The sequence below is a fragment of the Canis lupus genome, chromosome 13, assembly GCF_003254725.2.
Source record: "Canis lupus dingo isolate Sandy chromosome 13, ASM325472v2, whole genome shotgun sequence".
NCBI classification, from domain to species: Eukaryota; Metazoa; Chordata; class Mammalia; order Carnivora; family Canidae; genus Canis; species Canis lupus.
In genome coordinates this window covers 5675588-5736535 of record NC_064255.1, presented here as the reverse complement: position 1 = coordinate 5736535, position 60948 = coordinate 5675588, and the positions used below count along the sequence as shown (strand labels likewise).

At 46.9% G+C, this 60948-nt stretch overlaps 1 protein-coding gene and 1 long non-coding RNA gene across 5 annotated transcripts; one reads left to right on the top strand and one right to left on the bottom strand.

Moving 5' to 3' along the window:
- Positions 1 to 7447: 7447 nt before the first annotated feature.
- Positions 7448 to 37710, bottom strand: LOC112662379 (dendrocyte expressed seven transmembrane protein). Of its 2 annotated transcripts, XR_004813318.2 has the most exons (5): positions 37673 to 37710; positions 27150 to 28191; positions 22008 to 22316; positions 20839 to 21077; positions 7448 to 9321 (listed from the first exon to the last, which is right to left on the bottom strand). XR_004813318.2 is itself a non-coding variant. In XM_025450995.3 (4 exons), exons 2-4 carry the CDS (start codon positions 28176 to 28178, stop codon positions 21003 to 21005), a joined length of 1413 nt encoding a protein of 470 aa, XP_025306780.3. In that variant the 5' UTR covers positions 28179 to 28191; positions 37673 to 37710; the 3' UTR covers positions 15994 to 21002. The 2 variants fall into 2 exon arrangements, 1 of the variants encoding a protein (XP_025306780.3); XM_025450995.3 differs by lacking the exon at positions 7448 to 9321 and having other exon boundaries at positions 15994 to 21077.
- Positions 13783 to 24884, top strand: LOC112650122 (uncharacterized). Of its 3 annotated transcripts, none has more exons than XR_003129972.3 (4): positions 13783 to 13883; positions 17130 to 17409; positions 22077 to 22254; positions 22603 to 24884. It is a non-coding gene; the product is annotated as an uncharacterized LOC112650122 (long non-coding RNA). The 3 variants fall into 3 exon arrangements; XR_003129975.3 differs by having other exon boundaries at positions 22074 to 22254; XR_007401865.1 differs by lacking the exon at positions 13783 to 13883 and adding an exon at positions 13916 to 14668 and having other exon boundaries at positions 22074 to 22254.
- Positions 37711 to 60948: the final 23238 nt, after the last annotated feature.

The window sequence follows — 60948 nt, the reverse complement described above, 5'->3', positions numbered from 1 at the left end:
AGGATTTTCTGAAATTAATGGCAGTTCTCATGAAATTAGTTTCAATTCTTTTAACATATCTAGCATTCATGTAAGGGCCTTTCTCTTGGAGCAACCTGAAGGTTAGGTTATCTTTTTATTGCACATTTTGTTTAAAAGAATTGAATCCAGATTTGCTGTTTCCCTCCTTGAACCTAAAGTCAAGAGCACCGGTGGAAAGCGCAGGCCAGTGAGTGACTTGGGGTCAAACAACCTCTGAGTGGGCTGCTTCTCCAGGTGGGGGGCTGCTCTGCTGCCGACCAAGTGCCCGAGCCAATGGGAGCTCCCCTGCGGCTGGCCCCTCCAGCGATGGGGAGCTGACCTTAAAGCGGTGTCCATCTGGCCTTACCACTCCTGGGATTTCTCACATCCAGCAGTGCCTCTTGCCAGGGATACCTTGCTTGATGCAGAGTGGGGCTGACTCCAGAAATCTGGTGTCCGTGTGAGCTCTGTGCTGTTGGTTTGAGTGGCTCCTGCAAGTCATGCTCTGCTCCACGCCACTATGATTTCATCTTCCCATGGAGGAGGTGTTTATACCATGTAGTTGGCTGTATGAAGAAGTACTCGAGAATGGGGACTCTGGGAATCAAACTGACTGAGTTCAAAACTTGCCTCTGTTGGGGCGCCTTGGTTTAACTTTCTGACTCTTGTTTGGGCTCACGTTGGGATCTTAGGGTCATGATCTCAGGGTCATGAGATCAAACCCTGCAACAGACTCTGTGCAGGGTCTGCTGAAGACTCTGCCCCTCCACTCTCTCTCTCTCTAAAATAAATAAATACATCTTAAAAAAAAAAAAAAAAAACCTTACCTCTGTCACCACCTTGGCAAATGACTTAAATTCTCTCAGCCTCAAATGTTCCATCTGTAAAATGGGGGAATAGTAATGCTTACCTGTAAGATTTGGGGGAGAATCAAATGGAGTAAGGCACAAGCACTTAACACTCTACTGGGCATAGAGTAAATCCTCAATCAACCTTAGCTACTGTTATTTCTTTGAGCTCGACTGCTTTTTTGTTCTGCACTGAGGTAGAATGAAGCCATCTGATACCATTGTAGGTGCCTAGAGTCTCCTCTGAGTCACACTTCATGGCCATTATTGCTCAACAGCACAATCACACAACGCAAACAAGATGAAACAAACCCTTGTACAAAAGAAATTCCACAGTGATTGATAGACTATTATCTCCCTATTTGCTTTCATTGGCTCTGACTGAAAAGTGATTACATTATTAGCCACTGAAGGGCAGGGAAGCACATCCTCTTGCTTCAGTAATTTATGAAGCCACTTGAGAAATAAACCTTGCTGTTTTCAAATTTTCTCATGAGCCAAGTAAACATAGGTCGTTCAGTCTCATACAATATATTATTTGAGTTAATTACTGGGGAATGAGATGTCAACAATGCCTGAAATGAATACATTTCTGCAATTCTTCCAAAGTCATAAATGTTTTGAAATTTTATTTTCACAGAAAACAGACTTAAACTCTGGGTGTTCATGCCTCAAAACTTGTATTAGAATAGAAAGAGAGAGAACTGTTTGCTGGGTGAAATCTTCATTACATTCAAACACAGATCAGACTTAAACTTCATTTGGGCAGGAAGTGAAAGCACCAGAGAGATTTAAAGCCAGAAAGACCTTTAGCCCATGTAAGAGAGATGAGGGAGGAGAGCCCCACAGGCTATATCGCCCTAGGTTCCGGTCCTGGCTCATGCCCTTGGGCAACTAATATTTACTGAATATTCATTATGTGCCAGGTACTGGCACTAGATATAAAATTGTGAGCAAAAGCTCATATGGCCCCTGTCCTCCTGAGAGAAACAGATATTGATCAAATAATCACAAACCAGGCTAATCTGAAACCCTTCCAGGTGCTACAAAGAAGAGGTATCCAGTGAAATGAGAACCTGAGAGAAAAGATTGATGATTTGGAGAATGGCTGGGGAAGGCTTCCCAGAGAAGGTGATGGATGTGCTGAGACCTGAAAGAGGAGTATAACCAGGCAAAGCAGGGCAGAGAAACTCTTCCTGCAGAGAACAGTGTGTGTGGCTGGGGATGGGGAAGGTAGGGACCCGGAAGTAAGAGTAAGAGGATGAAGGCTGCAGTATCTGCTGGGAGAGAGACCCAGAAAGAGACAGAGAGAGAGAGAGAGAGGCAGGAGCCAGGACAGATTGTTATTCTTCCTAAGAGCAATGGCAGCCTTTGAAGGGTCTTCGGCAGAAATGCAACCTCAACAGATTTGAGAGGCAGATCTGAGGCTGGGGTTTGGGCATGTTATATTTGAGATGCTTGTGAGCTATCCAAGTGGAAAGATCAAAGAGGCTGTTGAATGTATAGAGGAGAAAGCGGAGTCGGGCCAAGATTTCAATTTGCAGATGCACCCCCGCCCCCAGCCCCTCAAACAGAGAGTTTCCGTTTCCTTACCTTTAAGTTGGAATCATCACAGTGTCCACCTCAGGACGGAGAGAGATAATGTAAGGAAATCACTTCGCACAGTGGCAACCCCCACTAGGCATTCAGTAGAAGTCAGCTCTGGTCATGATTATTTTCAGGGAGTTTATTTCCTGAAGTCTACAGCTAGTCAATCACCTGAGAGTAGGGGCCTGTAAGGGGCCTGCAGTTATGAGGTTCCTGAGATTCGACAGCTCAACTGTGGCTGAGTCCAAACTCACTGCAATAAAAGTAAAGGCTAATTCTCTGACACAGAAACCCCAGTTTCCACGCAGTAGCATCCGACCCTGTGGATATGACCCATCTAAAAAGATTTCAAATCTCCAATTCCTCAAGATAATCCAAAGTACTGGGCCACTGATTATGCCTCAATTTTGTTATCTGGAAATACAAATATTAATACTCCTGACATCCAAGCAATGATGTGGGGATGAAGTGAGACAGCATTTCCTCACATCTTTTCTGAAATGAGGTGGGTATAGAGAACTGGATACATTTTTCTATGTGAAACGGTGGGTGTGAAGCTCTGGCATTGCATCTGACATGCAGAAGGCTCTGGGCTCTTCGTTGTGCTGTAACTGCACCCTCCTATACTTAGCACATCACTCATTTGTCTCCTCAGCAAGTGGTGGCTTTTACTTTGTGCCAAGTAATGTGCTAGGCTCCAGGAATAGGAAATCACCCCCTTATGAATGAGCTGGGCGTCCGAGGGTGCAGTCATAAAGTAACAGTATTCTTCTCTTCTCCTATGGTCTGAATTCATTCCCTCCTCTCCCTTGGGTTCCATTTTGGGTGTATGCCACAGCTCTGATGATCCTGCTTAGATACCAAACAAACAGGAGTGAAAAATCACTTCTGGGGCGCCTGGGTGGCTCAGCCAGTTAAGGGCCTGTCTTCAGCTCTGGTCACCATCTCAGGGGCCTGGGGTGGAGGCCTGCATTGGGCTCCCTGTTCAGCGGCCAGTCTGTTTCTCCCTCTCCTTCTGCCTGCTGCTCCCCCTGCCTGTGCTCACTTTCATTCTCTCTGTCAAATAAATAAATAAAATCTTTAAAAAAAAAAAAAAGAAAGAAAGAAAGAAAGAAAATAAAATCACTTCCAGTCTAATGATCACAAAGCTGTGGTCCAGTCTAGGATAATCCCTGAACTTCTGAAGCAGGTGAATCCGTTGAATCTTCTCACCAACCATGCTTGTTTTCTTCTCTCACATGTGCCCCCTTCTCCCCACTGACCCAGCACAGTCTCTGACTGTCCCGTCATCCCCACAGTGGCATCGGGCAAGCCACAGAACCGCCATGCCACAGGGTCATCAACTCTAAAATACGGAAAGTATTTTGTCTCCTTCACTGGATTGTTGGGAAGCTTAATGAAACTGTTTCAGTGTCTAGCACACGACACACACGCAGTACATGCCAGTGGGCACTATTATTAGTGCCTTCCCTCTTGCCTACAAGCATGCTTACGTTTCTCCTACCCTAGAGATTTCTTGACCGTATTCTTGACTCAAGCCATTTTGATTCTATTTGTCCTTCCTTTCCAGCCCAGTTTGGAAGAGAAACCTGTATTTACCTCACTCTCGATTCACTCCTCAAAACCTTGCACTCTTGGATCCGCCCACAACAACTGGACTTGTCCCAGTGTTCGCCAGTCACCACGTCCCATGGCACCCCCTCACCCTGTTAGTCCACACAAATATTCTGTTGTTGGAACTGACAGTTCCTTTGACTCTGATGACATCCTACTGATTCATTCCCTAACCAATTTAACAAACAAGGAGCCTTAAGGTACTTGCTAAGGTACCTATGGTAAACCTCACCAGAAAGGAGCTCAGGCAGGTCTGTTATTCAAGCCAGGAAAATGAGGAACAGAAAACAGAGAAGTCAAGGCCATGCTCAACAGTGACCAAAAGGGCAGACTGAACACCGGCCTCTGGGCACGTGGTCCGAAGCCTTACTCTGTGGCTTGAGTTAGAACATAGGAGAGAGGGATCCCTCGGTGGCGCAGCGGTTTGGCGCCTGCCTTTGGCCCAGGGCGCGATCCTGGAGACCCGGGATGAATCCCACGTCGGGCTCCCGGTGCATGGAGCCTGCTTCTCCCTCTGCCTGTGTCTCTGCCTCTCTCTCTCTCTGTGACTATCATGAATAAATAAATAAAATCTTTAAAAAAAAAAAAAGAACATAGGAGAGAGTACACCCAGTCCTCTTGCTGCAGAAAACTTAGGTGTTTTTTGGTGACAGGTGACAGGTGACAGGCACTGAACTAAGTGCCAGGACATAGTGATGACGTCCCTGAGCCTAGAGAGACAAGCAAATCAGAGGCTCCAGTACAGTGTGGAAAGGACTGTGGCAATGGCGGGTGCTCTAAGAGCAAAGAGGGGGATGCCAATCAAAGACCTTCTCAATTTTTTCAATCTTCTGCACCGATCTCTCTTCTTCTTCCTCCCTGAAGCCTCCTCCCCATGCTGCAAACCTCGCTCCACATTGCAGTTATAATCGGCCCACACCCGAGAGGGACCAAGAGCCAGAACTTTGGCTTCCCTTTTCTCCCTCATCGTGACCAGCACTTCAATGGGCAAATTCATCTCTGTTTCCAACTGTCTAAACACAGCACCTGGCACATAGTAGGGTGTCAGAAAAAGCTTGTTGAATAAACATATGTTAACAATGAATCATGATAAAACAGACTCGGTGTAATTAACAGAATACTTTGAGACTTCTTGGGGGTAGAATCAACCCTTCCTTCTCTGAGACTGAGGATCCTTTTATGTCTTGTTATACTTTGGGGAGGGGAAGAGGTATGTGTGTGTGGTGCAGGGAGGGGTGGTGGCAATAGATCGATGGTAAGTGCCCCCTGTTGCTATGGAATCCCAAACCCCTTGGCAATTCTGACATATCTGCTCTCTGAGTTTCTAAGGCATACAGTATACAATTCTAACAACCCTCAGCCATGAATATTCTGGAAGAGTTTGGAGCTCTAACATCCTATAGTACTGTCCCCATCAGAGCCCTTGCCTTGAGAGAGCCTCTGAAAGGTTTGAGTTTGAGGGGACCATGTCAAAGTTTGCCAAAGCCAAAGGCCACCAGTTACACACTCTTGTGACTGCCCCTACCATGTGCCTAACAGGAATAAGTAACTGGTGATTTTGTTTGCTCAAACTCACCTTCCAGAAGACCACTTAATGGGCATGGGATTTCTTTGGAGAGATGATAAAAAATGTTCTGAAATTAGTAAGTTGTGTCAGCTGCACAACCCTATGAACGTACAGAAACCCCACTAACTTGTACACTTCAAAGTGGATACAACGGTCAATTTTATGTTGATTGTATTTCATCGCTAAAAAAATAGGCACACATACCATTTTAAAATGAGTGGCTTTTTTTTTTTAAGACTTTATTTATTCATTCACGAGAGACACAACACAGGCCAAGGGAGAAGCAGGCTCCCTGCGGGGGGGCCCAGTGCGGGGCTTGGGGCTCCATCCTGCACCCCGGGCTCACCACCTGGGCCGAAAGCAGACGCTCAACCGCTGAGCCACCAGTGAGTTGATGAGTGTAAGTGACAGACTCGGGAGTCTGGGTGGTTGGAAAGTCGCCGAGAGGAGGACTCGGCATTAGCCACGCGGAAAACATCATTAAAAGCAGAGCTGGCGATGCGAGCAGCTTCTTAGGCCGCAGGGGGACGAGCGTTCTCCCCGACAAACTCCCCTGTTCCTTCAGCAGGAACTCGCGCTGCGCTCGGAGCCGGCTGGGCCGCCGCGGTGGGGGCGGGGGCGGGACAGGGGCGGGGCTGGGGCGGGGCCGGGGCAGGGCGGGGGCGGGGCGGGTCGGGGGCGGGTGGGGCTGGGGTGGGGCAAGGCCGGGCCGGGGCTGGGGCTGCGGTGGGGCCGGGACGGGACGGGGTGGGGTGGGGCTGGGGTGGGGCGGGGGCAGGGCGGGGGCGGGGCGGGGCTGGGGTGGGGCGGGGGCAGGGCGGGGGCGGGGCAGGGCGGGGCCGGGGCCGGGCCGGGGGCTGGGGCTGCGGTGGGGCGGGGCCGGGGCGGGGCGGGGGCGGGTCGGGGGCGGGGGCGGGTCGGGTCGGGGGCGGGTGGGGCTGGGGTGGGGCGGGGCCGGGCCGGGGCTGGGGCTGCGGTGGGGCCGGGGCAGGGGTTGGGCCGGGACGGGGTGGGGTGGGGCTGGGGTGGGGCAGGGGCGGGGCGGGGGCGGGGCCGGGCGGGGCGGGGGTGGGTCGGGGGCGGGGTGGGGCTGGGGTGGGGCGGGGCCGGGGCGGGGCCGGGGCTGGGGCGGGTCGGGGGCGGGGTGGGGCTGGGGTGGGGCTGGGGTGGGGCGGGGCCGGGCCGGGGCTGGGGCTGCGGTGGGGCGGGACAGGGGCTGGGCCGGGGCGGGGCGGGGGTGGGGGGGGCAGGGCGGGGGGGGCGGGGGGGGCGGGGCTGGGCGGGGCCGGGGCGGGGCGGGACCGGGACCGGGGCCGGGAGCCCCGCGGGGACAGCTGCTCCGAGCAGGCTGGAGAGGCGGAGACGGCGGTCGGGGCCTGTGCCCTAGCCCCTGGGCCCCTTCCCAGCTGCGCCACTTGGGGCCGATCACTGAGCCTCTCTGGGCCGCAGATCAACGGGCGACCGCCCCCGCCAGGCTCGCGCGGTGCGACGGGGTCCCGGTGGGTGCGGCCCCGAGGGGAGCGACGCCCCGCCCCGTCCCCGCACCCCGCACCCCCCACCCCCCACCCCTGCTCTATCTCCTACCCCCACCCCACTCCGTCCTCCACCCCCCACCACGGCTCCCCAGACCCCAGCAGACTCTCCGGGGGTTGGGACTCATTTACTCCCCGATTCCGCGCCCCCTTCTCTTCTTAAGGAGTTTCCAATACCCTGAGTTGCTTTACACCCCACGGCCAATCTCGCAGTAAATCTTCTCTTGGAAATTCTAGTAACAAGAAGGCTTGCTGGTTTTCTAAAATATCACGCCCCTCCCCCCCCGCCAGTCCCCCCATCAGTATTGCGTGGTCTGCAGGGTGTGCGGGAGCTCGAGCTCGAAGCCGGAGGGGAAGAGGGGGACGCGGCCTCGGGGGGCCCCGGAGGAGTAAGGCTGGGAGTCCGGGAACCACTGGGCCACTTGGCACGCAGGGCCGGCGGCGTTTCCAGAAAAAGGGGTTTTCTTGCTGTAGATTTGGATTTGGGTTGGGTCTTTTCCTTTCTTCCTTCTTTTTGTAGGCAACAAAGAAAAAAATGGAGCTTCCTGGATCTTAGTTGTAGGCTTCTAGAATCTACAATCATGCCACCAAATCTAAAAGGAAAAGGGAAATGAAGGCACAAGTCGCTGCTTCTGTTTATTCAGAGTCTTTGGAGGACACTGGCTTAAGACAGAAGGAGGCACCCTTAGAAGAGTGCTCAGGCACCACGTGGGCAGGGCCTCCTGCACCAAAGCACACAGGCCCGGGGGCTGGGAGCCAGGCCTCCAAGTGAGGAGCCCCCCTTCAGCCCTGGTCGTGTGCCGTCTGGGGAAAGGTGCAGAACTTCTCTGAACCTCAGTTTCTAGATCCACGAAATGGAAGTGATAACAATGCCCGCCCCGCTTACTTCCCTGCGTTGTCAGGAGAACCTCAGGAACGGAACCTTATGAACAGTGAAGCTATCTGCATGTGATGAGTAGAATGTGACTATAATAGCGCCCTGCTCAAAAGGCAAGTCACTCTGGGAAGTTGATTTGTGGTTAAAAATGATTCAGAGGGAGATTGTAAAGGCCATGGAGATTTACAAATAGATTGGTGAGATCACAGGAGTCATGAAAGGGCACCTTTGGGGGAGATGGTGCCAAGAAATGGAGAAACTGAATGGGAAGTTTAGCAGTGGAGCTGGAGGAGGAGGTGCTGCTGGGTCCCACTGGGGGAAGCTGGAGGTTTTGTTCCCTGACATGCTTGGGAATGGGGTTGGGGTAACAGCTTATGATATGAGCTTATGAATCCGTGAGTCACTGTAGCATCCAAACTGAGGGTCCCAGGCAAAAGCCAGAGCCAGGAATAAGTTTGCGGCGCCGGGGCGATGATTATGCCGTGGGACCTGTGACGAAGACACACAGGCCTGGGAGGTCTGGGAGGTGAAAAGAGTTGGACAGTCCAGGCAGGTTCTGAGAAAGCCCAGCAAGAGGTCTTGGGAGAAGGTCAGAGCGAGCGACCGATGTCTGGGCAGAGGAAGCTGACGGCAGGTGAAAGGACCTGCCACAGGGATGCAGGGGAGGCCAAGATCAGTTCTAGAGGCGCTGGAATCCTAGGCAGGGGGGCAAGGAGGCCACTCAGCAGGCTGGAAACCTGGCAGGCACCCTAGGGAACAGGATCAGAGCTACGGCCCACGGGAGGCTTGATTCCTAGGAGAGAGAAGACAACTGTGTTTAGGTCTTGCTCCTCCAGCGAGCAGTGAGGGACAGCAGGATCCTTGAGAGCTGGGACATCTCCTTCCTCTCTGTAGCCTTCCTGCCTCGCACAGTGCCGGCCTCCAGAGGCCCTCAGCCAGTGTTCTTTGGAACGGACCAACTGATGAATGGCAAATGAATAAAGGCCAATTCAGGATACCCAACAAGCTCGGAATTCTTTTCCGCCTTTTGGTGGCCTTGGACAGCCTTTGGCTTTCTTTCTAATGCCGTGTAGCCAATGCCAGGACTACCCTCACTGTCTCTCCTGAGAACTCTTGGCCACCGGCATGCCTCCATCCTCCTTCTCTTCTCTCTCTAAGTTGTTTGCATTTAAGATGGTCGCGGTCCACTTAGTGGCTGGTTTCCATGGCAACTTGCTTCTTCAACACGCCATATCCAACCGTCTCTAGTTAGCAGCCATCGCCGTACCTTATTCAGTTCCCCGCCGTGTTTACATCCTGTCATGATACAGAATGGCTTTCATTAAGGGAACATTGTCTTCTCAGAATTAACTTTAAAAATGTACTTAAACACATTATGGCATGATTTTTTTTCAACCAGAAGTAAAAAATTTCTCCACAACTTCCTTGCCAAAAGATAAGTTTTCTTGTCATTGACTCTTCAAAACCGTCTCCTCCACACATAATGTATGCCAGCCCTGGAAAGAGTCTCCAGGAGAAGCATTTGGCTCCCAAAATAATGTCTGACTTTCAAATTTTCACCTACATCTGGGGACTCTCCCCCTGCTGGTCACTGCTGTGATCACGGCGCCCGCGGTCGCACCCTCGATACTGAGGAATGTGAGCACCAACTCGAGAAGAGAGAGGAGCAAGAGTCACAGTGCACGCTTAATTTTATTTTACCTTGTCATTTTTATTAGACCCACTCATTTCTGTTTTTAAGGCTTCTGATGTGGTTTGCATTAAATCTTCTGATTTAATGAAGAAGGATCTATCTGACCCATTCTTAGAATCCATCTTGCTCCACTCACAGAGTGTCTTGACTAGAGTCTCTTTCTCAGCTGTAAATGAGGAAGACTTAAGAAGCACTCAGGTGGCACCCACTAATACCAGTTCGGGGTCACCGTATCTTTTCTTTTTGATGTGGATTTTCACATCTGCTGTCAGAACTGTCCACCACAAATCACCACTTGCAGCCAGCATGCATCGGCTTGTCCTTGGTCTGGCAGCTAGTTCTCTTCCTCATTTGGGGCCCTTCACCACCTTTCCTTGCCTTCCAGAAAGCGCCAAATCGAGTCCCACATCTGGGATCTCCCACTTATAAGGACTCTCCTGGCTCAACAACGTGTATTGCAAAAGTCTTCCATTTAGATCCTTTCCTCAAAGCTCAGTGAGACTCTACGCAGACCATTTATGGTGACTAAGGTATAATCCCAATTTCCTTAGAACAACCTTCCTCTGTGCATCAAAAATCCAGTTTTGATTTCTCCTGCTCTTTTCATGCCTGCATTTAGAGATAAAGTACGCCAAGGGATATGCAAAGTTCATCCTAACTGTGCAGTTGTGCTGTGACCAATTTATGAAAAATATTTTCTAAGGAGGTGATTCTGTATACTGTACGTGGGGTAATTCTTGTAGACAGTCTTTGCTGTACTGGGTTGGGCTGTGTCCCCTTCAAAAATACGTTCCAGTCTTAATCCCCACGACCCCAAATGTGACCTTATTTGGAAATAGAGTCTCTGAAGATATAATCAAATTAAAATGAGATCATACTGGATTATGGTGGGCCCTAGCCCAACGACCGCTGTTCTTATAATAAGAGAGAACATTGGTCACAGAAGACTGTCAGTGTGAAGACAGGAGAAACTGGAGTTATGCTGCCATGAACCAAGGAATGCAGAGGATTGCCAGCAACCACCCAGAAAAGACAAGGAAGGAGTCTTCCTTCAAGACTTTATTCAGTTTATAGCTGTGAGAGTGTAAATCTCTGTTGTTTTAAGGCACTCCGTTTGTGATCATTTGTTACAATGGCCCTAGGAAATAATGCATTCATCAACTAGAAAACTAGGGAGAGGGGAGGGGTTTGAATCTCTGAAAGTTTGTCCTGCCTCCCATGTTCAACTCCTCCAAGGATAAATGGGAATTTGCCCAGTTTGTTTCTGGGATGAGAATACTTCAACCAAATTTCTGGGGCTAGCAAAGGGGAGGGCCCAAATCAGAATCTGGGACTCCTCTCATAGTCCAAAATAGAGATCAAGAACTGGAGAAAGTGGGAGGGTGTAGACCTATGAATGCAGATTTTGTAGAACTGTACTTTCCAACTGGCAACACACAAAGGAGAATATATAAAACTGAGGTTGGGCAGCCCCAGTGGCGCAGCGGTTTAGCGCCGTCTGCAGCCCAGGGCGTGATCCTGGAGACCCTGGATCGAGTCCCACGTCGGGCTCCCTGCATGGAGCCTGCTTCTCTCTCTGCCTCCCCCACCCCCGCATCTCTACGAATAAATAAAGTCTTTAAAAAAAAACAACCGAGGTTACACAAGGCAAACTCATAGTTCAACCTTTACTCTATTTTTTTAATGTAATATTTAAATTCATTTCTAACATTTAAAGATTAGGTGATTTTCCATAAAACTCTGGGTTTCTGACTGCTCTGGGAAAATTTCGTTGGGCTAAGACACAGAGAAAGAGCTCCTTCCTTCCCAGTGGGCCAGGCCTTGCCGGCCTACCACCCATCTGGCACAGCTGATGGCCCCAGCCTGGCCCCTGTGGGCCCTGGAGTTTGCAACCTCGGGGACGGGGTAGGGAAGAAGGACAGAGGTCCTGAGCCTGAGCCTGACAGGCAGGATCAGAAATGGCAGAGGGTGAAGGCTCCAGCAAAGGAGCCTGGAGATAAGAAAGACCAGGGAGCCTAGGTCACAGAAGCAAAGGTCTTATCCACAAATCTAGGGGACAGAGTTTTCATCTATTTTTAGATAAAGTAACAGGATGTAGAAACCAAAAAAAGTGGACAGTTCTCTGATCCTCCACAATGGTGATGACTTATGCAAAACATCCTCTTTCCTATTTTTAACTAGATCACAGAAGCTGCGTCAGAGGGCTTGCTGCTGACTAATCCTGTTGCGGTGCCTTTCTCTGAATTGCATAAATGCCATCTACATAGGCTAAAGAACATTGGAGAAGGGGAAAAAAATCTGTAAAGATGACTGCACACAGGGCATTCTTATAAATAGTACTCTGAGTGAGATGGGGGTGTTCTGGGCCACTGCTTTCTGGAAGTTGTCTAGAATTTCATGGTTGAATGATACAGACATTCAAGGGAAATTATTTACTTATTGAAGCTGAATTAGTGATCCCATGACTGGTTTGTATTCATGGTAACAACTGTTTTCTAGTACATATCATGGAGAATTACACTGATTTTTTTTCAGCAAAATTATTTCCTAGTCGCATGAAAACCCCTATACCAGGAATAGGCATTCTGTTGGAGAAAAGGACTCAGGAATGAGAGCAAAGAGTTCTCAGTGCTTTAGAGGCAGGAGCCACATCGTGACAATGACAGGGCTTCGGTGTTGGCGGAGAGCTGGGTGACCGTGGAACACAGCCCCTTCCCAGCAGATGGAGCTGCTGCAGGTGTTGGCCACCACCTTCCCACCCCCGCTCCAACGCCCAACCCCCAACCCCCATCACTTCAGTGCGCTCCAGCTGACCACCAACGCCCATTTCTGCATCCCTTTGCCTGGGGGCTTTTTTTTATAACCAAGGAAAACCAAAGTGCCAAGGAATGAAAACCACCCAAACAGCAGCCATCCCAACCAGCAATTGGCGGTTGTTGGCGTATAAATGCCCAGTCGCTCACCCCTCAGTGGGATGACCCTAGCATGGGTTCTGCAAGCTGTTTAGCACACAAAGTAGGCTGCTGGCTTTGGCAGGCAAATACCTCACCAGAGTAATGCTGCAATAATGTTGTTTTGTTTTTAGTGCGTAGGTGTATCTGTGTAGTATGTATAGTTTTTATATGTATATATAAAATGTTTATACTGGTGTATAATGTATATGTGTATAATCTGTGTCTATGACAAATAACGTATGTATGATATGTGTTGTGTGCCTGTATGCTACTTTATATTTATGGAAGGCAATCCTGTTTTTCCATTTGCAGTGATGTTATAAAGCTTCCTTTTAAATGAGCTCTTTTTTTTTTTCAAGATTTTATGTATTCATTTGAGAAAGAAAGGTAGCAAGAGAGAGCACAAGCAGGGAGGAGAGGGAGAAGCAGGCTGCCCACTAGCAGGGATCCCAATGTGCAACTCAATCCCAGGACCCCAGAATCATTACCTAAGCCAAAGGCAGATGCTCAAGTGAGCCACCCAGTCCCACACTGAGCTTCCTGCAGGGAGTCTGCTTCTCTCTCGGCCTATGTCTCTGCCTCTCTCTGTGTCTCTCATGATAAATAAATAAAATCTTAAAAAAAAAAAAAAGCCTTGTTCAAATGATGTTTTCCAGTTTCCACACAGAGTCTGTGACCGAGCTGGGTCCTGGCCCCACTCACATGATGTGCTCACTCCCTGAGAGGCAAGACTCCAGTAGGGTCTCAAAGGCAAGAGAAAACCAGGGAAGGGAATGGGGAGAGTAGATCCAGGAGGGCACAGCTCTGAAGGGGAAAGGGGTGACTCTTTCAGGGGGCCAGGGAAAAAAGGCTTTTTAATAAAGGAAGGGCTCAGGCAGAGGGAGAATGAGGAGTATGGTGAGGAAACAGGCTGGGGATCCGATGGGAGGGAGGTCAAAAGCCTGGCGGGGGGGGGGGGGGGGGTGGAAGGGAGTGACGAGTGGGTCCAGGTCTCTAAGCTGGGAAAGGACCCAGGAAAGCCATGCTTTGGGAGGCAGCACTTTAGAGAGTAGCTATTTCCAAATATTGCTTCTGGAACCAAGTAACTTAGTCTCTCTGTGCCTCAGTTTCTTCAACTTTACACCAGCAATACCATTAGAATGTCCCTCATGAGATTTTGGTGAGGATTAACGGGAGTAACACACTGAAAACAGTATCCGGTACCTACTAAGGTAGGTACCTATTATTAAATAATAGCTATTCTAATGTTTTCTATGAAGGACTGAGTCATGTCAAGAGAGGGAAGTGCCTGGCTAAGCCAGGTAGTAGGAGAGACAGAATTGGAAGACAGTACTAATTTCTAATTCAACACTTTTTCTTTGTCAGCCTCCTGTTTTAAAATGATGTCTTATTTATTTTCTTGTGTGTATTAGCATTTGCACTTGCAAGACACAGCACCCGTGTTTAGTACAAACGTACCTCCATGATGCTTTCCTTTTGGGAAAACAGTTTTGATCGATTTCTTTCACTCCCTAATTAATATATCACAGTTAGAGTGAGCACCTTGCTCGCTTTGAAAAAACAAGGCTTTCAAAAAAAAAAAGAAAAAACAAGGCTTTCAATTTTCATGTCTTCAGCCACTGACATCGTAGCCTGACTTTAAACCGTGTGAAATTACGTATGACATTTAGAATTTAATAACTGTTCTGATGGCTTGTGTCTGTGGAGAAAATAACGTTTATTTTGACCAAATGCTATCTTTTCCCTTTTTCATCAAATAAATCATACTTAGGACCTGAGCGCTTCTGTTGTTCTTTATGATTCACTGATCAACCATGAAAGGACACACAAATACTTCAGTATTTGAAATTTGAAATTCAGGTGACGGCGTGTTGGTGATTCTCTCCAGGAGACTGTGGTCTCTCAAAGAATCAGAGACTAAGGGATGGCAGCTTCCTCAGAGATTCTGTAGCCCAGCTCCTTCCTCTTTACACATGAGAAAATTCAGCTCAGAAAGGTGCAGTGAATTTTGCAAAGTCATCTAGCTAGTGGGTGGTAAGAGGGATTTTGAACCCATTTGTGTTTTCCGACTTTGCCCCATTGCATCACTTCCAACATCAACCATCAACCTGTGCACTTCTAAAAAGCCTTCCTGCATTATCAGGCAGGCAAATCCAGCCTGCCACTTGGTTTTGCAATAATGTTTATGGAAACACGGTCATACTCACACATTCACTCTTTGTCTGTGATTGCTTTCTCACTACCCCGGCAGAGGGGAGAGGGGTTGCAACAGAGACCCCTATGCGGCAAAGCCTGACATATTTATTATCTGTCCCTTCACAAAAAAGAGTTTGTCTCTCTGTGTGTCTCTCATGAGTAAATAAATAAATATCTTAAAGAACCAGAAAAAAAGAAAAAAAAAAAAAAGAGTTTGCCAATCCCTGTTGTGGACCAAGTCTGGTTGAAACTCTTTTTTGTTGTTGTTTGTTTGGGTTTGTTTTATGCTTTTTGTATCAGACCTTACTGTCAAACATTGTAAAAGGTGAGATTGAGCAAGGAGCAATGGGAAAGGAGAAAGAAGAAAGTGCTAACATTTATCTAATTTGGGGAGATTATATATGTCATTTCATTTATTTCTCAGAAAGATGCTATTGATTACTATGTTAAGCCCCATTTTATAAATAAAAACATTGAGGCTCAGAGAGCTAAGAGTTAAGTCACTTAAATTGATGTCACTAATAATTAGCGGAACTAGGATTTGAATCCTGCCTTCTGCATTCTAAAAATGTTTTCTTTTTAAAAAATTTTTTATTTATTTATTAGAGAGAGAGCACAAATGCAGGGGGAGCAGCAGCAGAGGGAAGGAAGAAGCCACCTCCCCACAGAATAGGGAGCCCGATGTAGGTCTTGATCCCAGGACCCTGGAATCATGACCTGAGCTAAAGGCAGCCGCTTAACCCACTGAGCCACCCAGGGGCCCCAAATCTGTTCTTTCTTCTGTACCATGACTGTCATAGTTGAGGTTACTTTCATTTTTTAAAAATGTGATATAGTATCCCCTAACTTGAGAGAGTTTAATTAAGACATAGTATTGGGTACCAAACTATGTTTGGTAGTTAATGACTAGTTACGATGATCGAGTTTATGACACATCATCAGTTTTGTTTTTGTTTGGATAGAGAGTTGGGCTGCAGAAGGTGAAAACAAAGTAATTTTTGACAATTCACATTTTGGATTATTGAAAAATCCTGATGGATTAATAGCTCGTTCAGTAACCAGTAGAATGGAAGTTCCAAGTGTATGCCCACACCACCAATCACATCGATACCATGTAGACATGTTTTTATTTAATCAGTAACCCATCCTCTCCAAAGCTTGCCATAGTTCTCTAAAGCAGTGGTTCACAAATTTGCCAAATCATCTAAACCCCCGCTTCACTCCACGAAGTCCCTTAGAATACAGACTCTGACGGGCACTGAGGGGGACACTTGATGGGATGAGCACTGGGTGTTGTTCTGCATGTTGGTAAATTGAACACCAATAAAAAATTAATTTATATACTCAAAAAAAAAAAAAAAGAATACAGACTCCCAGGACCCTCCCCCAAATCTCCAGTCAGTGTATCTGAATTCAGGTTTGAGAACCTGTAATTTTTCTTTTTCTTTAACCTCTGGAGGCAATTCTGATGACCAGCCAGCTTTGGGAACCTCTGCTCTGGGTAATGATCAGATGGACAGTCTGTATCTTTGTCACAATTCCTCTTGGTCTTCCTCTAACCTCTAACCTTCCTCTTGTGTCTTGTGTCCTCTAACCCATCCCCTTCCTGAGCCCCATGCTGTGGGCAGTGGGTACATTGTTCCTCCTCTTTGCTGAGTAAGGCTGGGGGAGGGGGACCTTACATGCCTCAGTATCCAGGAAAGTAGTGCAAACACTTTCTGCCTTTGTCATAGTGACTTGGCTGGTTTTACTTTTATTTCTATCATTGCCTTTTGCACTTTCCATTTGCATTTGCCTAAAATTTCTCAAATGACAAATCCAACTCTGATTTCCTGTTTTTTGATTATAAAAGTGAGGTTTATAGACACCCAGAATTTAGATGATAAAAGGCTAATATCCCCAGTACCCTGTTATTCATCTTTCTTTCCTTTTCTGCTTTTAGAAATGTCACTGCAACCGTTAGGGATTAAAACCAAAAAAGACTTTGAACCCTGAAAGTTTGTGGGTCTCAGCCACCCGTTAATTTAAATCTTTCCTCCCTGCTGTGTGGGGGTTATATTAACCTAATAAAACAGGCTTTTAAGTATATATACATAACCAAGTTCAGCCCACAGCTGTTTTCTTAACGAGTTCCTCTTTCTTCCATAGTATAAGTTAACTAAAATAATTGACCTTAATGGTGTTTTCACTATGAATGACTTTGGGTGAGAAAGCTAGTTTTCACTTTCATAGGATGAGATGCGTTTGTTTCTTTCTCTTAGGTGAATTAAGACAAAAATATATGATGTGTGAAGATAATGTATCCCATATTATAAATAGTATTGATGAGGTCCTCATCAAGAAAGCAGCAGATATCAAATAGAAAGAGGAAACACAATGTTTAACATGCCGAGAAGAACAGTAAATGAGATCTATTACTGTAAAAGTGTTGAGAATTAGTGCATCTCAGCATCAAAAGATAACAGATGTGAAGCCAATGAGGACATCGGAATGACACTCAAAATATTGTAACAAATATGGCACCAAGCTGGGATTCGTGAGGTGAGACAGCAATAATGTAATATCTTTTATAAGCCATTAAAATTAGAGGTGAAAAAGGAAGCACTATTAAATTACCTTGGGCGGTATCTTTCCACCTCCAGAGATAAACAGAGCACATTTCACAATAGATGTCTCAAGAAATTTAACTAACTGTTCATTTAAATCTAAAGTAGATAAGCTGTAATTAAATAAGCATTTTATATCCCAGTTAGACCGGCCTTAATGAGCAAGTCTAAATCTTGTTTTCAGGATCAAATTGCATTTTGTGACAGCACCTCCTTGCCAGGCTGCCCTTACAGTAGGGACAAGCACTTCAAAGGAAGGGCAAACGTGCCTAACAGAGAGACAAGACACTCTCCAGAAGTCTCATGAACTGTTCAAAGCAAAGTCACAGTGCATTGGAAACAACAGAGGTTATGCTGCTTCAGAAAAGTGATTTTGATTTCAGGGAATTAAGACCCATTTACTTCAAGGGGTAAACTAGGCATTCATAATAGGCCAGGGCAGAGATCCTGGCCACAGTGCCCTTGGCACTTACCAAAACCTAATGTATATTGTTTTTTTTTTTTAATTTAATTTTTTTAAAAGATTTTATTTATTTATTCATGATAGTCACACAGAGAGAGACAGAGAGGCAGAGACACAGGCAGAGGGAGAAGCAGGCTCCATGCAGGAGCCCGATGTGGGATTCGATCCCAGGTCTCCAGGATCGCGCCCCGGGCCAAAGGCAGGCGCCAAACTGCTGCGCCACCCAGGGATCCCCCCTAATGTATATTGTTATTTATTATCTAAGCACATGTCTGTCTTCCCAACTAGACTGAAAGCATCCCAAAGGCAGAGACCAAGGTGAACTGTCTGGACATCACCAGTACCTTCTACGTGGCCTAAGAGTTCATTCTAGTTGTTGGTTTGATGCTGTTAGGTAGATAAGTAGGTTAGTTAATTAACAGAATTTAGAAGCACAAAAGGATCCAATTCCTTCTAAAAATTTGGCAGTTCATTCTTTGCCTCTGTTAATATGCACCAGATCCCTTCTCTGTAGGAGGGATAAATGCAAAATGAATACAAACATTCACGCATTGTATCCATTTATTAATATATATACATGTGTTTATTTAGAAAACACAACAAAGTATGAAATCATTAGAATGATTTGAATTAAATCAACCAAAACTACAAATGCATCTTCATCTTCTCAAATCCTTTTTTGGTTGGAGTCATGCCAATTACATCAGCATTTGCCGGAGTATGGACTGCAGAACTGGCCCTAGATGATGCTAATAATTATTGCAGATAAAATCATTCCATGGTTTAATGATTTGAGGTGAAATAAGATTTAAAGAGCTTTCTTTATTATAGGGTTTTGCAAGTTTTTGAATTGTGCCAACATGCTGTATGAATCTTCAAAGTTAGAAGGTAGATGGTATGGATTTACTAACTCATGTAACTCTTTTTATGGAACAATTGAGAGACTGGTATGGTCTGAGGAACACACTTTGGGAAATGCTGAATCAGACGCATTTTTTTTTCAGACACATTTTTAATGGAGGTTCCTCTGTTAGAGAAATTTCACAGTTAAATACCTGAACTGAAAGACCTGCAAATCTGTAAAACTTCCTAGACTTGTGGTTCTCAATCCTGGCTGCTCATTAAAATCACCTGGGAGCTTTCAACAAGCCAGTGCGAAGGCCTCAGCCCCAGCCAGCTGAGTCAGAGTCTCTGAGGGTGAGCCCTCCAATCTTTAAGAGGAAATAATGCCTACCTCACAGAATTGTTGTGAAACCTAAAGGAGATCATATATGTAAAATGCCTCCTCTCGTGCCTGAAACAAAGTTTGGTCTTTGGGGCAATGTTTCTTTCTGGAGACAGTGTAAAATTCTAATGAAGAAATGCAGATGATATTATGGAAGTAGAAAATCACTATTTGGGGGCACCTGGGTCGCTCAATGGTTGAGCATCTGCCTTTTGGCTCAGGCCATGATCCTGGGGTCCTGGGATCGAGTCCTGTACCGGGCTTCTCACAGGGAACCTGCTTCTCCCTCTGCCTATGTCTCTGCCTCTCTCATGAATAAATAAATGAAATTAAAAAAAAAAGGAAATAACTATTTGGCCACACCCTAGTTCTGCGTTGACAGATACTAACAATATATGAAAAACAGGATATTTGCATCACCTAAATATTTCCCCACAATGTACTCAGTAATTACAAAGGGAAAAGCAGTAACTTTACCATGGAAAACTCTGGCAGACCCCATCTTAACTAAATGATGAAAGGTAATCTCATCAGTAATGAGACATCCACACCACATGACCCCTGGTATAAGGGAACACTGAGAAGATTATATCATGCCGTCTGTAGTATTCTTGCCAAAAATACATCATCTGGAGGAACTATACAAGGAAACATCAGGCAAACTCAAATCGAAGAACATTTTACAAAATTACTGACCATACTTTTCAAAAGTGTCAACATTAAAGAAAAAGAGAGACTGAAGAATAGTCCTCAACTGAAGGAGGGGGAGAAACTAAATGCATTGTGGGAGCCTGGATTGACTCAAGGACCAGAAAAAGAGTATTAGTAGAACAACTGGCATGAATTCAATAAGCTCTGTACATTATGCATTTTTCAAGGTTGTTTAGCTGGTTCTTAGGGTTGATGGATGAAGGGTAAATGGAACTTTGTACTATTCTGCAACTTTTTTGTAAGTCTAAAAAGTTTTCAAAATGCAAAGTTAAAATATTAGAAAAACTTAACGATTCTATTTCTGTTTCATTCAGGGGCTTTCAAGATAATGGAATCAATATTTGAAGAGGTTTTTCTCCCTCCTGGGTATTTGGAGTTTAAGGGAAATAGGCCCCTAGACTATGTAGTCTACACTGAGCATGGTAGAAAGCGGCCCAGGATGGTCACTTTAACAAGCATTTCCTGTGGTTTGGATACATGTGATCCCTAGGCAGCCTTGTCATAAATACCAGGTAGAGGATTTAGTAGAAGAAATAAAAACAAAAGTGGTCCGGGAAAGAAGAGGGTAGGAGCTGAGGTAGTGGTGAAGAGAAATTAGGAGCTGCTAGATACAGATTTCCAGAAATGTCTTTCGTGTTTGAATAAGGACACAGGGAAGGGAGAAACAGTTCTGGGGGTAGAGAATAGCTATGAAAGATATTTAAAAGGGCAGAGAAGGGACAGAAGAGTTTAAGGATATTTTCCTGGCATTATACGTGTATATTCTCCTTGGCATTTGCCTGTAAGCCTACAGTAGAGATTTTTATTTTTTCCAATTTTTGCTCTGTTTTTTTTTTTTTTTTTCCTTTGAATATTACTCTGTGCTGAGACTCATCCTCCAGGGGTCTGGTTATAATTTCCTGCTACACTGTGATGCAGTCCAGATCATGTGCCTTGTTTGGAAGACAGATGACAAAGCCATTTACCTGATAGCCCTTTGGCCTTATGAAGAAAAGTGGTTTGGCCTGCGAACAAACCCCTGAAGGACCACAGAACACAGTTCTCTGCTGTGGGCAGGAATAGGGACCTGCCTTGGAGGACCCGAGGAGACCTGCCGCAGTGGTGTGGCTGAGGAGCTCCTTGGAATCTCTCATGGATCGTCTTCATCTGCATTGCCCACCTGCTTCTTCCTAGTCATTTTCAGTACAGGAAGCCAGAAGTGAATCTGAAGAGACAAAATGATGGATGAATGAGCATTAGAGTCACTTCAAATGCCTCTGACATAAGCTTTTCATCGTGGGACTGCTGGCATCAGGAGAAAGCAAAAGACTTCAAAATGGCCAGAAACTTTATCCTTGTGGGTTATCTTAGTGTTTCATTGTTTATGAGCTTTTTCCCGATTCTGTGAGTTGTCGGGAGCTGATAGCAGCAATGCTAATGATTCCTGTCCGTGGACATGAAAATAACTTTCACTCTATAGAGTGCAATTACTTGCCCATCCACCTTGTGGCAGAAGCCAGCTTTGCATCCAGTAAGCTCATTTATTCTGGTGTTCCTGATGGCTTATATGTGTGTGTGCTTTGAATTATTCTTTGAATTGGCTGGAATTTCTTACTGTTCCCTCATTAATTAATTAGTTAAATGAAATATTTGACAAGCATTCATGTTATGTGTAGGAAGTTATTATGTGACCAAAAATGCATATAAATATGCATGTTTTTAATATATAAAACCATCATCATCATCATCATCTATATATACACCATATTTATATTTTAATGGTGGACAATGAACAAGTTCTTTGAAGTTTACCAGGCTGTAATAGACAGTTCCCTCTCTTATTAATTTGTCTTTGGTGTGATAAATAACTCTTAATAGGCCCCAGGTCTTCCCACAAGCCTCTCTACTATGGCTGAACATGCCCACTTGAAATCAGAGTTTTGAAAAATAGCTTGTAGAATCACCCAGACCAGCATTCAAAATCATGAAGCTAAGAGCCTTAGACACGCACATTGTTCATCTTCTCCCCCCAGCGCCCCATCTGTTACTAGGGACGGAAGCCCTAACGTGAAGTTGAAGAGTGCTTTCAAAGTCCACTTGTCCTTTAAACTCAAAATCTCTTTCATGACAGGTTACACCCGCATCCTGGCCTTGCCTTTGTAAAATAGAGACGCTGTTTACTGTTCCCTCCTTCCACCGCCTGCTTTGATCTTTTCTTCAGTAGCTTCCCATGCAGGTATCGGATGCGCCTCTCCTGCACGCTGGGGTAGAAGGAGGCCGACACCAGGATTTTAAGTTGCGTCAGGATGGAGGACAGCAGGCCCAGCACCACTAGTGTCCCAAGAATAATGCTGAGAGGAATCCAGGTCTTCGACAGAAGGAGCTTTGGTGCAGGGATGCAGGTTGGTTCGAACAGAGATATGTTAAAAGGAGAATCACGGATGATGTCTTGAGTTCCTTGCTCCTAAAATGGAAGAATAAAATCTTTAAAATTCATGCCATTGTTGCCTGCCGCACTGGTCTTTCTCAGTCCGGCCCTACAGGGCATAGCATTGATCTGAAAACATGCAGGAGCTGCAACATGTTGCAGCTACGGCAACTCCTGTGTGCTATGGTCAGGATAAAGAGAAGGGCCGAGGCCTTATTTGAAGTTATTGCAGAGTTTTTCCAAAGTGCGTTTGTGGGAAATATAGATTCCTTTGAGAGAAAGGGTATCAGATACGTTTGTCTACTCTGTCCTTTCTTTGCAGAGTCGGGATGCTCATGAGACTGTTGAAGTTTCTGCTGAAGATGTCAAAGAAATCCATTCAAGTTTAGCCTGCAAATGTGACCACATAACCCAGTTTTATGGAACACCTGTCTCTATACTGTAGGACATGTAAGAAAGATGAAGGATGATTTTAGCTCAACTAGAGGAGAAGATTTTAGAAACATAGACCTGGTTGTATCTCCCCATCTTGACAAATACTCTGACAGACCACAAGGTCACAAAGAGGTGGAAGCATTAAATTATGTTCTTTTTTTTTTTTTTTTTTTTTTAAATTATGTTCTAAGTCAACCTTCTAGACATTGGAGATGGGGAATTATTCTTAGTGTAAGGATAGTAAGAACAGTATTTGCTGAAGGTGGCTTTAAATCCTATCTGTAGACATCTCAAACAGGACATTTTCTCATTTCTCCTGGATGCTCGGGTGGAAAATGCTCCTTTCTGCTTGAAGGCAAGAGGACAAACCAGTTGCCCTCAATGGACTGACACAGAGGACAGAGGATGACATTGAGCCCCCCCAGTCAAGCCACCTGCAAGAGTAGCACGTGCTGATTCAGCGCTTTGCTTTCCCTGACCTGAGAAAGTCATTTCATCTCCCCATGGATTTGTTTTCTAATTTGGTAAAACAGGAATTAATGGACCAGATCTTGCCCATGAATAAACTACTCCCAGTGTAAATTAAGCATGTTGGGGATGGAGCATTAACCTTACAGCTGGGAGTCCTTAGTAAGTTATTATCACCGCTGCACCCCAGAGCCCTGGGGCCAGGAAGAGGAAATGACTTCTCCAGAAGAACACAGCCACATCTAGAGAACAAAGTGCACCAGGTACTGATCTACCCCAGTACCTGCGAAGACTCTGGACACTTCAAATCCGGGCCTCTCTCCAAACGTCAAGTCAAATCTATCATTTCCCCGGCCCTATACCTAAGCAACCAAAAGCATTTGTGTTGCCTCTCCTTTTCTCTTATTAAAAAGATGGCTCGCCTACAATTAAATAGAGAGATTTCAGTTCCCAGAGCGAAAGGCATGCTCTCTCTTTAATACTGTTGAAGAAACAAGCACATCAACTGACTCAGTGATGAGAAATCCTGCAATAAAAAAGCAGCGGGTATATGGTCTGGGAAGAAATTAGTCTGGGAATCTAACTGGGGATTTTGCAATTGGGAGTCAGGGCTTCATAAAGATTGAGTCAACATTTTTGTACAGGTTTGGTAGAGGGTAATGCGGGAGACAAATGAATTCTCTCAAAATGCTGAGCAATATTCTAAATGGTACCCTGATGTTTTAAAACGTGTTTACCTCTCCTAAGTAAACAATTTGCCAAGAGAGCGTTGAGTAATGGACCGAGGACCCGCTCTGCTATCAGACAGTCCTGAGAAGTTAATGCAGACAATTGCTATGCACAAGGAGGTGCTCAGTAACCATGTTATTTTTACTTACAATGTCCACCTATCCAGCTAGCTCACTTTGGGTCATTTCCCTTATTTCTTCTTTGCATAAAACACTTACTTAAAATCATATGAGAGTGGGAGAGAAATACTGGCAAACTTTGAGGTGATATTTCTCTCCCTGCTGGACCTCTCCTTTGCAAACCTGTGGCAATGGAGGGACCAGGAGCCTCTAAGGGGATGCTGGGGTAAGGGCAGGCATGACGGGAGAAAGCTTGAGAGGAGCCCCATAGCGGTCTCATACCCACATGTGCCCCAGCTCCCACTGCTCTGCTGTCACTATAGGAGCACGTGGCGGCCTCCCCCACCAGGATGTGAGCGTGCCGTGGCAGGTGGCAAAGCTTAGACATCTTTGCATCCCCAGGACCCAGTGACGCCCATAAATGTATTTGTCAAGACATTGTCACTGAAAGCTTCTGGGCTTTTTTTGGAAGGCAGATCTTGCTTTTTTTCTCCTTCTGTCTAAAATGGTGAGAATTCACAAAACAGGCATAGGGTATTGGCTGAGAGAGAAATAAATGAGAGAGAAGAGAAAAGAGAAGGGAGGAGAGGAAGACTTGACCGAGGAAAGAAGAGAAAGGAGAATGGGTTGGAGGACAGGAAGGGAGAGACCCTTTTACCTGCCAGCCCTAAGATCAGGCATGTCAGACAATCTAGTTTGGCTTTCACCTAAAACACTGCTCCCAGGCAAGGCACCTGGTGGCCCAGTCAGTTAAGTGGCTGCCTTTGGTTCAGGTCATGATCCCAGGGTCTTGGGGTGGACCCCCGTGTCGGGCTCCCTGCATGATAGGAATCCAGCTTCTCCCTCTCTACGACTTGTGTTCTCATATTCTCTTTCTCTCAAATAAATAAATAAAATTTAAGAAAAAAGAAAAAAAAACCCTGTTACCCTTATCCCCCTCCCTGCTCCAGATATCTAGAGCAACCCGGTATCTTGTAATTAACTGAATTCCTCAGGGGCAGCAGAGTGTTTGGGGTGATCATCTTGTAGAAACAGCCCAGGATTAGAGGGGCCGAGCCCACCTACCTGCTGAGCCAGAAGAATTGGGGAGGAAAGTGTGGTGCTACAGGAGGACCCCATGCCCAGATAAAGAGCAATGGAAAGTGGGGCTTCAGAGGAGGGCTTGCAAACACCTTTTCTGCCACTTCCTTCTAAGAGTTCCCCTACTGTAGCTTGACAAAAGCAAGGGAAAATCAGACGTGTGCAGACAGCTGTGGGTGTTCTCACCAGCCCAGGCTAGCGCACTCCACCCCAGCATGCACAACACCCACACACCCACTCACACACCAGGCACACACATGCATGCACACACATGCATGCACACACACATCCCACTTAGCTCAGCTTCACCATTTCTGGGTTTTAATAAAATCAAGACAATATCTGACAATATCCACATTCTCTGAGATGCTCACATAATCACAAACGTCCCCAGAGAAGAATGGAAAGAGAGAAAACAGGATGCATGAAAACCGTGGTGCTCTTGGTTGGGGACACAGCTGCCAATAGGAGCAAGAACAGAGGAGAGGAAGACAGATTCCCTGAGACTTGGGGGGCACCAGCTCAGAGAAACACACTATCTTGACTAATGGTGACTGTCAAAGATCCATCCAGTGGCCTTCAGCTCCATTCTTTTGAGTGGACTTTAGATCAGTGTTTCTCCGTTGTGGCCACACATCTGAATTACTTGGAGAGTTTCTAAACCCAACCCCCCTCCAACCCGGCTCACCCCAATCCATTTAAATCTGGTTCCTGGGGTGTTTGTTCCCTTGCTTGGGTTGACGGCGATGATGCTGTGCAGCCACGGTACAGAACCACTGGTTGAGAAGGCCCTTGCTTTTCGGCGCCTGAGCCAAAGTATCTCAAAGTGTGATCTGTGGACTACCTACTCTGAAATCACATGGAGAGCTCATTAAAGGTACTCTCCTTTTTAAGATAGATTCTCTGTAAATTGAGGCCTGAGACTCTGTGTCCATCCCAGGAAGTGCTTAAAGCACACCTTTGGTTGAGAACCACTGCCCTAAAAAAAACAAGGTAGCTGTTTTCATTGTTTCAGTGGGTATTACCGTGTACTAAGACCAGCACTAGTACCAGTACTAGCACTAGAAACATTTGGTTACTTAGCAGCCACCCCCTTTTTTTTCAGTGACCAGCCTCTTAAACGCTATGCTGATGCATTGGGAGGCCTCCTGTGCTGTGTGAAGGCTCAAGATGCAAAGAAAAGTTCTCATTCACAGAAGGTGCTCAAAGTCAATTTGCATAGGTACCACGGGGAGAGGAAGAAGGACCTTAGGGTTACGCCAGGTACTCTTGCTTGAGAACCAGCTTCATGTGCCACATCAGAGACATCTATTCCTTCATTTCAGTGTTTGCTGACTGGAGAAAGCTAAAAAATGCCCCCTCCCCCACCACCAAGATATAAGATCCTAATGCAGGAAATCTAGAAATGTTACTTTATCTGGAAAAAAGGACTTGGCAGAAATGACTAAGTCTAGGACCTTGAGATGGAGAATTTACCCTGATTATTCTGGTGAGCCCGAACATAATCACAGTCATCCTTTAAGACAGAAGCAGAGAGAGATTTTACACATACAGAGGACAAGACCATGTGAAGACAGAAATGATGGTGATGGGTGCAGCCACAAGCCAGGGAGAGCCGACAAACCACCAGAAGCTGGAAGAAGCCAAGCCGGAGTCCCCTAGAGTCTGAAGTGAGTGTGGCCCTGCCAATGCTTGATTTCAGCCAGGCGAGACTGATTTTGGACTGCTTACCCCCAGAATGATAACAGAATACATTTTTGTTGTTTTGAATTGCCCCGTGTGTGTTAATTTGTTACTGCAGCCCCAGGAATCCGAAACAGTGATCAAAGATGTTCAGGGTGAGATCGGCCTCTAACAACGGCAGGGCTTCATTTCAATGTGACCGACAATCATTGGGCTCCTTCCACGTGCCAGGCGCTGTGCCATCCTGGGGACCCAGAGATGAATGAGACACTGCCCTGCCTTGGGAGGTTCATGGTCTTTTTTAACACAACCCAGCAAACAGCCGGGACACGGCCAGGAGTGCCTGTGTGCCTACCTCTCTGTATAGTTTCAGGTGGACCTCGAGCCCTGGCAAGCTTTGGAAATGTTTGCTCACGGAGAAAATGAGCCGATATAGCAGATAATCTATGGCTGCAAACAGCACCCAGACATAGAGGTGGGTGAGTATGGGGAGGAAAAACAGCCCCAGGTTTTTCCTTTCTTTAGGAGACAACCAGAAAGACGGGACGACCACGTATTTCTTCCTTTCCCTCTTATTCAGCGGAAGGACACAGGGCCTCTGCAGCTGCCTCTCCGTTTCATCGAAGCGAACAAATTGTTTGGTGATGAAGATGTTCTCAAACTTCCAACCACCAGGGTCCAAAAATCGCTTCATGAAGAGGCCAGTGCCAAGGAGCACCAGCAAAAGCCCTGCTAGGGCAAGTACCTGCCGTCCCAGGGAGGACAATACTTCTGATGCCGTCACCATCTGATACAAGACACCCAGGACTTTGCCTTTTGTGTCGTTTAGCTGGGCCTCCAGGCCTTGACTGGGACTGAAAAGAGAGACCGCCAGCGTCTGGTTCCAAGAAATAAGGTCATCAAATAGACTTGGGTGAGTGGCAAGCCCATAAATCCACTGAATTGCTTCAATATATTTTTTCAAAAGTGGAAAATGTATGGAAAAGCTCTTTGCCCTTAGGTTGCAAGTCATACTGTCCAAGAGACCTTTGAAGTTGTGAAAAATATTTTCCACGTGTCCAAAGATTACTATCCCTGTGCCAGCTGCAATCAAAGCATTCCTGCCTTCCCGCAGACCACAAGAGAGGAAGAGGAGAAAAATAAAACATCGTGCATGCTTGGAGCAGCAGAGCAAAGCACAAGTGATCACCCAGGAGGTGCCGAAGACTATGAATGAGGATCGAAACCAGGAAAAGGCCAGAGAGAGGAGGCCCGCTGAAATGAAAGCAACAAAACAGCAAACTCCCAAATGTTGGATAAAGTCCATCCATGCAGAGCTTCTTGGAGACACATATGACCCCCAAAGACTTAGGCAGATGCCAATGCCTGAGGTCCAGACACCCATGCTCCCTGTGTCCCTGGAAATAAAAGAGAAACCAGGGTCAAGACGTTGTTCTTTTTTTTTTTTAATTTTTATTTATTTATGATAGTCACAAAGAGAGAGAGAGAGAGAGAGGCAGAGACACAGGCAGAGGGAGAAGCAGGCTCCACGCACCGGGAGCCCGACGTGGGACTCGATCTCGGGTCTCCAGGATCGCGCCCTGGGCCAAAGGCAGGAGCCAAACCGCTGCGCTACCCAGGGATCCCCCAGACGTTGTTTTTGAATGTCCTCTATCACTTTGTAAAGGGCATGGTCATAGCTTGGCAGCAAAAAAAGGTCATACTTCTTTGCCAATCTCTATCTCCACACCCCTTCCAATGTGACATTTTTAGCTTCTTCCATCAAGAGGTAGGTCATATTTCTCCAACCCTTGGATTTGTAATGGTTCTATGATGTCTTTGTGACAGAAGTGATGACAGAAAGTGGCAGAGGTGGCAGTGTGCGAATCCCGAGACTATGATTCACCCCTGCTTCTCTCCAGGAACCCTACTACTAACTTTTTAACAAATCCGGGTGTGTTAGTCTCCTACTGCTGCTGTCACAAACTGCCACAAGCTTAATGGCTTATAGAAACACATATTTATTCTCTTACAGTTCTGGAGATCAGAAATCTAAAATGGATCTGGAGACCTGTGTACTCTCTGGAGGCTCTAGGAGAGAACCCATTTCCTCACTTTTTGTAGTTTCTGGAGGCTCATGGACTCCTCCTCCATCTCAAAGCCAGCAATGTTGCACCTTTTTTTCTGGGACCTCTGCTTCCATCCTTCTATCTTCTAGGATTCTGATCCTAGAATCAGAATGCCTCCCTTTGTAAGGACCTTTGCAATTATATTGGGCCCACTCCATTAACCCAGGATATCTCCCCATCTCAAGGTTCTTAATCTAGTATATAGGGTCTCTATCACTATGTGAGATAATATACTAACAGGTTTTTCATATTAGGACATTGTGCATCTTGGGGCTGGGGGAACATTATTCAATCTATCACACCAGGTTGGGCTGCTGGATGACAAAGGCACATGGCTAGTCAGTTGCATCAACCAATAACCAGCCAATGGCCAGCCTGCTGCCAGACACCTGAAGGAGGCCATCCTAGACCAGCCAGTCACCAGCCAGCCCACCAGCTGATCAGATACTTTAGTATAATAAATATTTATTTTAAGCCACTGGATTCTGTGCTGCTTTATTAGGCAGGGATTGTTAATAGATAAAAGCAGCAATATTGTATCACGGATCTTAATAATTGAAATAAACTCTCAGCTGATGGATAGGCTGAAATTTCAATACGCGACATTATGTAAGATCACTTTTTGATAGTCATCTATTTTCTTGTGCTCTAATTTTGCCAACCAGAAAGCATACCAAGGACATTCAAACTTAAACGTGGCACTGGGCTGAAGCCATCCTATCTCTGCTTTGAAACAATTGCATCCTGCCCACACCTCTCCAGCCCGCCCCTACACTCTGAGGGCAATTCTCTCCCGAGGATCTTGAAAGGGAAATAAGAATATTTTGTCACTGAGTTAATCATCCTTTCTTTTTCCCCAGATGTGGCATAATTAAAACAATGCTATGGGGCTGCTACCACCCTGTCAGTCATGCACTCAGAGATGTGTCTCTCTTGATTAGCATGAAAATATCTAATGAGCATTATAGCATATGTATGGGATGTTAATGAAGACACTGATCGGTTTTTAAACACAGTCAAATGCATCCCTCCTCACATCAGATATGATGGGGCTGGATTTCTGGAGCAGCTGGCCACTGTTTGAGACGTCGGATGAAACCCGGTGTGCGAGACGCGTCCAGGCCCTGGCTAGTAGGCATGCACTGAGCAACTCATGGTGAAGAAATGATTCTTTTTGTGTTCAGGCTGAATGAGGTTAATGTGACAGGGAAATGGGCAGGTAAGGAACAAACCTGTGGATGCTTCTCCTGCAATAACATAGAGGGTGGAGATGCTCAGCACAGAAAGAGATCTGGAGGGGCACCTGGTGGCTGAGTCGGTTAAGCATCTGTCTTTGGTTCAGGTCATGATCCCAAAGTCCTGGGATCAAGCCCCGTGTCAGTCTCCCTACTCAGTGGGGAGCATGCTTCTCCCTCTCTCTCTCTGCTCCTGTCCCTGCAACTGTTGAAGAAGGGTCCTTTCCATGTGGGACTGACTGGCTTCATGGGAGATGCAGAATCCCACATAAGAGGATGTTCTCAACTCTATCCGGAGGGGGAATTGAGATCGTCATTGGAACAGGGACCAGGAAGGAACATAGCTCTTTCTTCCTACATGCCTGCCTCCTTTTAGAGTCTGAGGTTGGTTTAGAGGTCGGCTGTGCTCCACTCACTGACCCCACTCCCAGTCCACTCTGACCCCTGGAAATCACCAAAGGGCTCCTGAACTCCTGACCCTTCCCCAGCACTGCCAGCCCGAGTCAGAAGTGCTTCGTGGCCTGGCCGAGAGGACGGCAGCAGCCAGCGGTGAGCCGCAGGAGGACACCCTACATCCGAGCCGCACATTGGCCCCCTTCACTTTGTCACAGCTTTGGATTTGACCCCAAACCATTATTTGACTACATGATCCACTCATAGGTATTAACTGCCTATTCTGTTCACTTTATGTAAAGCATCTCCCTGCATCCTCCTGCAAGCCTCTGGAAACCAATGTTCTTTGCATTTCATACAGAAACTGAGGCTCAGAGGGCTCACTGAAATCTTCAGCAATCGCACAATTGGTGGTACAGTGGAATTCAGACCCAGTCCCCCGGCCCCCTGGGCCAGCTCCCTGCCCCCTGCAGCATGGCCAATTCCACCACTCCAGGTTATGTGACAGGACACTCAGCCCAGCATGTCTCTGCTGGAAACCCGTCACACTTTCTGCCAGTGGCTACTTAAGAGCTCACCTGTATATCACAAACCCACTTCTATCATGTTGTTCCCCTGCATCAAGATAGTTGGCCATGTGAGGCTGTGTCTCAAATCAGCAGATTTTTCTCTAAAGCAAATTAGAAATCCCAGCTGGGTTCCCCCTCACCCCCAATATCCTCTATGAGGTACCATTTTGCTTGCTTCCTAAAAAATTATTTAATAATATGTATTTTGGATTCATATTTCCCTTCTCTTGCCTTCATATTTGCATAGTGTGTTCTTAATACAGCTATTTCTCTGAATGCAAGAAACAGATTTATGGACACATTAAAACTGTATTGGGCAATAAAAACTAGTATCAATTAAATAAGATATATTGCTGCAATTTTGTCCTGTAAGAGGCACATGTTTTCTTAATGAGCAACAGATCTAATATTACTCTCCTTGTTTTTGTACTGAAAACAGCATGTCACCAAAAGACACTGGAACTTTCTGCAGCTAGAGGACTGAATGCATCTTCTTCTATTTTACTGATTTCTTTTTTTTTTAAATTTTATTTTCAGAGGTAGAATTTAGTGACTCATTGCATACAACACCCAGTGCTCATCACATCACATGCACTCCTTAATGCCCATCACCAGTTACCCCATCCCCCCAATTTACCTCCCCTCTAGCAACTCTCAGTTTGTTCCCTAGAGTTAAGAGTCTCTTATGGTTTTCCTTCCTCTCTGCTTTCATCTTATTTTATTTTTACTTCCCTTCCCCTATGTTCATCTGTTTTGTTTCTTAAATTCCACACATGAGTGAAATCACATGGTATTTTTCTTTTTCTGGCTGTCTTATTTTGCTTAGCATGATACCTTCCAGTTCCATCCATGTAAATGGCAAGATTTCATTTTTTTTGATGGCTAGGTAATATTCCATTGTGTCCATATACTGCATCTTCTTAATTCATTCATCAATCAATGGATACCTGGGCTCTTTCCATATTTTGGCTCTTGTGGACATTTCTACTATAAACATTGGGGATCAGGTGCCCCTTCGAATCACTATATTTGTATCCTTTGGATAAATACCTAGTGGTACAATGGCTGGGTCTTAGGGAAGCTCTAATTTTACCTTCTTGAGGAACCTCCATACTGTTTTCCATAGTGGCTGCACCAGTTTTATATTCTGTCCTATTTTACAGCTCAAGCCACAGAGTAGGGCTTTGGGCCACCTGTCCAGAGGCTGGTGGTCAGTCTGCCCTTCCTGTCTCTGTTGAACATGGGCTTGATTTCTTCTCTAATCTGTTTTGCATTTTCCCTACTTGAATATAAGATCTGCGTGACCTACTTCCTGGTGAGGTTTGACAAGGGGAGCTTTAGCAAGCTTCTTAAGACCACCCAGCAGAAAGTGCTCAGTAAATGCAGCCCATTTCTTATTTTTTTGCTGCCACAAAAAAAAAAAAAAAAAATGAGAACTTCCATTTTCTGAAAGTCTTCAGGCAAGGACTGAACGCCCTCGAGTTCACGGGAGGCATAGCAACAGGAGCTGGATTCATGGCCTTCCCAGCACTGCTTCTGTGTCCCCTTTAGATGGCTGCTGACTTCCTTCCCCCTCTCCTGCAGAGGTATGATTGCCTGCCGAACTTTCCTCAGATGGCCTCAATTCTTTCCTTTGAGGCAGATCAGTGAGTCAGGACTTGGACAAGCCAATTGCTTCTTTCTTTCCCAAAGACTTTGTCAAGCAGATACCCAGATCTCTAAATTTTATTTTTAGTGTGAAAATGAATCTTATAGATCAGAGCTTTCTTAAACTTAAGTATGTGATCATTGGGCGAGCCTTGTTAAAATGCAGATTTGGGGGGCACCTGGGTGGCTCAGCGGTTAAGCATCTGCCTTTGGCTCAGGTTGTGACCCTGGAGTCCCGGGATTGAGTCCTGCATCAGGCTCCCCGCAGGGAGCCTGCTTCTCCCTCTGCCTATGTCTCTGCCTCTCTCTCTCTCTCTCTGTTTGTCATGAATAAATAAATAAAATCTTTAAAAGAAAATGCATATTTTAATTCTAAAGGCCTAGGGTGGCCCCTGAGACTTTGCCTTTCTGACAAGTTCCCAGGTTGCTGATGCTGCTCATCTCAGGACCAGACACATTGGTTAGTGAGCTCTTGAATTCAGCCCTGTCTGATGGCACTTCCTGTGATGATGAAAATGTTCTATATCCGAGCTGTCCAACACAGTCGGTGCTAGCTGTATGCAATGATTGAGCACTTGAAATAGAGCCAATGTGGCTGAGGAGTTGAATTTTTAACGTTATTTAATTTTAATTAATTCAAATTTAACAAGTCGCATGTGGCTGGTATCACTGTGTTGAACAGCACAGCTCTGCAGCTCTAGAGCTCTAGAGGATTGACACCTAGCCAGCCAGTTTCCACAGATGAAGAAACAAAAATCCAAAGAGGCTAAGGGACTCACTGAGGCTGTCTTAGCATTGGAGACAGAACTAGGGGTGAGACCCCAGTTCTTCACTTTTCCTGTCACATCAGCATCTCATCTCTGACTTTTCATGAACCCTGTTTTAAAATCCTTACCAGGGACACCTGGGTGGCTCAGTGGTTGAGCATCTGCCTTCAGCTCAGGGCGTGATTCCGGGGCCCTGGGATCGAGTCCCACATCGGGCTCCCTGCATGGGGCCTCCTTCTCCCTCTGCCTGTGTCTCTGCCTCTCTCTCTCTCTCTCTGTGTGTGTGTGTGTGTGTATGTGTCTCCCATGAATAAATAAAATCTTTAAAAAAAAATCCTTACCAATGTTCTTAGGTAATGGAGTTAAAATTCCCCACATACCAAATTTGCCTTCAGGCAAATACATAATTAGAAAAGTGAAAAAAAAATAGAAAAGTGGACAAACTATAGCCTGTGTCTCCGAGACTTAGCAATCTGATAACAATAGGTAATAGCTATCAATTTGTAAATCAAGTGCCTGGCCACTGTTTTAGCATCTGATGTTCATGATTTCTAATCTTCACAGCTCTAGATATTATAGATATTGCTATATCTATATATTTTAGATGAGGGAACTGAAGCTCAGAGAGATCCAATAACTCCACCGGGGTCACAAACTAACAAGTGGAGGAGCCAGGAATCTAACCCACATTTAAGTGGCACTGAGGGTTCAGGATGAGCAGCTTTCCAGACTTTCTTGAAATGATCTTCAAAGGCAGCAGCTTCTACATTTGTTTGGAATATATACCCAGAGTCCCAATCATGCATGCATCCTGAAATGCGGATTTAACAATGCTGGCATAAGCTCTCCTCGCACTGCCATCTGCATCTGGTGCCCCCCACCCTCTGCCAGCACAGCCTGTTGAGCCCTCCAGAGCTGACTGTGGATCTCTTTTCCCTAGGCTCACCCTTCTGCTCAGCTCTGTCCTGCTTCATATTCCAGCCAGCATCAGGCTCAGACTTACTCATCTCTTAATCCAGCCCATTTGGTGTCAGGCTTCCTGGTCTGAGGTCTGGGCCACCGGGCCCTCATTCTCAACTCAGAAAGCCCTCTCTCCCAGGACCAGGGAGCCAAGAGATACATTCAGTGCTGGTGCCCACACTCTCTATTGCCCTGAGAGTCAAGGTCAGGCTGTCCTGTGCTGGAAAATCAGGGCAGTGTGGGCAGCACTCAGCTTTTAAATAGCTACAAGTGTCAAACAAGCAGCATCAAGAATAAAGGAAATCAGAAGGTACAGGTACTTCTTAGGGTAAGGGATGTGGAGGAATGGGCAGTGGGTCTTGGGGACTGGAGAGCCCAGGCTTCAGGTTCAGTTATAGGGATAGCAGCCTCCATCCCAGCAGATTTACTGCAAGGCTGTATGGAGACCCAGAGTGGCCACATTTTCTGATTTTTTTTTTTCAAAAGAAGCCAGAAATATAGATTTTGGAGGGTGACATCTCCCTGTTGTTTAAAAAACAACAACAAACTTGGCTCAAATGGTTTTTAAATACTCTGACTGGTTTTGGACCACTGACTGGCAGTTTGAAAACCTTGGTCTCTGAATTCCTCATTGCTTCCTCCTCTCTGCTCTGCACCCCTCCTTCCCTCTTGCTTCCTCTTTTCCACTGTCTGAATTGCCTTTCCTTCTTTTTTATCCCCTGGGACATTTAAAATCATGCTGGAGGCCAGTTTCCAGTCTCATGCATAAAGGTTTTTCTCTATGCCTTGGGAATATTTATTTTTGCCCAAGGGTCTCTAACTTTATTCCTTTCTCTGTGCTTCCTAGATGGAGCCATTTCCTCCCTCTCTTCCTGGAGCCCCTAAAAGGCAAACCTGATCCCTTACACCTGCAATTTCTCTTTGTTTCGCCTCCACCTCTGTTACCAATAACGTTTATTGTCTGACTCCCCAGCCTTGTCTCCCCAGGACAGAGTACCTGCTTCTTGCTTCTACCAACAGTAATATTCCAAGACTAATTACCAGGTTCCTGCCTTTCCCCCTGAACTATAGTTGGCACCACACCCTGGGTGGGAGCAGTACAGCTGGAGCCCACGGGAGAGGATCCCTGAGGACCCCCATTTCTCTGCTGTGGATTAAAGTCATTTCTGTGTGGCTGGGTGGGAGGGAGCAGGGAAGGGAGCAGGGCATGTGATGAGGAGCCTGTGGTCCAAGCCAAGAAGCCACGCAGCCTGTGCAGCTTGCATAGCCAGCCTGAGCCCACACTTATCTGCTTTCATGCAGATCTGAGCTGTTGCCATGGGAAACAGCAGTGGCCAGGCTTCCCCACCAGCCCTGTATGCACTAGCAAACACGGGCTGTGAGGTGCATACACAGTGGCCTCAACTGTTTTCCGTGTGTGTGTGTGTGTGTGTGTGTGTGTGTGTGTGTGTGTTAAATGTCAGAGGCAGCAGAGTCCCTCAGTCCCCAGCCCAGAGTCTTGCTTGTCTGCTTTGTTGGGGGAGTCAAGGGGTCCAACATTCCTGAGCACCGTCCTTTGAGCACAGACCTGATCTCAAGGGGTAACGCATCCTTGCTTCACATACGAGGCCCAGGCAGCAGCCAGGACAGATGCAGCCATGAGATGATAACTAGAGCCTCCCAACAAATGGCCTATCCCAGGAGCTTTCTAGGTTGGGGGATATTGGAGATGCATATGACCAGTGCCGCTCCGGGGCTGGCAAGCAGAAACTGCAGTGCAAGTGCAGGAGAAATCAAGGTGGACTCCCTTGTGGAAAGAGCTAGAGATCAGGATCGCGGGCACTGTCCTACTGCTCCCCTCTTTCCCTAGTAGTGGAGCAGTCGCCTCGCCTCACATCCCCAAATTTCCATTAAGTGCGAGCAGCACATTCTGCCCCTGCTCCCCAGGCAGAAGCCAATGACTTATGCTTCACAAGCCCAGATGCAGTCTGTAGACACTGGGGGAGGGCGGGGGGGGGGGGGTGCAGGGGAGGGAGTAAACCCAGACTGCTGGTCCCTTTATTCTTTCCCTGCTCCTCCAGCCAGCTCTGCTCATTCCCTGTGGGAACCTACCCACCCATGCACCTCTCTCACGATCTTTAGGACTTGATGGGACTCTGATTTGAAAGGAAATTGGGACAAAGGTCAAGGTGGAACAGGAAAAGAGCACAGGGCGGGGAGATAGGAGACCTGTGCCTAGGCTCCTTCCACCAGAAGAGCTGTGTGACCTTGGGTCGGTCACTTCACCTCTCAGGACCACAGCTCCCTTGGGCTAGAGGAGTCCTAAAGCTCCTGCTAGCCCAACAGTCTGAAATGAAAGGCACAGGAGAGCAGCAGATCTGGCTCTGGGTGCTAGCATTTTCCAGCCCGGTACCTGTAAGTGGGACAGTGGAAGAATGGAGGGTTTCTGGACCCTTCCTTCCCTTCCTTCCTCCCTCCCTCCTTCTTTCTTTCTTTCTTTCTTTCTTTCTTTCTTTCTTTCTTTCTTTCTTCTTTCTTTTTCTTTCTTTCTTTCTTTCTTTCTTCTTTCTTTCTTTCTTCCCTCCCCTCTTGGAAACTTATCATTTGGTTGGGAACATAACCTTCTTTCAGGCTGCCAAAATAGCTTGAGCAGGCACAGAGAGGCCTCCTTTTGAGATAGGAATGAATCCTTCACTTCTTTTCATCGCTCTTGCCTTGGGAAAGCCAGTAAAGGCCTTCCTCTGTAAAAGCAAACTTCACACACAAGAAAAGAAAGATTAATGAAAGCTACCAGGTAAACAGAAGGGCATTTAGGGAACAATTCAGTCTGTCATGCAGAGGCATCGGCAGCAAGACCTGGCAGCCGTCCCTCGCCAGGGCTGTGTCAGGCCTGCTCCTCGCCACTCCCCGGAGGCTTGGCCCACAGGGTCAATTCTTCAAAAGCTGGGGAATGGGCAGGTTAACCCAAGCTGCTCTGTTAAGAGGATGGTCACGCTGCGGTCCTCCCTGAGATGAGGGTATTCAGATCTCTCAGGCCAGCATTAACAGACATTTCTTTCCGGTATTTCTGTACACAGATAAAATGCCTGGGTTAGAGGAGGAGCTAAAGTGTCCTCTGGTCTCAACTGTTTTTTCCAATTTAGTTTTTTGGTTTTTTATTTTTATTTTTTTCATTAAAAAAAGCAATCCCAGTAACAAAATATTCGAAAAGTTTACTTACAGGTTCCTCTCAGGTTCTTCTTTGAGTGCAGAATAACCCTTCCCGGGGACTCGGAGTTTTGATATACAACAGAGAAAAAGGAACTAGAAGTGACAGGAGGGTCACATCACCATGAATCAACATCTCTATTTCCCCCACAAAATGACTAAGTCATAATATTGACAAAAGGGATAATTTTTTTCCAGTATTTTCCTCAGAGGGGGGGGGTTCCAGAAATCAATTCTAGAAAACAATGAAATAAGGCATTTTCAAACACAGGAGAGCGAATTATGAAAATGTAGAGGATTTTCTTTCCTCTGTCCTCTTCTCCTTACCCGTCCCCCAGCAAGAGGATGGTGACAATCTTTAGCATTGCCACTACTATCTACGGTCTCAGAGGCAGGAAGGAGCCACCTCTGCACCGGTGACCCAAGACAGGTGCAATTGTCTGGGTAACACATTTCATTCTTACCATCTTGGAGATTTAGCTTCCAGGGCAAGAGGATCAGCTTCTGTGGTTTGAGGGAGTTAGGGAAGCCTCAAAACCCTTCCATAAAATTGTTCTTCACCTTTCAACTGAGACCCATAATATAACTAGAGGAGGTTTTCATCTTAACATTCATGGATTCTTGCCAAAATGCAAAACGGTTGATAGAAAGAAAAATATAAACAAGTGGGTAGATGGGTCAGTGAAAACTTAAGTCAAAAACAAAACAAAACAGAAAAAGAAAACTCAGGTCAAACATCCTGGTGAAGTTGCCCGAATGTATGATGTTTTGATGTTTGGGAGACATAGCTATCTATCATGAACAACAGGGACCCAGTGAATGTTGTGAGCAAATTAACATTACCAAAAAAAAAAAAAAAAAAAAGAGTAAGCACAATGGAGTGATTTGGAGGGGAGTGGGTACAGGGGTCAGGGAACTGAGTCAGGAGGTAGGACCAGTGCATTAGTCAGTTCTCCAGAGAAATGAAACTAAAAGGGGGAGTATGTGTATGAAGAGAGAAAGAGGTTTATCTTAAAGAATTGACCCACATAGTTGTGGGGCCTGACAAGTACCGAAATGGCAGGGTGAACAATAGGCGGAAGCCCCAAGTTAGAGATGATGTAACTTCAAAGGTTAATTGCAGGCAGATTCCCTCTTTCTTGGAGCACCTCAGCCTTTTCCCCTCTTAAAGTCTTCAACTGATTGGATGAGGCCCACTCACAGCCTAATCTACTCAACATTTACTGACTTAAATGTTAATCTTATCTGAAAAATACCCTCACACCAACATCTAGATTAGTATTTGACCAAATTTCTAGGAACTAATCAAACTGACTCAGAAAATTAACCATCAGAGCCAGATCTGAGCAATGGAAAGGAAGGACAAAATATAGGGTTTTGCTTGTTTAGGCCATGGAGAATGAATGGACAGAATTGGAAGTAGGAGAGAGAAAGGAAAGGAATCTGTGATGATCAAAATTTTCCACCTGAACCCTGTAGAGCATGGGGGTTCATAGGGAATGTAGCTGGAAAAATAAGGTCCCAGATAGATATCCAGATGGACTCTGGTCCTGGGCTTAGGAGAAGATATGAGGGATAAAGATAGAGAGCTGAGAATTAGCTAGGAGAGTGCCTGCAGCATAGCATCCAGAATATTTCTGTTGAATTGAGAGGCACGTTGAAACTCTGGGACCAAATGGATTTTCGGAGGGAGACAGGGCACAAAGAGAAAAGCAGCAGTGTGAGGGGCTGGGTTTGTGTGTACTGGGCTACAGAGTACCCTCCTGGAACTCAAAGGGCCAGGGCTTCTGTTGATTCATCAAGCTCACAGAACACATTCAGAGAAGACTTCAGGAGCACAACTGCCTCCAGTGAGGCCAAGAGGCAAGTCTTAACCTTGGGAAGGGTTAGGGGGAGGGGAGGCGGGAAGAGAAGCTTCTGGACAGAAAAAAATGCACATGCAAATAAATGCATGGAGACAAATTAGAGAGTTGCAAAAATCTGAATGTGTCTGAAGCGAAGTGGCCAGAAACAAACGGTCACAAATGACGCAGGTAAGCCTGCCAGAAGCACAGCCTCCACAGGCTTCGCATCAGGGGGCCCACTCAGCCCTGAAGGTGAATAGCGCCATTGAAGTAAGATATTTTCATTTGATGAGAAGATCCAGACTGCAGCAAGAGTGCCTGATGGGGTAATCCAGAAGCAACGCTGGGGGTCCCAAGAAAGGGATGGGCCTGAGAATGGAGAACCAGAGGCAGGCTGGAAATCACAAAGGTGGGAGGAAGAAGCAGCCCAAGAAATGGTCCTAGACTTTGATGATTGGGAGGGCACTGTGCTCTTGGAAGAGCCATCTCCTCAGAGGGCTGGGAGTGAACCAGAGGTGAGGAGGGGAAGGGCAAGCCCATGGTGACTTAGTAGTCGTGTTGGGGATAGAAATGAGAGGGGAGAAGACAGCAGTCCAGAAGCAGTGGTTTGGTTTTGTTTTTTTAGCTAATTAGTCAATTTTTTAAAAAGATTTTATTGAGAGAGTGAGCATGAGCCAGGGGTGGTGGGGGGAGAGGTGGAGAGAGAGAGAATCTCAAGCAGACTCTGAGCTGAGTGTTGAGCCTGACATGAGGCTCAGTCTCATAACCCTGAGATCATGACCTGAACTGAAATCAAGAGTCAGATGCTCAACCAACTGAGCCACCCAGGCGCCCCACGGGTTTTTGAAGAACAGAGAAAATTTAGCATATCAACCCTAGCAAGGATAGGAGGAAGTGAGATAAGGAGAGGAGAAGGAAAGCCACTGAGGATGGGCTGAATCCCCTTGGGGAGGGAGGCGAGGGGGTCTGGGGAGATGGGTCGGCAGCTTGTGGAGAGCATATCTGAGAGCAGCTGCTAGAAGCAGCACCAGGAGGAGGAGACCAAAGCACCCCCAGCTCTCTGGAGGCCATCAAGGGAGCGCAGTGAGCCCTGCTGCAGCGCCCAAGCTTTGGAATGATAGCAGCCAATTGGGCTCAGACCTTAGAGACTAAAGTGGGTGCCTCTTAAGGTTAAAGGACTGGGAGGCTGCCATTCGGTGCTTGCTGCCAAGGTTTCTTCCTGGGCTTCCAGGGAACTCAGACAATGAGAAAGCTATGCTCAGCTGGGAATTTCAACCTGAGTCAGCTTCAACATCCTTAATGACTTTGAAAGTCTGCAATTAGTGGGCTGGCCAGTTTGAGAGTCTCTGTACTCCTGAGATAAACAGCTGCACAACAGCAACGGTTGAGAGGGCCGGATAGGCAGCGGCTCCATCCCGATTCCAACGCCAGGGCCTGGTGACCACGGGCGCCCCTGGGATGCTGCCTGCAGGTGGGGCGAGGGGCAGTCAATCAGTCACTGCTGAATTCCTGTTCGACTTTAGCATGGGGAGCATCAAACATTCTTTCTCCTGCCATCAGGAATCTCTGCTCCGGAGATGATTTGGGGGTTGATGAGTCAGGAAGCATGGAAAATACAAGGCTCGCATCAGACTTGTGATTCATCCAGCCCAGGGATCTCGGGAGAACCAGGCGGGGAGTGGGTGTGTTGTGAGACTCCCAGGCCTGGCATAGACCAAGTGCTGTCATTTTGTCCATTGAGTAACTCTTAGTCCCTTAAAAATGGCAGTAGCCTCTCCTGACCAACCCATTAGAGGTCGTAAGTTTCCAATGTGGAGTGAACAAGAGAATTCTGCCCCAGGAGTCCAGTTGTATGGTCTCAGCTCCAAAAGTCTCTCCTTTTAGTCTCAGAGTGGTGTCCCAAGTGTTTCTCTGCGATCATCCGAGCGACTTCCTTTACAATGAAAGATCTGGATCATTCCTGCTTTCTCAATACGAAGCCTTCAGTGTTGTACACTCAGTTCTGTACTAAAGCTCCTCCCCCACCCCCACCTCCGGGCCCCTGACACGAGAGAGAGACAACAAATATCTCAGTTGTTCAAGCCATTTTTTAAAAAATAAACATTATCTTATAGAGAGCCATTTTAGGTTCACAGAAAATTTGAACTGAAGAAGTACAGAGATTTCTCACACCAGAGTGGGAAATGGGTTCCAACAAACCTACACTGAGATAATAATCATCCAAAGTCCATAGGTGTCATATATTAATCGGGTGTGGACAAATGTGTAGTGACTTGTGCCCACCACCACAGTGGGTATCCGGTCCTACAGAATAGTTCCATTGCCACCAAAATCCTTGTGCTTTTACCTCCTGATCTCTCACTCCCCGACCCTTGGCAACCACTGATCTTTTTACGAACTCCATAGTTTTGCCTTTTCCAGAATGTCATACAGTTAGTATCGTACAGTGTGTGGCCTTCTCTGGTCGGCTTCTTTCACTTAGTGATAGGCATGTACATTTCTTCTCTCTCTTTTCAAGGTCAAGGCACGTCTACACAACACTTTATTAAGGTATAATGGACATACAACAAACTGCATGTATTCAAAACGTATAAATGAATAGGCTTCGACATACATGTATATCTACAAAATCAGTCTCACAATCAAGGTAGTGACTATCTCCATCACCTCTGAGGGTCTCGGGTACACCACCGCCCTCTCCACTCGGCCCCAACCTCAGAACCACCACTGCTCTGTCACTATAGATTTGCTAGTATTTTCTAGAATGTTATGATGGCACCATAGAGTGTGTACTCATTCTTTCCTTTTGATGTGGCTTTTTTTGTGCAGTGAAATTATTTTGATACTAACCCACATTGTTGTATGTATCCTTCCTTTTTATTGCTGAATAGTGTTCCTACACATGGACATATTATCATTTGCTTATCCATAAACCTGCTGGTGGGAATTTAGGTCGTCTCCACTTTGAGGGTATTAAAAATAAAACCACTGTAAGCAGTGGAATGTAAATCTCTGTATGGGCACACGGTTTCACTCCTTTTGGGAAAAGACCTGGGAGTGGGATAGCCAGATAATATGGTAGGTCTAAATATGACCAAGTTTTAAGAAATGGTCAAAGTTTTCTAAAGTAATTGTGCAATTTTACATTCCTTTCAGCTCTAGGTCCTTGTCAACACTTGGGATGGTCAGTCTACTTAATTTAACCCATCTAATTGTTATGCAATAGTATTTCATTCTACTTTTAATTTGCATTTGTCTGGTGATTAATGATGTGGGCATCTTTTCATGTATTAATTTGCCATCCCTATATCTTTTTTGGTGAAGTGCCTATAGCTCATTTTTAATGTAACTGCTACAATAACAGAATTTCTGCTCAAATACCTATCTTCTTTACAAAATAGTAATGCGCATTCATTGTAGAAAATCATCCTTAACTTCACCATTCAAAGATAATTCTCTGTCCATTTTAGACACTTCAAATAATTTTCCACTTTGTAATTTGCATTTTAATTTGATTTTTAGGTTTTTGGCTTTTGTTGTTTTGTTGTTTTGTTTTGTTTTGTTTTTTTTCTGTATAGAGAGGCTTTTTAAAATGCTATCCTCTGACTTTGAAGAAAGAAAATTCTACTCCCCTCACAGGTTTTGTCTTGTTTGTGTGTGTGTGTGTGTGTGTGTGTGTGTGTGGTGCTCCCATTTAAATATTTAATCTATCTAATATTTATCTGATAACTTATAAACTAGGAATCTGCATTTGTTTTCTACTGATGCTATAAGAACTTGCAAACTTGATAAACTTAGTGATTTAAAAGAATACGCATGTATTCTCTTACAGCTCTGAAGGTCAGGAGTCTAAAATGGATCTGACAGGGTTAAAATAAAGGCGTCAGCAGGACTATTTTTCTTTCTAGAAGCTCTAGTGTCCCTGGATTTTGCAGCTTCCAAAGACCACCCCATTCTTTGGCTAGTGCACAACTTGGTCTTCAAAGGCAACCATTAATCCACTCCCACCTCTGCTTCCTTTCTTACATTTTTGTCTCTGAAAATGACCCTCCTGCTTCCTCCTATAGCCCTTGTGACCACATTAGGCCCACTTGGATAACCCAGGCTGATTTTCCAATCTCAAAATCCTGAATTTGACTACATCTGTTTGCCTGTAAAGTAACACATTCATGGGTTCTGGGGATTAAGACATGGACCTCTGTGGAGGTGGCGGGAAGTGGGGGGCTGCATTATTCTGTCTACCACAGGATCTATTATTGCTTTCTAGTGGTTCACTGATTAGCCCAATATTATTGTTAAATAATCAGTCCATAATTACTCTACTGATTGGAAATGTCAGCTTCATCACACAAAAAAATTCATGTGAGATGTATATTTACTTCAGAACTTTCTACTCTGTTCCTCTGATTAGTAGAACACACTTCCTAACTGTATCATCGGTCCCTGTTGCAACAGGTCACAATTCAGACTCTTCTTCTCATGACTCTTGAGACTTCCACAACCTGCTCCTATCTCTCTCTTCAGCCTCATCCCCTACATACCTGGCAGGCCCACCAGGCTCCAGCTGGGGCCAGGGGAATCTAGTGACATGGGGACCTACCAAATTGATGGTGACACAACTGTGTAACAGTACCACTTCCTGAAGTGACACTGAAATGAAAATATAGAATCTATGAGATGTGCAATGATGAGATGCCCCCTCACACTCTGTGAACAATAATGAGCTGTATTTTCATGCTTCCAAGTTTCAGTTCAACAAATGTTTGTTAAGAACAAATGATGTACCAAATGCCAAGCTTGTCATTGGGGCTGTAGAAGGAAGAAGCCACCATCTCTAACTTCGAGGCATTCCTAATTTGGTGGAGAAATCAAATATATAAAATGAGAATTTTAGTACAGACAGCTCTTGTGACAGAAGTGTGTTATAGCTCATCCCCAAAGTTGCATTCTTGTTTATCTTTTTTGATGTTTCCATTACATTAGTATTCATTAAAAACTACTATGTTGTTTATTTTATCAAATAGCAGAATCTGTTAAAATTTCAGACTGAGTATCCATACCAGCATTTGACTGTCATCACCATCACACAGCTGTCAATGGTAAAATTGCTATAAATATCTTGGGATCATTTCAAGAGGCTGCTTGGTTTTTGCTTCCTCAGCCACATCAGCTGCCCAATGGCCTAATGTTCAGCAGGCAGGATAGGAAATGCTATAATTCTTCTAGTCATCACAGACATCTCCACCACTGATTGCCAAGATGTGTGTTCTCAAGCAAGTCACTTAACTGCTCTGTGCGTTTGTTTTTCATTTGCAATATGGCAGGGTAAAATCAGATGACCTCTAGAGCCATTTCTAGCTTTAAAATTCTATAATACCAACTCTGATCCATTGATGATGAGAATGCAAAATAGTACAGTCATTTTGGAAGACAGGCGGTTTCTTTCAAAACTAATACATTCTTACCATAAAATCCAGCAACCAATATACCAATATCCTTGGTATTTATCCAAAGGAGTTAAAAATTTATGTCCATGCAAACACCTGCACACAGATGTTACTGGCAGCTTTATTTCTAATTGCTAAAACCTGAAAGCAATCAAGACGTCCTTCAGTAGGTAAACGGGTAAATAAACTGTGGTTTACCCAGACAATGGGAAGTTATGTGCTAAAAAGAAATAAGCAATCAAACCATGAAAAGACATGGAAGGAAGAATGCATATTGCTAAGTGAAAGAAACCAATCTGATGTTTCCAACAATATAACATTCTGAAAAAGGCAAAACTGGGGATCCCTGGGTGGGGCAGCGGTTTGGTGCCTGCCTTTGGCCCAGGGTGCGATCCTGGAGACCCGGGATCGAACCCACGTCGGGCTCCCGGTGCATGGAGCCTGCTTTTCCCTCTGCCTGTGTCTCTGCCTCTCTCTCTCACTGTGTGCCTATCATAAATAAATAATAAAAAAAAAATTAAAAAAAAAAAAGGCAAAACTATAGAGACGGCAAAACTAAAAGATCAGTGGTTGCCAGCAGTTGAGGTGGAGGACAAGTGAATAGGCACAGCATAGAAGATTTCCAGGGCCATGAAACTACTCTGGGGTGCCTGGGTGGCTCAGCTGGTTGGGCAAATGCCTTCAGCTCGGGTCATGATATCAGCAACTTGGGATCGAGCCCCACATCAGGCTCCTTGCTCAGCGGGGAGCCTGCTTCTCCCTCTCCCTCTGCATGCCTCTCCCCCTGCTTGTGTTCTTTGTCTCTGTGTCAAATGAATAAATAAAATATTTAAAAAAGAAGAAAGAAAGAAAGAAAGAAAGGAAGAAAGAAAGAAAGAAGAAAGAAAGAAAGAAAGAAAGAAAGAAAGAAAGAAAGAAAGAAGAAGAAACTACTCTGTGTGATACTACAACAGTGGATATAGGTCATTATACATTTGTCCAAATTCATAGAAGGTACAACCCCAAGAGTAAACCCTAATGCAAACTATGGACTTTGGTGATTATGATGTGTCAGGGTAGGTTCATCAATTGTAATACATTTTCCACTCTGTTGGGGGATGTTCATGGTGGGGGAGGCTGTGCAAGTGTGGAGGCAGGGGGTGTATGGAGACTTTCCATACTTTCCATTCAATTTTGCTATCAGCCTAAAATTGCTTTGAAAAAGAAAATCTATTTTTAAAAACTCTATTATTCCATAATCCCTACTATTGGAAAATCTTCAAATGTACATCTCTCAGTGACCTCAAAAGTGATAGCATTTTTTTAAACTTCTTTCTAAGCTCCAAGACTTATAATCTAGAACTTTACTGATTCCTGAGAACATGGGCTCTACACACAGCAGGATAACCCCAGAAATGCTCCTTAATCACAGATGGAGGCAGTGATGAACCCAATGCCATGGTATGGGCCAACGAATCTTCCCTGCAGAAGGGGGGAATCCCAGTGTGTGAAGCGGGCCGGACTCCTGCCTGCCTGCCCGACAGCAGGCTATGTAAGGTTGGCTCTGGGCTCTATCACCCCACCTCTGGTTAACTCTCCAGCCAGAACCAACATGCTCCCCAGCACTGTAAATTTATTCTGGACCAGAAGATCTAGGTTCAAAGCAGAAAGTTCAGTTAGATAGAAGATGGAACTTTTAAAATAAATGCATAAAACAGGAGAGTAGAAAAGAATTTGCCTCGAGATTAATCCATAATTTAATATGGTGTCTTCAGACCATGGAGTTATAAATAGAAGAGGAGGCGGTTCTTTATATACTCAAATGGAATGATCTCTAAGAAATACTGATTGGAAAAAAGAGAAGAAGCAGAATAATATATGCTGTATGCACTATACGTATAAAAAGAGGTAAAACAATATACAGGCATATTATTTTATCTGTATCATTGTTTCGGAAAGGCTACACAACAAACTAACTGTGGTTGCACCTGAGGGGGAACATGGGTGGCTGTGGGATGAAGGCTGAGGAGGGGAATTTTTACTGCATTCCTTTGATATATTTAGAATTTTGAATTGCATATACTATTGCCTGTTCAAAAAGTAAATAACATAAAATTCCTAACAATAATTTAAAAATAGTATATATTTTTTACTATATATAGTATAATATACTATAACTTAGTATATTATACAATTTTATAAATATGTTAAAACTATGTGAATTTAATGAATATATTTATATATACATAACCCAATAATTTTCTATAATATAAATATTGAGAAACTAATAAATAAATAATAAAGCAGATGGATCTGCATTTCTTTTTTTTTTTAAGATTTATTTATTTATTCATGAGAGACACAGAGAGAAGCACAGACATAGAGGGAGAAGCAGGCTCCCTGCAGGGAGCCCAATGCGGGACTCAATCCCAGGACCCCAGGATCATCACCTGAGCCAAAGGCAGACTCTCAACCACTGAGCCACCCAGGTGCCCCTGGACCTGCAGTTCAAGCCAGTGACTAGCTGTGTGGTTTGGACAAGTCACGCAACCTTTCTGAGCCTCTGTTTTGCTCTGAGCTCAATGATCTTCATTACTGTTGTGCAAATGTGGGTAAACTGCCACAGGCCTGGCACAGTGTGTGGGCAGCAGGTGGCTGGTGGGTATATCAGCTCTGAGATGGGCCACTGGAGGGAGACGGGGCAAGGACCAGAGGGCTACAAGGCGAGGGCCCTCCTGGGGGCAAGTCACAGTCCTTGGGACGTGAGTCCCTCCCTTTGGGAAAGTTCTGGCTGCAAACCCAGAGGCAACTTCGTAACTCTGGCTCAGAAGCCTGAATGAAGCATCTGCCTGCTCTGGGGCTTTCTCAGTCCCTGGCCTGGTCTTGGGCTCTGTTCCTCTTGGCCAGCAAGAGGATAAACACTGAATTTACACAACCCCAGGCGCCTGCCCAGGCCGAGTCCCTAATGGCTTCCTGGCTCTTGCTGGCAACTGAGAAGCCAGAAGAGCACCTGGAGGACCTTCCTCCCCCTAATCCGCCCCCCTCCACTCCCTTTCCCCCCCCCCCCCATCAGCGCTCTCTCTGAGGTTCTTCATTCTCAAGGAGGAGAGGGGCCAGGAAGCAACTATGGGTCAGGAGACAAGAAAGCAGCTTCTTCTTCCTCTAGTTTTGGCTGTGGGTAAACTGAGGCACCACAAGCCTGTGCCACAGGCCTAGGGAAGCCGCGCTTCAGGGAACCCACCTCATGCAGCCTGCGGGCCTCTCTCCTTTCATCTCTTCCTCGCTTTTAAAAAGGCACATTCTGTAAGGGGAAATAAAAGATAACTTGTTTTTCATCTGGTCCCTGTAGGTGTCCACTACTCCCCCCACCCCACCCCACACACAGTTGTTCACTTGAAACCACTAAATTATTTTTTTGCAGGGGGAAGAACGGAAATTTCTTAATTTAATTGTTCCTTCTCTGTAGGCATCACTGGTTCCCTCAGACTGGCCTTCCTGAGTGCCTTGAAGAAAGCCAGATTTAGAAGAAATATTATTTCAGCTCTCAGGATGGAAAAAAAGATTTAGCCAGGAGGCACAGACTCTGGAAAATCGCTAATAAATTGTTACTGCCTGCTATTAAAAGGATCGATAAGATAAGGCCAGAAATGACGGATGGGAGGGAGTCGTGCTCTGGGTATTAATGGAGGAAGTGGCGCCTGAGCTCAGAATGGTCTCTGGCGGGGCGTGGTGCCCATCCCCTCCTTAGCAGAACCCGGCCAGCTTCAGTCACTGCCTGGGAGATCCGGAGTTATTGATGGTCGTTATGAATATTTAAATCAAATGGCATGTGAGGGAGTTCAGGTATCAGGTAAATTTCCGGACTAGTCTGTAGCACTGGTAACGTGCCAACATGCCTCTTTTGTGACTCTATTTGTGATGCGCTCATGGGGCAGAACCAGGGGGTGGGTGCTGGTTCCCTGCGAGGCTGCCCCCAGATAGGAAGGGGCCCGGGCCTGCAGCCAGCTCAGCCTCCATGCCAGCCCTGCCCCGCCGCCCCTGGGGACCAGCCCATCAGTCTTGCCCCTTGACACCTTCCCTCCCTGCTCTGCTCGGCCCTGAGAGAGGCAGCAGGGCCCTGCAGCCAGATGGACACCCTAAGGACCAGGCTCGTCTGTGGGACCAGCCTCTCCTCCTGCCGGCAGACCTTCCAAAATCCAAGAGGATGAATCTGTGAATCCAACAACCAGATCTTTCCACCACACATATCTCTGTCCATCTTCTCACTTCTCTTTGCTGGTCGTTGACCTTCCCACAGAGAGGGCTGTGCGGGATTCCAAGGAGCCTTCTTAGCTAAAAGTTATGGCTCGTTCTTGTCCAGGATTCTCAGCCCTTAGAACCTCCAGAATGCCTTGAGCAGACTGCACCTTTCTGCCAGCAGATGAAGTATCTGTGCTCTAGGAGACCAGCGCAGGGCATCAGCTGTCCCCCTGCAAAAGGCAAGGCCATGAGGACCCTAGTGCAAAGTGTGGGTCCAGAGGCAAGGGTAGGTGGGCAGGTAACGCCAGGGTGGGGGCTCTGCTGAGGGTGAGCCACCTGCCACCTTTAGGCAAAATGGCAAAACAGGCAAGTCATTTGTGGCACTTTTGCCTTCTCCTCTTCAGTTTTTTTCTCGAATGTCCCTCAATGCTCCCTTTTCTATGCAGGGGAGCCTTAGATTTCGTTGCCATCTTTTTCAGGGGGATCCTATGCTCAAGGCCACTCTTCCATTTCTCCCAGCCTCGGGCAAGCCCAGCCTCTTTTCAGCAGAGAGGCCTTCCGGGCCTCGCTCACCAGCAGCCCCCGCGTCATGGGCTTCATAGTGAGCCCTTGAGCAAGCAGCTGGGGAGTACTGAGTGTGCAGTGTCCTGGGCTCGGGCGCCTTGTGTTATCACTGACATCGCACGATGTCAGTTGGAGAGCAACCACTCTCCCTACTGAGGGAGGAGCATCCTGAGGAGCAGTTATCCCTTGACCCAGAGTACAGAGCACCCACATTCTAGAGCCCAGATCTGGCTCTAGAGGCAGCCTCTGTCCTTGACACCTCACCTCCCATCTTCTATAGGGGCCTCAAGAAGATGGATCTCTTAACTCCCAAATGGCAGGAAATGCTCTAGGGGCCTGCATCCTTGACATCTGCTGAGATTGGCAGGCAAGGATTGCAGGAAAGCCAGGACCAAGGAGACTGTGGCTGGGAAGTGACTGCCACAAGACTCTGGCAGCTTCTCACATCAACCTGGGACTGCCTTGTCTGGCAGGAGTAACACTGGTCTACCCATGATGTAGGGAAATGCAGCCTAAAACAGGTGACGTAACCAGAGCCTGAGCAGAGGACGAATCATGGGCAAAGGCTGTGGCCTCTTTGATGGGGGAGCCCAGGGCACAGAAGGTACTAGGACGGCTCCAGGGTCAGGTTGTGGACACGGAGGTCTGTTTGCTCCACAATCTGAATCCAGCCTTCAGGAAACCCATAATCCTAGGGTTCACCAGACCTTGCCCAGCTAGTCAGAGGCCAAGTGCGGCCCAGAGCCCTAGAATGCCCACAGACTTCCAGTCAGCACTTCTACACCGTGTAGCCGCCACTACCTTGGGCAGCTGGCAATACGCCACAAAGCAAGTCAGGAAAATGCAGAGGGATGGCTGTGAGGACAGCTGTGTGTACCTCATTGCCTGGAAGCCTAATTTGCTGGGAGCAAAAGGTTTATCCACACACGCCCAGAAGTGGGGCCACTTTGGTAGTCGGCAGGGCACAGGTGCGGTTTGCTCCTGGGGGTCCCTGGTCTGTGGGCAGGGGCACAGATTTGTGAGGTGTTGGGTCCTACTAGGGTCTAACCGATGGCCGAGCATTGTAGGGAGAGACCCTGTCACCCACACTTGGCCTGGAGGGGGCAGCGCACCCTGTGTCTGGAGACAGTTGGGAATTTCCTTCTCGGAAGCCTTTGAAGTAGGTCCGCAGCTCTTTCCTGGACCGTCTCCGACCGTTGGTGGTTACAAAACAGCCTCACTTCTGTTTTCAGAGATTTGTTGGTGGAACCCTCCGTAGCACTCACCAGTGAGCAGCCTGGAATGGCACAGAGCAGCCCTGGCAAAGGGGCCACCACCCCAGGGGATCTTACAGGCCAGCGTGTCCTTGGGAGTCGAGCCACCGCTCCAGGCGCGGGCCTCTCCGAGGAGGGAACCAGGATTGCTCAGCCAAGCCACGTCGGGCCCGGCGGGCCGGAGGGAGAGGCGTGGAAGAGACAGGCAGGCTGGGGCCGGGAGAGCGGCTCGGTGGGCCTGGGCCGCGGGGACCCGAGCCGGGACTCAGGCCGCTTGGAACTATGAACTCCTTTCATGCTAACAGCGGCCTGTACTGCAGGTGCCAGTGTCACAGGCAACGAAACCGAGGCACCGAGACGTTAAAGGAAGTGCCGCGGGTCACGCGGCTGGCAAAGGGCAGTCCCCAGGGCCCACCCAGGGCGGCTCAGCTCTAGGCAGTGCTTTCGAAAGCACGAAACTGAGGTGTCGCCTAAGGCTACCGCCAGCCCTGCGTGTGGGAAACAAAGGCAGAAGGAAATGGAGACAAAATTAAATGTCCGTGTAACCTGCAGCCCATTGACAAATGCTCGAGGCAGGCAGAGCGCGGTTCCTCCAGGGAGAGCCACCTTGGTTGACAATAGCAAGGGCTCTCTGTGGTTGGGGGTCTCCTCTAGCCCATGGAAAGCCTTTTGAAACTTCCCTTATCCTTACTTCTCCCCGAAGTATAGAGTCAGTTGCTCCTCATAGTGCCTGGGCAGCAGGCGGCAGCAGCCCTCCCTGCCCGGGGGTCCCGTCCCCCTGCTTGAATAAAACCACCATTTTGCACCAAGGATCTCTCAAGAATTCTTTCTTGGCCGTAGGCTTCCGACTCCACCAAACCTCACCAAAAACATTCCAGAACCACTACGTCACTGCTGTCGACAGAGCCCAGGTGTGGACTCTTGAAGGAGGAGGTTTCAGGGACCTGAGTGTTCCCTGTACAGAGCACAGGGCCCTGTCGCTTGGCCACCAGGGTAGCAGAATGGGGGTTTCGGAGCCCAGGTGGCTGCCGGCGGAGCCAAAGGGCTGCCTCCCTCTGGGGCCCAGGGAGGTGGGATGAGGCCCTGGAGAGCTCATTTCTCGGGGGCTGGGCCCCTCCTGAGGCCCCTCCATCAACACCTGAGCTCTGTGATTCTGCTCCAACCTGGAAATGGAGCAGCACAGGCCCCAGACTAAACAGCAGACCCTGCGGAGAAGAACAGCAGCATTAGAATAACAAATGCCAAGTGCGAGCACCAAGGTGGGAGCTACATAAACATCGGAAGGGAAATTCAGTTGGAGAAGAGACAGCACGCGAATGGACCTCGGGGCCTGGCTTTTTTTCAGTCCGTGGATTGCCTTTCAAAGAGAAAATTAAACCCTGACCATAAAGCAACTGTTCAAGGGAAGAGGGGTTCTGCTTTCCCACCGGCAGCCTGGGGGATCGGGCTGGGCCTGCCTCTCAGGTTCCCTTGGCTCCCGAAGCCTGGTGCCACGACCCGGGGGTTCCGGCCACTCTCTGCGGGCACCGGGCTGGGGGGATGGGGGGCTGTCTCTGCATTGCAGAGGGTCTGTGCCCGAGGAGCTCCAGGCGGGCCGGCGGGGGAGCAGCCAACGCCCTCACTGGAACCGTCACAGCCACTGACTGCTGCCCGGGGCCCCTTCGGCTCTAACGGGCTTCCGCGGCGCTGCAGCCTCCCGGGGTCTCCTGCAGAGGCAGCAGCCGCTGCACTAATCACAACGTCCTGAGCCTGCGGTCCCTTCCTTTCCCGACCCCAGTTCAGTTCCCGGCGACGGCGACGGCGACGGGCAGCCTCGTTATTCCTGGGGCGGGGGGTGCGTGCAGAGGTTGGACTCTCGTATTAAGAGCTTTTGACAGGATCAACCTTTGTGTCTTCTATTTCTGTCTTGTTGAAATTCTACTGTGCCACGTTAATGGCTGAAATAAACGTGAGGGGAAGCATCCGTCAACCCTTTCTGGAAACTGGGAGACAGCAGAGTGTGTTGGGTGTCCAGCACTTGCGTCCAGAGGGAGATTTATATTTTGTTCTCTTGGCTAATAGGAAAACTGTCCAGATTTAGGGGTGTGTATGCATGGAAACCTATGTTATCTCACTCAGAGCTAAATTTATGCCACTCAATTTTATGCCAATATCAAAGCCAAAGGGGGCCCCCGGAGGGTACCAGCTTACCTCCGTTCCTATCTCATGGGCTGGCTCTCTCCTTGCACCCTTGCTCTGGTCGTGACCTGACCCATGGCAGTTTGCCTTACTGGATGAAAAGATTATTGCTGGCAAAGCCAAGGTGACCAGCCAGGTCCTTCAAATGGCATGTTGGCCGACGAAGGTCCTGACTGCCCTCCATACACATAGCTCCATGCCCCTCCAGCTGCCTCAAGGGGAGTCAACAGTAAAGAGCATAATGGCCAACATAGCAGGACTTCTGCAGACTGTAGTGGAGTTGGAGGCAAGATGGCCTTCTCTGTGTGAATAAAGGTCAGGAAAGCAACATGAACAAACAGCCATTTGCTCTTGTTGAAGACTCTAACAGTAACTAACATCAATTATACACCGTATGCCAGGTCCTGAGTTAGGCATATAACATGGCATATCTAATTTCAGTCTTGTGATGATGCTATGAACTAGACATTGTTACCCCTTTTTGTAGATGAAGAAGTAGAGGTACAGAGAGTTTAAGTCGCTTAACCAGTATCCCATAGAGAGCAAGTTTCATGATCGGAATCGTAGTCATAACTGAGAGAGAGTTGAACCCAAACACTCTGAACTCTTGGCCCTCACATTAAATTGCTAATTGTACACCCAATTGTGAGAGAGTGAAGGAGCAAGGAGGACATCAGGCAGAGTCACCAGTATCCCCACATTTCTTTTTTTTTTTAAGATTTTATTTATTTATTCACGATAGACAGAGAGAGAGAGAGAGAGAGAGAGAGGCAGAGACACAGGCAGAGGGAGAAGCAGGCTCCATGCACCGGGAGCCCGCGCGGGACTCTATCCCGGGTCTCCAGGATTGCGCCCTGGGCCAAAGGCAAGCGCCAAACCGCTGCACTACCCAGGGATCCCCAATCCCCACATTTCTTGATATTCCCGAGGAAACATCTCTCAGGGTCTCCAAGTTTGACTTCTGCCATCCTCAGCAGCTCTCAGGAAGATTTCCACCCGGGTTTGATGGGTTTTAGAGGGGTCACAAAGAGGAACCGCAGTACCTGAGAACTTTGCCCCCTGCAAAGTTCATATTCTCTGCCTGCCTATCGATCTGCCTTTCACACATTTTAGTCTGAGGAAATGAAACACCACTTTCATATGGGTCTAGTCATTCCAAAAATTTCATAATCTCATCAAGAGCTTCATTCCTGGTGAGTACATGAATTAACATCTTACTAATCAATAGATGCAATGTGACCAGGCATCACAAGGCATGCTACTGCTTCATTCTCACTTCTAAGGACCTGTAGCAGTCAAGAGCATGCCCGACTGCAAGGGACGGAAAATCAGATTTATAGGGGCTTAAATACAAAAGGATGTATTTGTTGCATATACCAAGAAGTCTTCAATTAAGCAGCTGGTCGTATTGGTCCAGGGCTCAGTGATGTCAGAGCCAGCTGCTCTTGGCCTTTCAAACAAGGCTACAGGATGGTTGGTGCTACCCAAGACACATGACCTCATTTTACCAAATAGAAGATGGAAAGAGGTGAAGTAACAGCAACATCTTTTTCATCAGAAGGAGCAAGAACCTTCCTAGAAGCTCCCAGTGGACTTCTGCTGACATCCCATTGGCCAAAGCTGTGTCACCATACCAGTGGGCAAGAAAGGCAACAAGTGCCCTTTATAATGGAGGTACAAAGAATAAGGGAATGAGACTATGTTTCAAGTCAATGGACAAGTAGAATCTGCCAGAAGAACTCTTCCTCAAACATTGCCTAGAACCTAGAGCCAGGATTACCATCCAGGCTTTGCCACTTACATGCTATGTGACCTTGGGAGAGTCACTTAATCTAGGTGGACCTAGTTTCCTCATTCGCAAAATTGGAGATAATCACACCTACTCAATAAAGTTGTTCTGAGAGTTAAACATGGCAGTGATGTGAGCACTATCCACCACCCCCCCCGGCCCCCCAGGTGCCAGGCACATGCTGTTGCAACTGGACACCAATGAAACTAACAGGGACAGATGGCAGGGCTCAGACACAAGCTGGCCTTCCCCATATGCCTTGCTGTCTTCAAGCTCTCCTGCCTGCCATATGGGGCATTGTAGGCCTGATGAGCTCCTACAAGGACAGGTGAGAAGCCACCTGACAGGACAAGGGATCAGATTGGTTCAGAGCAAGGACCTCACAGTCAGATGGGTCTGGGTGTGAGTCCTACAGGTGTGGCCTGAGCATGAGTTACTGAGGCTCTCAGATCCCTTGCTCCCTAAGGTGGGGATAACATTGGTATCATGGGGTTGCTATTAACGCAGCAGCACTGGTAAATCACAGGGTCGAACATATAGCAAGAGTCTGACAAAGGGTAGCTATTATTCTTGGAGATGCAGACTGGACTCCCCTGGGGCCAGGCCACTTTGGGGCACTAATCAATCCCAGTCCCAGCCTTGCTGAACTGGAACAAAGTTTAGCAGAGTCGGCCTGAGTTTAAATCCAGGCTCTGTCCAGTTTGGCTGCTCTTTACTGCTTTGGGCCTGAATTCATTGACCTGTACAATGAGGACAGAGCCTTCCTGGCTGGCCACGTGGGAGGACAAGAGAGAGCATGGGCACAGCACCGAACACAGAGCCAGAGGCAGAGGGAGGACTCAGCGCGTGGTACCCTACTACTGGCACACGAATCAGGGCTGCCAGGGTGTCATGAGCATGGTTTGAGGCACAGAGGTGCTTGATATCTCTTCTGAACGCATTTTAGAGATTTCTTTGGAATTCTTTGACAGGCCGCCTGCTCTATGAAACTGGACAACGCCACGGCCCTCCTGCTCAGCCGTGCTCACGGGCCAGTTAAGCAGAGAGGACCAGACATGGGCAGTCCTGTGGGGTGCCCTGGGGCCCTTGCCAGCATGGGAAGTGAGGTTGAGGGTGTCAAGGGCCACTGGTGGGCACACCAGCTCTGGAGCATCAGTAGTTCACTTTTTATAAATCTTCCTGCAGTGGTCTGGGACCTTTGTCGGGAGGGGAGGCAAGCAAGCAAGATACCTTATGATTTCTGCGTGGCTCTCTTTCCAACACAGAGGAACTGTGTTCTGTGGGCCTAGGATCTGTCACCCTTGTTCCCAGTGCTATAAGGGGGGGAACGACGCGGGGGTGCAGGGGGAGACAGAGCTTTCCTCCATGCAGCCAGAAATAGCTTCCTTGCTGAGCTCTGTGAAAGGTTTCTGCTGGGAGTTCACATGCGGGCTCTGCGTCCTGCCAGAACTGGCCTCAGAGGACCAAGGAGCCGCTGGTCCCGGGAACGACATGCACATTTTCTCCGTATCTTTGCAGGATACAGAGGTTGAAGCCGGTGCTATTTTATGCCACCTCCTAGCAGCATCATTTCTCAACTGACCAAGAGTTAAAGCAGGCCTGGCTTCAGCAGTAGCCGAAATGGACATTGCTAGTCCTCAGGGCACGTACGCAGGCTAGGAGGAGTTAGCAGAGACCTTCCATGCATTTCCTTCCACTGCTCACCAGGGTCACCTGGTACAGAAACTGGGAAAAATGAAGAAACTGAGGCACAAAGTGCTATTGTACACCGTGCTAACGTCACAGCAAGGAAATTGCAGAAAGGGCTCAAACCCAGTCCTCGGACTCTGTGCCTCTGATGATGCTGTTGTGCTCCCCACATCAGCACATTTTGTGCGTATGAGTCCCGTCGCCAACGCTGGTGTCCTCAGCAGAGGGTGACCTGAGCACAGCTCTGGATTCAGGCCTGTGGCCCTGCCACTGCTCACTTTGTGTCCTTGACGCTTCACACAGCCTGCAGCTCTGCCATCAAAATAAGGACAGCACTTCCCACACAACATCGTTGCCGGGCCCTTAATTGGTGCTCAGCAAATGGTGTCATTACTGTTACTGCTAATAATAATAATAATAGTCTTCTTTAATAGTCCGGCTCTAACAACAGAGACGACCCTCTTTATGTATTTATTTAAATTGGTCTGCTTGAACATGGGATGGTCACTGAATTTGAATGCAAGGCTCCAGAGTTCAGGGACTCTCATAATCCTCTGTGACACCTCTGTGACACCTCTCCCCTTTCCTCATTGTACAAATATCCACCAGAAAACCCACAAAAAGTTAGGCAAATTCGATTCTAAAAACTTTTGAGTAGAGAAAATGAATAAAGGGCTGGGAAGACTAGACCCAGTGGCTTTGACTAAACATTTCACTTTGGCCTAGATGTTTAATCTTCAGGCAAAACCAACAAACAGGTATGACTGAGTCTCCGTGCCTCCCGGGTGCCGTAGCTGTGTCCCCTGAAAAGGAAAAGACTTACCCGATAGCTATCCCCTGCACCGCCCTACTTGAGAAATAACAGGCAGGTATCCATGTAGGCAGAAGGGGAGAAGAGAAATAAAAGTGGAGAAGTTTCTCTTTAAAGCATATGATGTCATGTACAGCTCCTAGAAAATCAAAACCAGGTCTTTGGAAGAAACTTCGTTCCGGCACAGATGGTCCTGCCTGACGCTCCCAGCCAGCCTCTGCAGTAAAAGTTGAGACAATCCTAAAGTAGCAGAGACTTGCCACCAAGGTGAGTAAAAGGTATTTAAAGGGCAAAAAATGCTTTAAGCCTGGACATTCATGCTCAAATCACTGGGCTCCCTTTGCCTTTCTTTTTCTCTTCTATTTGATTCATTTTTCTAAGATCAATAGCAATTTTCTCAAAAGAGAATTTTTGGAACACTGTACCTTGCTCATGGTAATGGGGCAATGATTTCTTTTTTCTAAATTGAACCACCGCTTTATTTTTTTTATTTTTTATTTTTTTTGAACCCACCGCTTTATATTATGTCCACCCCACGTGCCTCCAGACCGGTCACTCTGAGACAGGCTCAGAGATGATCAGCCCCATGAGGAGCCATCTTTGGCTCAGAATCCCTAGCTCCATCCCTTTCTCATCCCTCCAGGTCAGTGATGGTAGGAAGATCTCACGGCTGATGCCCAGAAGCTGCAAGGCAGGGGGAATGCACTAAGATGCCTGGGTTTGTATCCTGAGTCCCTACTGAGAGCCCTAAGAGCTGCGTGAGCTTGGGCAAGTCACTTAATCTCTCTGAGCTCCAGTTTCCTCACTGGTAAAGTGGTGATGTGATACCCTGGTAATGAGAATTGGGAGAAATAAGACAAGCAAAGCATGCTTCCAATAGTGCCCAGCACACGAGAAGTACTTGGTAAGTGGCATTTATTATTAATAACCTTACGAGGCATAGATTCCAAGGTAATCTCATAGATCTTCCTACTCACATCCTAGACACTGAGATGTGACCACTATCTGTGATCATTTGTGATTGTGCCTCTTGGGCACAAAAGCCAGGCATTGCACACCGCGGCATCTTAGGGCGTTGCTGAGGCCCAGACAGGTGTCTTTGCTAAGCGAGGGCTCAGACTGAAGCCCAGGCAGCCTCAGTCTCAGGCTGATACCCATTAGCCACCTTATGATTTTACATTTTGGCAGAAGAGAAGGCACTGTCAAGACACAAATCACATGAAACCGAGTCTGGTTATGTGTGTGGTGCTGAAATGAAGCAGCTTATGACGTGGGTATTCAATTTCTGTAATCTGTTCTAAATTTAAGCATGCAAAATGTCAAGTTATCTCACTATTTTGCTTGCATTAAAAAAAAAAAAAAGATTTAGATTTATGCCTGGATGTTCTAAGAACCGCTGCTTCATGTCAAATCTTGGCAAGCCCCTCAAAAGCAGCAATTGACCAAGAGGTCACTTCCTGACCTGAAGGGATCAGGGATGCATCCAGGGATGCACATCAGCGATAAGAGGTAAACCTCCTCTCCCGCCCTTTCAGGGGTGGCGGTGGAGGGGGGTAGGATCTTGAGGTTCTAGCTTCTCCTGGCACCACCTGTGATCCCCATATGGCCTCCAAGCCCCCTCCCCAGAGCCCCTGCCACAAAGTGCTGCCCAGAGCTCCACAGGGCACACCCCTAAGCCCTAGGGGACTGCATCATCCTGGCCCCTGGGCCCCCCCCCCCCCCCTGGCCAAAGTGTGCCCCACCTGAAAGAGCTTCCTGGACTGAGTGCTGGGCCCATGGGGTCCCCAGTCACTTCCAAGCACCTTTGCATGTCTGGGACTTAAAGAAGTTACCAGGGTAGGTTACATATGTATCTCCTGGTTTTTGTTTTCTTAGGTAACAGTCTTTCATAACACTCATTTCCTCATCAAAGGCCTAATAAGAAAGCTTTGGGATGGCTAAAAGTGCTCTCTAAAGAGACAAAGGAAATGAGACCTGGGGGCATAAGAAATGCCTTACTCATTTTCTAACCAGATCTGGTTACTTTCACCCCCTCGCATCTGATATAGATAAGCAAACTTACTGTAATTTAGAGCTGAGATTAGCAAAACTCTGGTGTATTTGGTGCTTTTGGGGCCGGATTAATAAATGCTGCAGATCCTAAATTGCCAGTTGCTCCCCGCACCCCTGCCCCCAAGGACTGCAACAAAAGCCACCCCACCTAAGCCATCAATTGCAATCTCATCTCCCCATTTTAAACCTCAGCACTTTATGCCCTGAGAGTTTCCCTGTGTGTTAGTTCCTATTCAGTCTACAGGGCTCGAGAATATGAACTCCTGAAGTCAATCTCATCCACCCACATCTGGGGCTGCAAAGCCCAGATTGGTGAGTTAATCAACAGCCAAGGCTCTTGGCAGCGTTAACTCCTGCTTTGTAGAAAAGGCCAGGAAAGGAGAAGGGAAGCACCCTGGGCAGGGAAACATCTGGAGAAGTGGGGGTGGGGGGGAGGACAGTTCGCAGCAGCATTGCCAAATGCAGCGGGGAGGGGCCCTGAGCAGAGGATTAGTCTGCTCCAGTGGCCACCACAAAATAACATACTCAGTCTCAATGGCTTAAGCAACAGACATGTGTTGTCTCCCACTTCTGGAGGCTACACATCCATGATCCAGGTGTCAGCAGGTTTGGTTTCTTTCAAGGCCTCTGTCCTAGGCTTGCAGATGGCCACCTTCCCCCTCTCTGCTCACAGGGCCTTTTCTACTGGGCATTTTGTTAAAAAGAAAACCACAGCCCCCAGATGGTATCACCTAAGCCAAGTCACCGATCTGGACTTGACACCTAACCCAGCTGCGGTTTCAATATCTCCCAGAAAGTTCTTCTCAACTTGTCAGTCAGGAATTTCCCATCAGTCTCAATGAAGAATTTGCCACAGAGGCTGTCCAGCCCCTCAAGGAGATGAGGTAATCCACCTATTAAGACACCCTGACCTGTCCCAGAAGGGAAGGTGACTTTGCTGAAACAATCCTTTCTTTCCTTTGGGTTTTAACTTCTTACCTGACCCTCCTTCCTATGAAGATGTTCCATTTTGTACAACTCCTGGGAATTCCCCTCTACTTGCTAGATGGGATGCTGCCCAATTCAGGAATTGAATAAAGCCAATTAGATCTTTAAAATTGATTCAGTTGAATTTTTGTTATTTAACAGCATGTATTCCTGGTGTCCGAATTTCCTCATTTTTATGAGGACATCAGTCATTGGGTTGCAGCCCTCACTAACAGGTTCATTTTACCTTAATCACCACTTTCAGGGCCCCATCTCCAAATAGAGTCACATTCTAAAGGACTGGAGGTTTAGGCTTCTGCATACGGATTTTGGGGAGGAAATGATTTAGCCCATAATGAGTATTATAGGAGAATGGAAGGAACCACAGACACCATTTGGTTTTCGAGCTTTGAAAGGATGGGAGGTAGAAAGGAAAGACGTGGTAGCGGGTAGAGTCAAGGGTGAGCTCTAGAGTTTA

What these genes read in the sequence shown, in the direction of transcription:
- LOC112662379 (XM_025450995.3), bottom strand. Translation starts at nt 28,178, where the DNA reads ATGGGTGTCTGGACCTCAGGCATTGGCATCTGCCTAAGTCTTTGGGGG. An exon ending in ACCTGAAACTATACAGAGAG is followed by an intron (nt 22,317 to 27,149) that starts GTAGGCACACAG and finishes CTTCCATTTTAG; the next exon opens with GAGCAAGGAACTCAAGACAT. An exon ending in AGCGTCTCTATTTTACAAAG is followed by an intron (nt 21,078 to 22,007) that starts GCAAGGCCAGGA and finishes TTGTCTCTTCAG; the next exon opens with ATTCACTTCTGGCTTCCTGT.